Here is a 71,289-nt window from a genome sequence, read left to right as displayed (position 1 = left end):
TACTCTGTGATAGAGTCCCGAGTGAAAGAACACTCAGTCCTAACTGGGACGGACCGTTCGAGGTCGTCGGCATCAGCCGCCCTGGCTCCTACAAGCTCAGAAGCTTCGACGGCAAGACCCTTGGCCATCCATGGAATGCTGACCACTTGAAGTACTATTACAAATAGACTTACATTGTACAAGTGTTTAGCTACAGCCGTTCGGCATCCTATGTAACAAAGACCATTTGGTATGAATTCAATAAAGAGGTGATTTAGCCAACTCGGCCCTAAACTCTTTTACATTCTGAGCAATGAAACACTCAAGTGTTGAAGCTTCAACGCAAATGTTTCCAATACAAAATCAAATCTAAGTATGTGTCAACAAGACTATACAAAGGATCTATGCAAACATAGCCAAACATTCATCAATGATAGGGCAAACACTTGAAGCTTGATAATGCAAACACTTGAAGCTTGATAATACAAACACTTGCTTGATAATGCAAACACTCATAAACATGCAAAACAAAAAAAAAAAAAAAAAAAAAAAAAAAAAAAAACTCTCAGGCTTATCACATGGCACATGCCATACAAACAACAAACTAGTGCAGGTAGAGTACATGCAGAAAGTGAAAGCACTTCTAGTCATCCTCATCTGAGGTTGAACCCCTGATCATATCACTCTGAGTCCTACCGCCATTTTCTGCATTTCCAAACTCATCATCACCCTGATGACTCTGCTCATCAGCATTAGCCTCATCACCAGACTCATTTGCACTGCTAGAATAAACGGCAAGGTCGAAGGTTTCACCTTTTCGATGATGCTCATCTATTTCTTCACGGTATTTTCGAAGAACGCTTCCATCATCATAACGATCAAGGATAGCCATCCATTTCTTTTTTTCAAAGTGAACTTCCCGGGTACAGTGAGGTCTAAGGACATGGAGAAAGGCCGGGGAACCCAAAAACTCCTTCACAGCAGCTTCCTTCTCAGTCGGGATACTACTCTTCAACTCAGAAACCTCAACCAAGGCACTATCCAACTCCCCTTTAACCTTGGAAACCTCGAGCATAGTTGTCTCCAACTGTTTCTTAGTCACCTCCAACTGTACTTTGAGTCTCAAGTTCTCACCATTCCGCCTCTTCAAACTCTCAAAATGTTGATCCCTGACTTAGATGGCCTCAGCCAAAGCTTTGCTCGTCTTCCTGACATCATTCACAACCTGCTTATTCTCTTTCAGTTTCACCTTGCACCGCTCAGCCTCTCGCAGTCTGTCGTGATACTCAGCCATGACCTGCATGACAAGACGATCATCGTTACCAAAATAATGCTAATAAAGAGGAGAAAACAAGGAAATGACAAAGTAACACTTACATATGAAGACAGCTTCAACATCCAATCACAATCCGATTCATCTTTAGCTAAAGGCTTTCCGAGCTCATCGAAAGTGAATCGACGCCCTGCCAGGTAATTGTTGATATACCCAAAGTCATTTGGCTGCATGGCAACCTTCAAATCCTTCCAAGGGACACTGCCAACCTCTTCTTTATCTTTACCCTTGCTGCTAGAACTAGGATCACCTTTCTGCCCAATGTGCTCCCTAACTGGAGGAAAGATAGAATTGATAGTAGGAAGAGGAGGCAACAATCGCCTATCTTCCCCGGTAACTATGGCAGCAGCACATCCAATTGCCTCAGCTTCAGCTTTCTTCGAGGCAGCAACCTTGAGGACTTCTTCTCGAGACTTAGTTTTAATGATTGGTCTCACTCGGTGCTTGCGAGCTTCCTTGTGAAACAGGATGTCTTCTGAATGAACTAACATGGGCACTCTCTTTTTCTTGGTGCTAGTCTCCACTTTCTTGCCCACCTTCTCCACTGAACAAGGAAAATCAAAGTAAGGAATACCACATTATATATCTATATAAAAAAAATAAAAAAAATAAAAAAGGGAAGAACAAGGATCAAGTGAGGATACAACTTACTCGCTCGTCTCTGGCACTCGGAAACTAAGGGTTGGAAACCGTACTTTCTAAACAAGGGTCGTAGCTTACCCAAGTGTCTATCTTCTTTGGGCACCCTCAACACTTTCTCTACATCAGCTAGCTCCTGTCCGGAGAGTTTGATGGTGCCTCGTGTCACTGCATGAAGAAAAATCTTAGAAGCAAGAGAAAATCACAACAATAGCAAATAATGAGAAAATGGATACATTACAACCTATAGTCTGGAAGTGAGTAGGAACACGTCGCTCAGGTGTGACACCCTTAGCATGCTCCCAATCATTATAAAGAAAGCACCAACGTTTCTTCCATGTGCAGTACGCCTTTCTCTTATCAAAGACAACACGCTCTCTCTCACTCCGACATGCACATTCGGCATAACCAGTACATGCTTTCACCGGGCGCATCTTATAACAGTAGCGCCACTGATGGAAGGAAGGCTCACCTAATCCACACTTCATCCAAATAATATAAAACCCGATCAAGGTATCCCAGAAACCAGGGTTGAGTTGCCCCGGTGCATAACCAATAAAAGACAACATCCGTTGCAACCACGGATGCAAAGGTAAATTTACCCCCAAGGTCACTAATGTCTGGGTATAGAACATAACATGACCCGTGGGCGGCTTAGAAGGCAATTCTTCACAACGCACCAAACGTATTCCTACACTACGGGGGATACTACATGATCGCCTTAGGGCCTCAAGCTGCTTTTCACTATCTAACAAGTTATTTTCTAAATGGTCCACTGTGAACTCAGAGCGAAATATGGGTATGGCGTCACAAACAACCCCCTCACCCACTAGCATGGAGGAAGAACCAATATTGGCTAAGGTTTGACAATTGTGAGGATCAAAACGAAATATGGGTATGGCGTCACAAACAACCCCCTCACCCACTAGCATGGAGGAAGAACCAATATTGGCTAAGGTTTGACAATTGTGAGGATCATCCAACGTTTCTTTCATACCAGACTCTAACAAAGGCCATGAAGACCCTGACATGGCAGGCTCAAACCTAGAGCTAGAGCTAGGGGAGCCCTCATCACTAAGACTTCCAGACTCCGACATCTACAACAAACAGAAACAAACTCTATCACTACATGAAGGATCAAAACATAAGGAAGCTCATAGGGCATGCAGAAAAGCTCAACCAGTTCATTATGTTCTTAACAAAATACATGAACACTCAAACAATTCAACAAGAATGAAAACATATGATCTAGTGGATAAGACTACCAACCTGAAGATGGTGCGGCAAAGCAATGCCAGAATCCCTCTCAAGTAAAGAGCACTATGTCTTCAAAAATCACTACAAGATGAGCAAATGAAGGTAAGGTAAAGAATGGAAACTTATCCTTCTTATATATAGTTCAACATGGCTATTGATATTCAAAATTCAAATTCAAACCGTGAGAAAGGCCCACATGGAAAATCTTCAAACTTCTAACACTAGGGAGTTTCAAATTTCAAATGTTTCAGTTCCCCCCTTCAAAAAAAAAAAAAATCCGAAGGGGGAACACAATAGCTTCATCAATGGGATTTAACTACCAATCAAAAAAAAAAACTTCGCACTATCTTGATGAAGATAGTGCGAAGCACAATCAATTTATGGTGCCAACAAAAGCTTCATCAATGGAGGACAAATATCAATCTCAAAGGCTTCGCACTATCTTCATCAAGATATTGTGAAGCAAAATCAATTTATGGTGCCAACAAAAGCTTCATCAATGGAGGACAAATATCAATCTCAAAAGCTTCGCACTATCTTCATCAAGATATTGTGAAGCAAAATCAATTTATGGTGCCAACAAAAGCTTCACCTATAAAGCTTCAACACCAAAGCTTCACCTATAAAGCTTCAACCCCAAAGCTTCACCTATAAAGCTTCAACCCCAAAGCTTCACCTATCAAGGTTCAACCCCAAAGCTTCACCTATAAAGCTTCAACACCAAAGCTTCACCTATAAAGCTTCACCTATAAAGCTTCAACACCAAAGCTTCACCTATAAAGCTTCACCTATCAAGCTTCAACCCCAAAGCTTCACCTATAAAGCTTCAAACACAAAGCTTCACCTATAAAGCTTCAACACCAAAGCTTCACCTATAAAGCTTCACCTATCAAGCTTCAACCCCAATGTTTCACCTACAATACAAAATTTCAACACCAAAACATATAAAAGCTTCGCACACTCTTCATCAAGATAGTGCGAAGCTAATTCAAGTTTTGTATCCTAAAAATAGCTTCAACTAGTCACGCTATATACCCAAGCAAAAATCTATAGTCAATAAACCTTACCTATTAAACTATTTTCCAAACACAAAACCTTGTGACAAATAAACAAATTTTGTTCACAAAACCAAGATTCCCTTGAACCTGTACAAAAACACGGGTCAACGCAAACATTTGTTTTGTTCTACACCCACAACATCCTTGTCATAAACAAACAAGCAATTATGTATATGTTTCCAAACATATTATAATAAATCAAACAACAAGCCAAAATCCCAAGTTTAACTAGAAATCCAACCCAAGCAACCTCTTTCCCTCTCTTCCTCTTCCGCCTCCTTTCATCTATCAAATTTCTGCAACCTTTGCTCTTCTCCAGTGGAGCTGAATTTTGGACACCCTATAGTTCTTGAGCAGATGAACAACTTTCAAGAAGGAATCGTTTCTGTTTGAGCGACGGAAATTAAAGTGTTGAGGCTCCAAACACGACAGTCGGATTCCCGCAAATTTAAAAGCTGCTGTGATGTTTCGAAGATCTGGAAATATTTAACCGTTAGTTCATTCTGAATTTGTGATATGTCATGAAAGAGTTGATAAGGAACAACTTCTATGAAGAAAGTATGTTGATCTGAATAAGAGAAAATGGAGTTTCGAAGCTCAAAACAAGTCTGACAGGTTGACATAAAAATGATGAACAGTTACTCATCATACCTGAATTTCTGGATTTGTACTGCTCCGATGGATCTCAAATTTGGGTATGTTGTAGCTGACAAGGTGAGGAACAACTTCAATGAAGAAAGTATGTTGATCTGAACAAGAGAAAATGGAGTTTCGAAGCTCAAAACAAGTCTGACAGGTTGACATAAAAATGATGAACAGTTACTCATCATACCTGAATTTCTGGATTTGTACTTCTCCGATGGATCTCAAATTTGGATATGTTGTAGCTGACAAGGTGAGGAACAAATTCAATGAAGAAAGTATGTTGAGATGAACAAGAAAAAATGGAGTTTCGAAGCTCACAACAAGTCTGACACGTTGACAGAAAAATGATGAACAGTTACTCATCATACCTGAATTTCTGGATTTTTACTGCTCCGATGGATCTCAAATTTGGATATGTTGTAGCTGACAAGGTGAGGAACAACTTCGATGAAGAAAGTATGTTGAGCTGAACAAGAAAAAATGGAGTTTCGAAGCTCACAACAAGTCTGATGGGTTAACAGAAAATTGATGAACAGGTACTCATCATACCTGAATTTCTGGAGTTTTACTACTCCGATGGATCTCAAATTTGGATATGTTGTAGTTCACAAGATAAGGAACAACTTTCATGAAGACGACTTTGCGATCTGAGCTATAGAGAATGGTGTTATATTGCATCGACTCAGGCTGATTAGTGGAAACGAAAAGCAATTCCACCAAAAAAAAAGCTCCCATACACCAAAGAAAAGATGAAAAAGAAGAATAACACAAAAAAGGGAGCTGGGTAGGACACAGGTACTCATCAAAAAGAGAGAAAAGCTACTAATTGCACTTGATCTTGTCTAGTCAGTAGCATGCAGCATCAAACACACAAAAGTTGGAAATATTTTTAGATAAGGCATATACGAAGGTGTGACATCAAAACAAGGCTTCGTTACTTTGACAAATTAGTAACAAACAAGACACCTCATTCGGCAACTCTCCTCGCCTGAAGACTTGGGGGACTCCAATCATATGCTACTGCACCTTGATACTCGGAAATCTCACAACCACTCAGTAACTTGAATTTTTCAAGTCTCCAACCGAGAAGTTTTCCTCACTCGGGAAATTAAGGGAACACTACCTCAAACTACATGCTTCACTCACAAAGCTTCAACAATACAAGTTTCAACAAAAGAAAAAAATTCAAAGAACTTTCTGAAGAAGGCTTTGGTGTATTTAACACAATATGTTGAAATGAAGCAAAGCTTATTTATTAATATTTCCGATAAGCCACAAATATGTACATATACATGAGTCAAAATAAACAAACAAAAGGGAGCCTTCACAAAGGTTGCTTAAGGGAAGTCTCAGCAGTCGGTAGAGCCCCAAATAGAGAAAGCACCGGATGGTGGTTATCCGAAGCCTCAGTACTGGACAGAACCCCAGAAGGAGGAGGCATTGGAGGTTGATCATTTGGAGCTTCATTATGCGGTACAGTCCCAGAAGACGAAGGCAATAAATGTCTTTGGAATAAACCCACAAACCTTTTATGATCAAGTAAAGCCTGACCATCAGATTCCTGCATATGGTCAAGTTTCCTCTTCATGTTCGTAGCATAGTCATACGCGAGCCTGTGCAACTGTTTATTCTCATGCTTGAGCCCTCTAATCTCCTGTTTGAGACTTATCACTTCAGTAGCCAATGATTCAACTTGGCGGGTTCTAGCAAATAGGCGTTGGGCCATATTAGACACAGAAGCTGCACACTGAACACTAAGAGCCAGAGAATCCTTAACAGCCAACTCATCAGACTGTTTGGAAAGTAGTCTGTTATCTCTGGGAGTGAGAAGGTTCCTGGCCACCACCGCAGCGGTCATATCATTCTTCATCACAGAATCCCCAACGGTAAGAGGACCAGTAGAGGATATGAAGGATAGGCGCCATATGTTGTCTGGAGAATGCGTGGCTGCCTTTTCTCCAAGGTTCAAGTCAAAACGACGGTCGGAGGGGCCAGACATTTTCAAAGGTGTTGAAGAGAGAAGAGGTCAGACAAATCAAGATCTTAGAAGCGCAAGAAAGGAGCTTCTACTGGTGGAGATTCAAGTGTGCTGTGGAACTTAATGCTAGCCTCTATAAAAATCTGCACTCGACGGAGCTTCATAAATCGAAGAGGCGTTTGCTTTCTCAAAAGCTGGGCTGCTCAGAGATCACGAAGGCCGATCTCAAAAATCAAAGAGGCGCTTCCTTTCTCAAAAGCTGGGCTACTCAGAGACCACGAGGGCCGATCTCAGAAATCGAATAAGCACCTGCTTTTTCAGCCTCGTCAGCACCTGTCACATGCACACTTAGCTTTGCGGAAATTACGGGCAATCTATCGAAGATTTCTGGTGAAGTAGAAAGCATGCGAATCTTGCTGTTCAATCACCACTCTCCACACGCACCATCAACTCCTCGGGTACCACATATAACTTTGCCAAAGATCTATGACAAAGTTTAGGCGCGAGAATTTCGAAGTTCCAGCTACCCTACTATTACCCACAAGGGTAAAGGAACATCACCACTGCTTGACAACTGGAAAATCCCTATGTGTGTCGACCTCCGTGTTCCGTGGCAAGACAGGCTGGCAAGAACGTCCAACCTTTACTCACATTCGAGAAAAGACTCCCAACATAATTACTTTCTCAAAAACCGAAGCGGCATCGCTTTCCAAATCTCGAGAGCCAGATCCCCGACGGGATTGCTTGTTCGAAAACCGAAGAGGCACAACTCTCAGAACTTCGAGAGCCAGATTTCCTTAGATAAAGCTTGTCTGTAATCTTCACACGCAACATCAGCTTTCCAGATACCACATACCACTTTTTCAAAGTGCTCTGACAAAGTTAAAACACGTGAAGCTGGCAGCTCCCACTACATTACTGTGACCAAGAAGGGTAAAGGAATAGTATTACTACTTGTTATTGGGAAATCCCTATATACATCGACCTCCCTCCTCAACGGACAGGCAAACCTGCAAAAATGCTCAACCCTTTCTCGCATTCGAGAATGCACCCTCAACATAACCTCTCGAAATACTCAGCTTTATTTCCCCCCGATAATACCTCATCAAATCAGCCACACCAAGAACAAGAGTATCTCATATCATCAGGGTCGAAAGCAAGAGTATCCCATATCATGCTTTCTCCCTGTCCTTGTCTTCGTCCTTGTCCACACCTGCACGACAAAGAGCATTTCCCATAAACAGCTGCTCGTTTCCCTCTATTTTCTGGTACGAAGAAAACATTTTTCTGTCACCACAAACATGGCGATTCGCACCAGTATCTATCCACCAATCAGCGTGGTCAGATATGAGGTTGATTTCAGAAATCATTGCAGCCAGGGCATCCACATTGTTTTGGATCAGGTTTGTGCGGTTGTTGTTGCCTTGATTTCCAGGACCTTGATCCCTTCGATGGCGACATTCTTGAGCCCTATGGCCTTGCTTTCCACAAACCCAGCAACTTCCCTTGATTTTCTTGAAGTCTTTGCCTTTCGCACCAGGGATAAAGTGGCTTTCCTTCTTCTTAGTTTTCTGGAATTTTGGCCTTTGCTTTGATGAACTTCCTTCAACAACATTCGCATTGGCTTCCATACTCGAAACCAGGCCCTTCTCATTCTTTCTGTTATCTTCCTCAATTCTCAGCCTTACAATGAGATCCTCAAGGGTCATCTCCTTTCGTTTGTGCTTGAGATAACTCTTGAACTCTTTCCAAGAAGGTGGCAGTTTTTCTATAATGGACGCCACTTGGAAAGACTCATTGATTACCATCCCTTCAACATGAATGTCATGGATGATTTTCTGGAGATCTTCAGTTTGAGAGACAACGGACTTGGAATCCACCATTTTGTAGTCCAAAAATTTGCCCACGACAAATTTCTTTGAACCAGCATCCTCGGTTTTATATTTTTTGTCAAGTGATTCCCAAAGTTCCTTGGCTGTTTTGAATGCCCCATAGACATCATACAACGAGTCATCTAATGCATTGAGAATATAGTTTCTGCAGAGAAAATCATTATGTTTCCAGGCATCAATAGCCGTCAAAGTTTCTGCAGAAAAGATATTCTCTCCATCTGCAGTAGGCTCAGTCTCACGTAGAACATTTGCCAAGTTCAGTGTTGTCAAATAAAACAGCATCTTCTGCTGCCATCTTTTGAAATCTCCGCCCTTAAATTTTTCAGGCTTCTCAGAATACGGTTTAGTTCCTGAATGTTCCATACTGTTCGAAGATTGTTGGAGAACAATTCAGAAATAAACAATATAACAGAAATAAACAGAACTTGAAATTCACAATTTTATTTTACTAAAAGTACTTGCTATACAGAATGAAAAGTATACAATAAAAACAGAAATTTATATAAGAATATCCACAGTACTAACTTGATTACAGAAGGTAGAGGCTAGCGTAAAATCTATGTCCTTCGAACAGTAATTCCGTCCCACTCTTGTGCTTGTGGTTCTACAACGTCTGCTCGACCAGGATACAACTACCTAATCCTACAATCCGCACTGGATTATAGAATTCTAGCGAATTGCTTTGTGTGTTTACTCTCTCTCTGGAATTTTGTACGGAAGAAAAGGAAGAAGAAAAGATTATTATTTGGATACCATGGATTGCATATATATAGGCTGTTTCACACCCTTTCAAATACCAGTTCAGTGTATTTGAAGGTTCACAACTCTTTCTAAGAGCTGTGTCTTTTAATCAAAACGTTTTTAATTAATAATAAACTAATTAAAAACTTAATCCGAAAATTAAAATTAATGAATAAGATTAATTTTAAATTACAAGGCCCAAGGCCCTTGTCTTGATTAATTAATATTCATTGTATTTAGGCTATATTATACAAGTCTAATCCACACAACCATAAGGCACAAGCCTTCAATCCATTTTCAAATGGCCTATATTCTAATTACTAGACTAAAGCACTAAATTTATATAAAGGCCCCTGTGAATCTTGTTTTCCCCAATGTGGAACAAGAGTCTCAAAACTTCCAACATAAACTTCTTTGCATTTACTGAAAAATGTTCGTGGACCGTTAACGTAATAGAGAAAACGTATCATGCATTACGAAAGTTTAACTTGTTATTAAAAGAGTTTTGAACAAGTTGGCAATCAGAGCTGGTAGGAGGTTAAATCTGCCCAGGTCAATGTCTGTTTCCTAGTCTTCTATCCTTTGTGTAGGCTGGGCAAGCACACCATTAGAAATATGATATTTAATTAGTTGAGTATGATATTGAAAATTTCTGCAGGAAGATAGGCAGACAATATTAAACTAAAAACTTCCTTAGTTTCTTGCTTGAATTTTGTCTGAGCCCATTATGATGTCTGTGTGCTGGATAAAGTGATTGGCTGTCAGACTTAATGTTGAGAAAATTAGATAACCGAAATTAGGCTCATTAAGTCTAGAATTTTTGTGCTCGCAAGTATACGAATCAAATGACAGTATAGCATATAAGCACGGATATCGTCCCACAAAGATCGAATTGATTCTAAAAATCTTACTAACTAAATTGAAACAAATTGTAATTGAGAAGCTTTGATGGAAAAGAGAGAAAAATTGAAATTAAACTTGAAATGAAATATGACTTGAAAATAAAATGCATGAAATAATAAAATTAAAAACATAAGAAAATAAAACCTAGGGCATCTGAATTCACCGTAATCAATCCTACTTAATTACCTTAATATGTTAACCTCAAGTAGTTCCCCAATATTGATGTTCGATTTTCCCTAAATTATTCAACGGCCATGGCATCTAGTTGCATCAAAAGTATCCTTACTTGTTAACCCTCTATGGCATCTAGATGAATTTAAACAAGTAAGAACCCATTAAGCTCTATGGAAATCGTTGGAAAATCACACAAACCCTAATTGTATGGCATCTACAAATAGGTGGTTATGGTATCAATTGCAAGAAGCTAAATCCAAGTTAAGTATGGCATCTACTCTAACTTGCATCAAATCAACCTAATTTAAACCTAGATGGTGATCAAACATCTAAATAAAAATCAAGCACATTACAAATAGCAAAAGATACTCAATAAAGAAGAAAAACATGATAATAACAATGCCACAAGACAATTAAATATTCATGATTAGGCTACATCGTAGCCCTAGCTCAGAAAAACTCCAATGTAGCTCTTCCTCTTTGCCCTTCCTTGCCGCAACCCCCTATGAGAAAATTTGTTGATGTTTTTTTTTTTTTTCAGTCACCAAAAGGAATCTTGGTGGTGGAATGAGGAGGTACAAACAAAGGTGAAGGCTAAGAAGGAATGTTGTAAAGCCTTATACAAGGAGAGGACTGATGAAAATGGTGAAAGGTATAGAAAAGCGAAGCAAGAGGCGAAGAAAGCTGTCAGAGAAGCTAAGTTAGCGGCTTACGACGATATGTATAAACGACTAGATACCAAAGAAGGAGAGTTGGATATCTATAAACTATCTAGAGCAAGGGAAAAGAAGACAAGGGACCTAAACCAAGTGAGGTGCATCAAGGATGAGGATGGAAAGGTTCTTGCTACAGAGAACGCGGTTAAAGACAGATGGAGAGGTTATTTTCATAATCTTTTCAATGAAGGACATGAAATGAGTGCTTCTTTAGGGGAGTTGAGTAACTCAGAAGAGTGTAGAAACTACTCTTTTTATCGTCGAATCCGGAAGGAAGAAGTGGTTGTAGCTTTGAAGAAGATGAAGCATAAAAAAGCAATAGGCCCAGACGATATACCAATCGAAGTTTGGAAACTTTTGGGAGAGACAGGTATAACATGGCTCACTGACCTTTTCAATAGGATTTTGAAAACGAAGAAGATGCCAAATGAGTGGCGAATGAGCACTTTGGTGCCTATCTACAAGAATAAGGGCGACGTACAAAATTGCATGAACTATAGGGGTATTAAGCTAATGAGTCATACAATGAAGCTCTGGGAGAGAGTCATTGAGCATAGATTGAGGCAAGAGACACGGGTTTCGGACAACCAATTCGGGTTCATGCCAGGGCGCTCAACCATGGAGGCAATCTATCTCTTACGAAGATTGATGGAAAGATATAGAGATGGGAAAAAGGATTTACACATGGTCTTTATAGATTTGGAAAAAGCATATGATAGGGTCCCAAGAGACATTCTTTGGAGGATTTTAGAGAAGAAAGGAGTACGAGTAGCATATATCCAAGCTATAAAGGATATGTATGAAGGAGCAAAGACTGCCGTAAGAACTCATGAAGGACAAACCGAAAGCTTTCCCATAACTGTAGGATTACATCAAGGCTCATCCTTAAGTCCTTACCTTTTTGCGTTGGTAATGGATGAGTTAACACGACATATTCAAGATGATATTCCTTGGTGTATGCTTTTCGCAGACGATATAGTGTTGATAGATGAAACTCAGGAAGGGGTAAATGCAAAGCTTAACCTTTGGAGAGAAGTGTTGGAATCTAAAGGTCTTCGCCTAAGCCGATCAAAGACAGAATATATGGAGTGCAAGTTCAGTGCAAATGGAGGCCAAAACGAGTTAGGGGTGAGGATCGGAGATCAAGAAATACCAAAGAGCGACCGTTTTCGTTACCTAGGATCTATCTTGCAAAAGAACGGAGAATTAGATGGAGATCTCAACCACAGAATACAAGCTGGATGGATGAAGTGGAAGAGTGCATCCGGCGTGTTGTGTGACCGCCGTATGCCACTGAAGCTGAAGGGAAAATTTTATAGGACGGCAATAAGGCCGGCGATGCTGTATGGCACAGAATGTTGGGCGGTGAAACATCAACACGTACACAAAATGGGTGTAGCGGAGATGAGGATGCTTCGTTGGATGTGTGGGCACACGAGAAAGGATAAGATTAGGAATGAGGATATCCGAGGTAAAGTAGGAGTAGCCAAAATTGAAGGAAAGATGAGAGAAAATCGGTTACGGTGGTTTGGACATGTGCAAAGAAGGCCTACTGACGTTCCGATTAGAAGATGCGACTATGGGACAGAGGTTCAGGGCCGAAGGGGTAGAGGAAGACCTAGGAAAACTTTGGAAGAGACTCTAAGAAAAGACTTAGAGTACTTGGATCTAACGAAGGACATGACACAAGATCGAGCACAATGGCGTTCTAAGATTCATATAGCCGATCCCACTCAGTGACTTGGATTTTCCAAGTCTCCAACCGAGAAGTTTTCCTCATTCGGGAAATTAAGAGAACACTACCCCAACCTACATGCTCCACTCAGAAAGCTTCAACATACAAGCTTTAACAAAAGAAAATTCAAAGAACTTAGCGAAGAAGGCTTTGGTGTATTTAACACAATACGTTGAAATGAAGGAAAGCTTATTTATTGATATCCCCGATAAGCTACAAATATGTACATATACATGAGTCAAAATAAGCACACAAGAGGGAGCCTTCACAAAGGTTGCTTAGGAGAAGTCTCAGCAGTCGGTAGAGCCCCAAAAAGAGAAGGCACCGGAGGGGGATCATTTGGAGCCTCAGTACTGGACAGAACCCTAGAAGGAGGAAGCATCAGAGGTTGATCATTTGGAGCTTCATTACGCGGTACAGCCCCAGAAGACGAAGGCAATAAATGCCTTTGGAACAAACCCACAAATCTCTGATGATCAAGTAAAACCTGACCATCAGTTTCCTTCATCTGGTCAAGCTTCCTCTTCATGTTTGTAGCATAGTCATGTGCGAGCCGGTGCAACTGTTTATTCTCATGCTTGAGCCCTCTAATCTCCTGTTTGAGACTCATCACTTCAGCCGCCAATGATTCAACTTGGCGGGTTCGAGCAAATAGGCGTTGGGCCATATTAGACACAGAACCTGCACACTGAACACTGAGAGCCAGCGAATCCTTAACAGCTAACTCATCAGACCGTTTGGAAAGTAGTCTGTTATCTTTGGGAGTGAGAAGGTTCCTGGCCACCACCGCAGCGGTCATATCATTCTTCATCACGGAATCCCCAACGGTAAGAGGACCAGTAGGGGAGACGAAGGATGGGCGCCATATGTTGTCTGGAGAAGGCGGGGCTGCCTCTTCAACAAGGTTCAAGTCAAAACGACGGTCGGAGGGGCCAGACATTTTCAAAGGTGTTGAAGAGAGAAGAGGTCGGACAAATCAAGATCTTAGAAGTGCAAGAATGAAGCTTCTACTGGTGGAGATTCAAGTGTGCTTTGGAACTTAATGCCAGTCCCTATAAAAATCTGCACTCGACGAAGCTTCAGAAATCGAAGAGGCGCCTGCTCAGAAATCGAAGAGGCGTTTGCTTTCTCAAAAGCTGGGCTGCTTAGAGATCACGAGGGTTGATCTCAGAAATCGAAGAGGCGTTTGCTTTCTCAAAAGTTGGGCTGCTCAAAGACCACGAAGGCCGATCTCAAAAATCGAAGAGGCGCTCGCTTTCTCAAAAGCTGGGCTCCCCAGAGACCACGAGGGCCGATATCAGAAATCGAAGAGGCACCTACTTTTCCAGCCTTTTCCAGCCTTGTCAGCACCTGTCACACGCACACTCAGTTTTGCAGAAATTATGGGCATTCTGTCAAAGACTTCTGGGGAAGTAGAAAACACATGAATCTTACTGTTCAATCACCCACTTCCCACACGCAACAATAGCTCATGGGTACCACAGATAACTTTGCCAAAGTTCTCTGCCAAAGTTGAGCACGTGAAGCTTGCAGCTCCCACTACATCGCTCTGACCAAGAAGGGTAAAAGAATAGCAAAGAAACAGCACTAACAAAGTTTAGACCCATAAATTTTGAAGGTCTAGCTACCATATTATTACCCACAAGGGTAAAGGAACAGTACCACTGCTGGATAATTGGAAAGTCCCTGTGTGTCAACCTCTGTGCTTCGTGGCAAGGTAGACTAGCAAACATGCCCAACCTTTACTCACATTCGAGAAAACACTCCCAATAAGATTGCTTGCTCCAAAATCGAAGAGGCACCGTCCTCCGAATCTCGAGAGCCAGACTCCCAACATGACTACTTTCTTAAAAATCGAAGAGAGGGTAAAGGAACAGTACAATTGGAAAGTCCCTGTGTGTCAACCTCTGTGCTTCGTGGCAAGGTAGACTAGCAAACATGCCCAACCTTTACTCACATTCGAGAAAACACTCCCAACAAGATTGCTTGCTCCAAAATCGAAGAGGCACCGCCCTCCGAATCTCGAGAGCCAGACTCCCAACATGATTACTTTCTCAAAAATCGAAGAGACACTGCTCCCCGAATCTCGAGAGCCAGACCCCCAGCATGATTGCTTTCTCAAAAATCGATGAGGCATCGTTCTCCGAATCAATCGAAGAGGCGCTCGCTTTCTCAAAAGCTGGGCTGCTCAGAGACCACGAGGGCCGATCTCAGAAATCGAAGAGGCACCTACTTTTCTAGCCTTGTCAACACCTGTCACACGCACACTCAGCTTTGCAGAAATTATGGGCATTCTGTCGAAGACTTCTGGTGAAGTAGAAAGCACATGAATCTTACTGTTCAATCACCCACTTCCCACACGCAACAATAGCTCATGGGTACCACAAATAACTTTGCCAAAGTTCTCTGCCAAAGTTGAGCACGTGAAGCTTGCAGCTCCCACTACATCGCTCTGACCAAGAAAGGTAAAAGAATAGCAAAGAAACAGCACTAACAAAAGTTTAGACACATAAATTTTGAAGGTCTAGCTACCATATTATTACCCACAACTGTAAAGGAACAGTACCACTGCTGGATAATTGGAAAGTCCCTGTGTGTCAACCTCTGTGCTTCGTGGCAAGGTAGACTAGCAAACATGCCCAACCTTTACTCACATTCGAGAAAACACTCCCAATAAGATTGCTTGCTCCAAAATCGAAGAGGCACCGTCCTCCGAATCTCGAGAGCCAGACTCCCAACATGACTACTTTCTCAAAATCGAAGAGAGGGTAAAGGAACAGTACCATTGCTGGATAATTGGAAAGTCCCTGTGTGTCAACCTTTGTGCTTCGTGGCAAGGTAGACTAGCAAACATGCCCAACCTTTACTCACATTCGAGACAACACTCCCAACAAGATTGCTTGCTCCAAAATCGAAGAGGCACCACCCTCCGAATCTCGAGAGCCAGACTCCCAACATGATTACTTCCTCAAAAATCGAAGAGACACTGCTCTCCGAATCTCGAGAGTCATACACCCAGCATGATTGCTTTCTCAAAAATCGAAGAGGCATCGTTCTCCGAATCTCGAGAGCCAGATACCACAGACCACTTTTTCAAAGTGCTCTGACAGAGTTAAAACATGTGAAACTGGTAGCTCCCACTACCGTGCTATGACCAAGCAGGGTAAAGGAATAGCATTACTACTTGTTGTTAGGGAGACTCCTATATATGTCGACCTCCATCCCCAACGGACAGGCAGACCTGCAAAAATGCTCAACCCTTCATCATATCTGAGAGGGCACTCCCAACGATGCCTTTCGAAATATTCAGCTTTCTTTCCCCCCGATAATACCTCTGCAAACAAGCTATACTAGAGCAAGAATATCTCATATCATCAGGGTTAAAAGCAAGAGTATCCCATATCATGCTTTTTCCCTGTCTTTTCTTTTGGCCTTGTTTTTACCTGCAAGACAAGGAGAAAGAGAGCAATCAGTCAGCACTTGGAATCAAGCTTCCAGCCAGGAACTGACTGCCTGGAACCCCTTACCTGATTACTTACCTGGCATTGCTCTCGAGTACTCATCTTCAACATCTTATGTTTCCAGGGAAGATTCCGCATCTGCTTGAGGAACAGATAGGGCAAGTGCGAAGGATACAAGGAAGCATGTGGAGACAAGCGTAACAGCACACGTGCCGATACATTCATTACTCTGTCAAAAGCAAAAGTATCCCATATCAGCAGGGTGGAACGTACTCTAGATTTGATGGACTTGTTTTGACCCTCAAATTCTTCAGTCGGCCTTATACTCTGGAGGAAACCAGAAAACCCTCCAGCTCAGTTCAAGAATAAGCCTGTGGAAAGTTACTTCTTCAAAAGCAAAAGTATCTCATATCATCTCTTCTCATTTTTCTTCTCTTTATCCTTCATGCTGCTGCAAGATGGGGAGAAGGTGAACAATCAGTCGGAGCTCTGATTGCTTACCTTGTCTGTCACCTCTTTCAGCAGACCCCCTAGCTCGGCGACTTGGGGGACTCCTACTACATGGTTTGTATCGCGCTTGACCAAGCCTGAAACTACAAGTAAGCTTCAAGTGAAATTGATACATTACCTTGTGCATCTCCACCAGTTAAAGATACCACCCCTGGATGGAGGAAGAGTACTTCCAGAGAAGATGCCACATCTACCTATGAGACAGATAAGGCAAGTCAAGACGACACCACACTCCGATACTTAGAAGTTTCGTGATTACGAGATCATTCTCCCACAATATTTCCTAATGTCATTTGTACTAAATCATTCACTTGTACTCACTAAATGAGAGCTTGAACCTATGTACTTGTGTAAACCCTTCACAATTAATGAGAACTCTTCTATTCCGTGGACGTAGCCAATCTGGGTGAACCACGTACATCTTGTGTTTGGTTTCCTATCTCTATCCATTTATATACTTATCCACACTAATGACCGGAGCAATCTAGCGAAGATCACAAAAAGCGATCGTTTTCGCTACCTAGGATCTATCTTGCAAGAGAACGGAGAATTAGATGGAGATCTCAACCATAGAATACGAGCTGGATGGAAAGAGTGCATCCGGCGTGTTGTGTGACCGTCGTAGGCCACTGAAGCTCAAGGGAAAATTTTATAGGACGGCAATAAGGCTAGCGATGTTGTATGGCACAGAATGTTGGGTGGTGAAGCATCAACACGTACACAAAATGGGTGTAGCGGAGATGAGGATGCTTCGTGGGATGTGTGGGCACACGAGAAAGGATAAGATTGGGAATGAGGATATCCGAGGTAAAGTAGGAGTAGCCGAAATTGTAGGAAAGATGAGAGAAAATTGGCTCCGGTGATTTTGAACATGTGCAAAGAAGGCCGACTGACGCTCCGGTTCGAAGATGTGACTACGGGACAGAGGTTCAGGGCCGAAGGGGTAGAGGAAGACCTAGGACAACTTTGGAAGAGACTCTAAGAAAAGACTTAGAGTACTTGGATCTAACGGAGGACATGACACAAAACCGAGCGCAATGGCGTTCTAGGATTCATATAGCCGACCCCACTTAGTGGGAAAAGGCTTTGTTGTTGTTGTTGTTGTTGATGTATCACAAGGAGAAGAAATCTCCTTATAACACCCACGGCAAAGACAATGGAAAAAAACGAATTTAACCCCACTAAGATCCTAACTAATGCACTTTAAGTTCTTATTAAATAAAAAGAAAATAAACGGAAATAATAAAAACAAATAATTATGTCTCTTCTTAAATCCATTGAATAGCACTCCCATGTCCATTTGATTTCCAAAACCATTGCAGTATCATCTTCTTGTTGTAACGCATATGTCTTGGTGCAGTTAATTAGCCTCTTGCTCCACTGGAATTACTTTAGACACTCAAAATGTTCATTTTTCACTTCATTTTTGCATAACTCCAGTATTTAATGCCTATAAATTAAAACAATATAAATTAGTGCATTTAACCCATTCATATATACAAAATCCAAAGGAAATATATGAAAATATGCACCCATCACTTACATTAACGGTCGATTGATTTACTATATTTTGATACACTTGTTTGGTTCAGAAGTATAACTAGTAACATAGTTCATGTGTTTTGATCAAAATGCTTAAATACCATTCTTCTTCTTCTCTATGTCTATTGTTTTTGGTCCACAGTTTTTCATTTATTAACTTGAGTATCCTAATCTTGCTAAATGCAGTAGGAATAATCTCCTGGTGCTTTATGGCAGGTTATTGGAAGCTTGCCGTCTGTACAGGATGCACTCTTTCAGATAACAAGTAGGATTCGGGAAACAATTTTCCCTATGAGACCTCCTTATGCTAATTTCAGTGGCCCGCCCTATATGTCTCCATTTCCTGAGATGCCTCCCCACTCCTTTAGACCGAGGCATAACCCAGCCTCCCCTGGTCCCTATCCTTCACCTGGATTCCATCATGGAGTTGATCATTCTGCTTTTCCATCACAAACTCCAGGTCATCAGCCTTCATTTTCTCATGGTATGGATCACAACGGTCCAGCTCACATGGACCGAGTTCCCTATTCTTTTGGTAATGAGCGACCAGGACATGGTCCAACATTTGAGAGTCCTTCTCCAAGAGTTGAGATGACGATTCCTCAGACGTTGATAACTCATGTTTGTGGAGAGAACAACAGCAATCTGAACCAGATCCGGCAGGTGGGTTGTATTCCCTCTTTGTAGTTGATATTATTGCACTCAAAGTTGGTAATGAAGTGCTGGATTTTGTTTTAACGCGTCTGTTTTCATGGGTGTAATTCATTCCAGATCTCAGGTGCGCATCTGATTGTTCACGATTCAAAACCTGGATCGTTGGAAACCCTAGTTGTCGTGTCCGGACACAACCTTGACAATCTGTTGACCTGTTCTAGCAGCACCCGTTTGAATGAAGAATGGACGTGTGGAAAGAAATCTCCCTTTTAAAGTTTAGATGAATTCATCACAAAAAACGAATGCAATTTTTATTGTTAATTCAACATCTAGTTTAGTTCAATTTTCCATCAGTTTTTTTTTCTTTTCTTTTTTTTGGTTCAATTACAAGCGATATTGAGCGAAGCGGGGGGCTCAAAACGAGCTTCGAGTACTGGGTAACAACTCTTAACAACTTGGCTGCAAACCACTTAGTTTGGTACTCCTCATTCCATGTCCAAGTTTGATTTCTTAGTTTGGTACTTCTCATTCCAATATCGAAAAAATGTCCAAGTTTGAATTCTCATTGTTCGGAGGAAAAGAGTTAGGTGTAAGATAGTATGGTAAGTATGTATATAATATTCAATTTCAAAAAAATGTTCGAGTTTGAATTCTCATTGTTTGGAGGAAAAGAACTTATTAGGTGTAAGATAGTATGGTAAGTACGTATATAAAATCTCGCATTGTTTCACTTAATGGTTTACCTCCACATTATCTCTTCAAACTCGTTTTGTCTTGTTTAGTCGCTTGTTTTCTTTCTTTCTTTTTGTCTCACTTTTGTCCATTCCCGTCAACTCGGTCAAAGATTTGTTAATTTTTATTATGAGTTTTAACGGAACACTCATGATAATGTTCACTTCTAACGAAAAATCATTTTTTTACATTTTTCTAGTACTATTCATTACACTTTTATTTGTCTTTTTTTTATTAAAATTTTTTTTTTTTTAACTTTTCGTTAGTTTTTTATTTTGTTGGATAAGATGATGATTTTAATTTGGCGCCGTACAAGCACAATATAAATAGAAATTTCTAATTATATTTTTAATAATTTATTCTAATACTTAACGGAGGGAGTAAGATTAAAAACAATAAGCAGCCCCCTCCCCACGGCGGCAAATGCTCCTCCTCCTTCCCCATGGTCCCACAGTCGCAGCAGCCACCACCTCATCAACAACCACCGTCTCCCCAGCTCCAGGAAGGTTAGTGACAGCACGAGGACCCCTGAGCATCAGTGAAGTTCTGTCATACGCCGCCGCAGCATCCTCCTCCGTGTCGAAGGTTCCGAGCCAAAGCCGTTTTCTCTGATTCGGGTCTCGAATTTCCGCAGCCCACCTGCCCCACGGTCGCTGGCGGACGCCTACGAACCTTTCCCGGCGGCCCGGGCCCGATTTCGGAGGCAGCTTGGCTCGCTTGGACAGCTTAGGACAACCGGAGCAAGGCGGAGAAGACGAAGCGGAGGAAGGCGAAGGGACCTCAAGGTTGATCTCTCTGACGCCCCGCTTCACCGCCGGCACGACGCTGTCCTCATTGTCGTCGCTGGAGGAGTCAGTGGCGTCGGCGTCGGCGTGTATGATCCGCACAAGCTTTGGTTGGATTCGGGTCGGGTATGGGGTTTCGTGGATCACGGGTTTGGCAAGGGCGGTTGTTTGCTCCGAGAATTGGACATTGGAATTGGCGACGGAGAGGTTGATTTGGACGGTGGACATGGAATTTGATGGCGGCGGAATTGAATTAGGGATTTGGTGGTGGAGCGAAATGAAAAATCGAAGGGGGAAAAAGCTCATATAGTAAAGAGCAGAGGAGGGGGGGAGTGAGGGCGAATTAGAAACCGGGGGGAAATGAGGTGGATTTTTCTTATTTTGTTTTGCAGGTGGATCCGATGTGGCTTACCTTACATGCAGACAAAAGGATAACGCCGCCATATAAGTAAACTTAACGGAAATACTCACGTATGTATAACAAATAAACTCATAGACTTCGTGTGCAAGGGCTGAATGTTTTGCTCACATCAAAAAACGTAACGGATCTGTGATGTGAGCAATCGATCGTTTGTTTTTTTGTAGATAAAAAAATAAACGAACAAAGCACATGTTATATAAGCAAATTAAATGGAATCTCTTGATTAATTTAACGTAAATTAATAAGCACGTGTCACGATATTAAACTTCATAGATTTTTTATGATACAAACATAAATGGATAAAGAGAGACAATGCGACATAAAAGCTGGATTCGAGAGGTAAAAATTTGGATTCTGAGTCATATTTTCAGATTACAAACGGGTTTAAAACAAGAAATGCAACCAAAATAGCAACAAAAACGTTTATTAGTAGTTTAAATGCTTCCCAACAAAAGCCTTGTATTCTTTCTTAAAGAAACTAACACAAGACAAGTGTTTCATCATCATGGAACAAGTTGAAGCTCAGTTTTCAAGCAATGCCAAGGAGCAAGAAGATGGAAACCGATGCCGAAATGTATAGCTAATGTAGTGCGGTGAGAAGAAAGATAAAATGAGCACTGTAATATTACTTGGAACGCAAGGAATCCTCGTATGTACAAAGCATACATTTTATAAACCAGGTTTGATGTTTGCGTTCCTGCTCACACCACACCACACAGGCCAGGACCATATAATCCACCAAACGCAGCTTATCCGTTCCAGAAATCATCCCTATCACGAGCCTAATAAAGACCATACAATGCACCCGCGCGCAGAAAACCTCCCCATCCTCCCAATGAGAAAGTAATACAAATGAAAACTGTGCGTGTTGGTTTGTATGGAGTTTGAGGATTCATCCAAACAGAATCAAGTCCATTGACACGATTTAGTTTGCACATATTCTTTACGTTTTCAGTTATATCAGTTGGAAATTTTCTAAATTTCTTTCGTCTAGTTCCATAAAATATATATTGCCGACATCATCCAGCATTTTCCCAGAAAACTTAAATGACAAACAAATTTCTGTGGAAACAAACAGTGGATAGGTAGAGAGAGAGAGAGAGAGACCATTGTTGTGGATTCGAGGGTCGCTGGGTGTGAAGGGATGATGTACCACCAGCAAAAGAGGAAACAGCTCGAATTTTTCTACATGCAGTAAAAGCAATAAACTCTCATATGTGTTTCATGCAGCAAAAGTTGATAGGCCTAGCTGCTCAAAATAGATGTCTTCGTGCAGCAAAGCTATACTCTCGAATATGTGTTTCAGTTTCTCATGCTGAGCCATCTCCTCCAAAACCTTATCCGCAGAAACAGCTCGGACTTTCTTCTCGCAAGCATCACTCCTGTCCGAATCAGAAAACACCAACTCAGACAAACGGCTCTTGTCAACTTGGCGTTGGTACTTGTGCTCCTCATTTGTTCCACCCATGAGGAGGTGGTACACATAGACAACTTTTTTCTGTCCTAGCCTGTAGGCACGGGATATAGCTTGTCTCTCCACCGACGGGTTCCAAGTGACGTCCAGAAGCACAACCCTTGAAGCTCCGACCAGGCTTATTCCTTCACAGCATCCTTTAGTTGAAGCTAGTAAGACCTTGGCTTTACTGGAAGGATCGTTGAAAATCTTCATCGAGGACTGACGCTGCTTCATATCACAACTTCCGTCCATATAGAGCACCTCTTCCCCTTCAGTCCAGTGAAACCTTGATCTCAGAAGATCCCTTGTAAGAACCAAGGGTTTAATATACTGACTGAAAACAAGAACTCTTTCATTCAAAGCATCGCTGAGTCTAATGAGGTCCATCACAAATTTTACCTTAACTCCAACATCAGGATTTAATTTCAGTTTGTTTAACTTATCCCATTCACCAGAAAATGCTTCCTTGTTAAGCAAGAGGGAAGGATGAATAGATATAAGAGACTCCAAGTGTTCATATTCAAACTGTGATTTTATCACTTGAATTCTCTTATGGTACTCCTCCTGTAGTTGCGTCGGGCGTAGAACAACAACTGAGTTCCTTAACCCAGGAAGACTATCTTGCAGTACAGAACCCTTGTAGACATTGACAAATGGTGCAATCTTCGCTTTGACCTCTGTAGCATGTCTTTCTCTTTTATCATTGACATTTCCACTACAGTTGGTCACAAAAGTCCATTGCCATGTCTCTAAATTTCTTTTTTGGCTTTGGTTTCTGCGAAAATCTCCAGTGAACTTATTAGAGTCGATTGAGTCTGCAAATGTAGGCCTCACCAGGCAGATTGTATTGAAGAGCTCCTGAAAATTATTCTGGAAAGGAGTTCCAGACAGAAGAATGCGCCTTTTAGTCTTGAGGTCTGATAAAGCCTTCCAAATACGACTTTGATCATTCCGAGGAGTGTGCCCTTCATCGAATACTACAAGACCAGGAAACTCAAGTATAATTTTCCTCCATTCCTCCGCTTGCTTCAGTGCTCCAGAATGATTTGTCCCACAAAGCTTCTCAAACAATTGGTAACTGATTCCCAGGATGCTTCTTTTCTTGGTCCAGGAACACAACTTCAACATTCTGCTGTTCTTTACTCTGTTTATGCTTTTCCGGCCTTCAATTCGCATCACCAAATTAACATCTGCTTCAATTTCTTCACCAGATAAGTCAGTGTTGTTTAGATTGTGAAAAGGAATGTCAAACCCCCATTTTTGAAACTCCTCTTCCCATGTAAGCAACATGCTGCGAGGAGCTATCAGAAGTGGCCTGCAGTTTGGGAACAACTGCATGTATGTCTGGAGAAAGACAATGGCTAGCAGTGTCTTCCCAGTTCCAGGAGCGTGTGAAATTATGCAACCATTCCCAGCATAATCACTGCTTCTTTTTTTCAGCTCCTCAACATGTATTCCACCAGCTATATGATTCCACAAGAACTCAAAACCTTCACGCTGATGAGGATACATGCTGCTTTTAACACCTGGAATGAAGTCCCACACTGTGCCTTCATCGGGAAGGTGAGAACTACAACCAGAATGGGGACCGGAACCAGAGTCATGAGATCGAAGCTCATCAAAGACAGACCAGTTGTCAGTTTCAAAGCCTCTTCTGCCAAATTTTTCGTAAGGATTCTCAACCTGAAATGTGCATGACCAAGAGAAAAATCACATATTTGATATGCCAAATCATGATAATTAAGTTAATAAGCACGCAGTTACAGTATGAGAAAGCAGACAAGGAAGGTAAACAAAGAACAGAAAATTAGACCCTATATGTTAACTCATTCAAAGCGTATACTTGATTAGAATCGACAGATTCTTAACAAGAATTTCAGATTAGCCAGAAACATTCCAAGGATATTTTTTAACTAACTTGATAATTCCAATTTGAATGATTAAAACCAACAAGTTGCATTGTTTTTTAATATGAACGCCCCAGCAATTAGATCAATAAAGAATCACAGATGCAGAAGAAAAAAAACCTTTTCAAGCTAAGTACACAGAAACATAAAGAACTGGCAAGTTAAGCACCAGAAGCTTGAGTACCCAAAGTACTAAAACAATGGTCAAGTCCGAACGAACATATGTCAGAGCTGTTCACAGACACAATATAGATCTAATAATAACAAATAACGAAAAACAGATAGCAGCTGAAATATGCCAATCGGGGTAACAACTTGAACTGTCAGTTTGCCCTAGAGCCAAGCCAACTCAAGTTACGGGGTAAGCAGCAGAAACACAGCGTTTTTTTTTTTTTCCTGTTACGAAAACAGTGTACTTTCATTCCAAATCCCTCCGACCACCTAGGTAGGCAAGCGCTTGCTTTAAGTCTCTAAAACCTCTATGAATAAAAGTTCCAGGATGTGTACTAAAGCATGTTCCAAACAACAGACGGTGCTCTATAGTCAGTGTTACACGGTTTCCATAAGAATTAACTAGATTTTATGATTTAGTGCAAATGAAAAATGATAACATAAAAAAAGGTTTTAACTCGTACTGAAAGAAACATGCGTAAACTTACAAATTCTGGAAAAATATATTTGATCTCCTTGGCTAAGTAAGTGCAAAATTTGCATCGGAGTCCAATCTCTTCATCGAGTATAAGCTGATGACTCCCTCGTTTACAAAGGGTAGCAGTATCCTCTTCATGAACAGCGGGGAGTGAATCTTGATTTCCAACCTGCCAATCAAATACAGTCACTTACAGTCAAAACTTAACAACTAATTAATGACTCAGCTACGAATATGTACTGATCGGATCATTGCTACAGTCTAACAACTAATTATAAGGTCATACACCTAAGTTAAAATACACAACACAATAACGATTATGTACTTTCAAGATCAGAGTGAACGATGAATTTATGCCTACCTACCTTATTAGATCCAGTGGAACCAATCTCACAAGATCTGAGAGAAAAACGAAATTCATCCCAAAGTTCGTTTTCTTCTGGATCAAGTTCTGGCTTCTCTGGTACACTTGGCTCCTTGGATCCAAAACAGAACTTCAATAGAAGAGCGGTAACATCTTCTTTTCTACTAGAATGCTGCCCCTTCTTCATCTCGACACCACCCTCAACAGTTTTCCCCTTGCCCTCTTTTCTAAATCCCTTTTTAACTTCCCCTTCATCAATATTATGCACCTTATTCACCTCAATATTGTCCCCAACACTTTTCCCCTTCTTCGTTTTCCCACTACCCTTTTTCTTCTCCCTTTTATTAACAATCTCCCCCTTCTTCATATCAACATCACCTTCATCGCTCCACTGGCCATCTCCACCAGATGAACTTGACTCCTCAGAAAACTCAGAACTTTCTGACTCTTCTGGGTCATAATCCTCGTCATCCGAATGAGCGCTTTCCTCTTCACTAAATAGGACGGTCTCTGAATCATGTGAGCTGTTAGAAACATCAGAAGCAACCTCCTCAGTTGCCTCAGATTCATCTGAGCCATCAGAAGCAACCTCGTCATTGGCATCACTTGTCTCCAAATTCAAAGAACCGAAACCCCGTCCTCCTTCGCCTCCCTCTTCGCCTAAATACACGACGTCATCATCACTATCCTCCAGATCAACTGGGTCAGATTTCTTGCCATTCTTTGATCCTGCACTATGTACATCATCAAAATTCATGGGATCATTTGAATCCTCACCAATGATCTCCACACTGGCCTCCTCACCATCATCAGACAAATCCTTATACTCATAGTCCATTGACGTACCAAACATCCCTTTCTTAGACCTGTTAATGGATTTTCGCTTCCCGAGCCTTTTCTTCTTGTGTTTACCTCCTGAGGCTGTGGGTGGAGCTGCATTGGCCTCATCAGAAACATCAAGTGATTCATAGGCTCTGGACTCTTCCTCACTCTCATCAGATATAGACACGTACTCTCGACTCACAGCGGCCGAGCCACCCTCACGATTCTTCTTCCTGGTTCTCTTTGCTACTGGCAAGTTTCTGTAGTCCATCCTATCTATGAACTCCAAAGCTTCCACCTTTTCTATCTAAAACATGAAAATTTCCCCAAAAAAGTCACCTCTTTTTCACCAAAACCACACAAACACAACAATCATACAAACACATGCACATATATATAGATATACACACATACATGTATACACACAAACAACGAAGGAACATCAATCTTTACGTTATTAACTCCAAAGATTCAAACTTTTTCCACCAAAGACACAAAATTGACATAAAAAATCATACAAAAACAGAAGGCAGCATAATAAACACAAAGATCCAAACTTTTTTCACCCAAAAGTTGAAATCATCACGAAGGTGTAAGAGAGAGAGACTTGCCAGCAACAATGAAGGAAGCTTCAGAGAGAGAGAGAGAGGGAGAGAGAGAGGGTTGTGATATCGGATGAAGGCTAAAAGGGCGCGAAGGATTAGTGTTTGAGAGAGAGGGAGGAGGAGTTTCAGAGCACCTTTTTTTATTTAACTTTTGGTCTTCTCTCTTTTCTGTGATGTAAAAGGAGGTCGATTAATTTGGAGGGAGAAAAATCTTCCTTGCAGAGAGCGTGCCAGGTCAGCATTCCAAATAAGTATCTGAAATCAATAAAGTCCTGACAGCTGTCAACCGTTCAATTTTTCCTCTTCTGAGCAAAAACCCCTTGTCTTCCTCGTTAATTTTTCTCCTTTTTTTTTTTTACCCTAATTTACTTGTTTTGATTGTGTTGTTGGTACTCGTCACTTTTATTAAATGTTTTATTTCCCCTTTTGATAATGTGGTATTTTGAGTTACTTTAATTTATCTAGGGAAGAATTCGTAGTCAATTATGAGATACATGTCGATGTCACATATTCCTAATCAAAACAAGTCAATTATGACTCCACAAAGTTATGAGATACGTGAGTTGAATATCAGAGTGCGCAACAAATGAGACTAACAAAATAATAGGAATTTTATTGAACAAACTGAGAATGCCAAGACGGTTACAAAAAACCTAGAGACTACATTGTGACTGACTTATTCTCTAACTAAATTACAAGCTCTATTTATAGAGCAATAAACCAAAGAAACCCTAATGCGTATATGCCAAAAATACCCTACTACAAAATCAAATCAAATCTCTAATTAATTTCCTAAATAAACCTAATAAATTCCAACACCCCCCATCAAACTCATGGCGGTACACGACATGAGTTTGCCAACAAGCAGATGTGGATGCAAGCCTCCAAATTCCGATGCCGATGCCGATTTCCGATGCCAATTTCAATACGAAATTCCATCGGTGCAAGTGCAAGATTCCAATGCCAGTGCAAGATTTCCATGCCAGTGCAAGATTCCAATGCCAGTACCAGTGCAAATGTCGATGTCGATGCCTAACAAACAAACAAAAAATCCAACCAAATATTTTTTTCTTCCTTCTTTCTTCCTTTTTTTCCTTCTGTGCGATTCCTTCCTTTTTTTTTTTTTTACCTTTTGTGCGAACCAACGTGCGACCCAACATCACCAACCTCCTTCCTTTTTTTCTTTTGTGCGAACCAACATCACCAGCCTCCTTTTTTTTTTTTTTTTTTTTTTCGCGAGGGTACGGTTGTGGACGGATCCAGATGCAGGGTGGGGCTGGGGAATGCAGAAATCCTAGTGCGATGGATTCACCAAATTCCTTTTTTCAAAAAACAGAATTTTTTTTCCCTTTCTTGAAGACTACCAAGGACAAACTGAAAACCAAACCAGAAAACGTAAAAAATCTACGGACAAGACTAACACAATTTGACGGTCAATACCGAAATCCAAAGACAAAGAACATAAACAGAAATCCAAAGACAAAACGAACAAAAACAGAGTGACCAAGAACAAAGGACACAGACCAAAGCGGAAGCGAAAGCCTAAACGAGACCCAAACTAAACCAAAAAACAAAAAGCGACAAAACAAATTGATACCAACAAGAACGGATTGAACCATAAGGATCGAACCCGCTCTGATACCAAGTTGAATATCAGAGTGCGCAACAAACGAGACTAACAAAATAATAGGAATTTTATTGAACAAACTGAGAATGACGAGACGGCTACAAAAAACCTAGAGACTACATTGTGACTGACTTATTCTCTAACTAAATTACAAGCTCTATTTATAGAGCAATAAACCAAAGAAACCCTAATGCGTATATGCCAAAAATACCCTACTACAAAATCAAATCAAATCTCTAATTAATTTCCTAAATAAACCTAATAAATTCCAACAACGTGTTGAAGTGTGACATCATAAACATGAAATTTTAGAAGTAAGAATTCATTCACAATTTTGTGGAGTCAAAGTATCCCTCAAACAAAATATGTTGTCAATTTTGGCTAAATAGTTCCCACGCCTCCTGCCAATTCTACACGTGCCTCCGTTACCCACACCTTCTGCCCATTCTGCACATGCATCTCCATTGTGGACATGTCATCGATTCTTTTGTTTTTCAATTTAGTTATTTTGGTTTGTCTGTGTTGCTTCAGGAGTTGTTTGTGTCACTACGGCAATTTTGTACTCTCATTGTTTGCGGTACTTTTGAGAGGGTTTCGGTACTTTGTATGTTACGTCTTGTCTATCGGGCATATATGCCTCGTGACTTTTTGTGTCACTACGGCAATTTTGTACTCTCATTGTTTGCGGTACTTTTGAGAGGGTTTCGGTACTTTGTATGTTACGTCTTGTCTATCGGGCATATATGCCTCGTGACTTCTCGTTCTAGTGATGTGGTTTGTGTGGTAGTCGTATAGGAGTTTAAAATCATTTGCGTTATGTGCTAATGTATCTATCTGACATCATTGTAATTGGTTGTTTGTGGTAATGAAACTCTATCGTTTCTTTCTGTAAAAAAAACACACATCAAAATTCTCAGTATAGAGACAAGTCTCTCTGCAAATAAGGGACCTAGGACAAGTAGTACTCCTCTACAACAGGAACTGAAAACCTTTTCTGAACCATTTGTCCAAAAAACCTTTGTACTTTTACCGTACTAGCAAGTGTGACAACTGACAACCCCAAGTAAATGAGAGATTTTTTTTAAGTATTTGAACAACACGAGCGGGTACATCATGTGTCATAATATAAATAAAGAGAATACATATTATTACACGTTGTGTATCCGATCATGTTCCGAGTATTTTGCCAAATTTCTCCAAGTACAAGGTGTTACTATTATACATTCATGTAGTGTTACTAATTAATTTTCGTATTATAAGGTGAGTGACCGAAAAAATTGAAACGTCACAAACTCATGAACCTAAGGTCTAAAATCAGTAAATTCACGAGTTATAATCTAAGTTGTAAGTTTGGGGAGTGATTAAATCCACCGCTAAAGTAGCTAATGGTCAGTTTGGGATTGTTGCACTTCTAAAAAAATTGCTTATGTTGTGCTATATACAACCATACCACAAGTGGTAGTAATTTTTAATCAAATTTTAGCTCTTCTTGCTTTTCTGAAAATTTCCAAAAAATCATGTAAATATAGCAAAGGAATATTACAGGTCGAGGTTTTACCGAAATAAGCAATTCACTATAACAAGTGGCAGAGACATGTCAAATGGAGGGGGTAAAAAGTTTAAACCAAAAGAATTCCTCCTTGAAATGACAAATGTGGATGGATCCATATTCCATATTCCATATTCCCAAATGGGTAATAAGAGATGAATATCCATTTTCCTGTGAGGTGACGACCGGCGAATGCTCTCTGTATATATATGCTATGTTAGTATGTTACAGATCCATCACTGTGAAGAAAGAAGCGCACACATGTGTTACCATAGAATACAACACCGCCGCGTGAAATTTGCAGAGCCGAATCAGTTCCTCCTCGTACAAAAGCGGACATCGAATCTCAACAGACTAATCTTCATCTACTTGGACCCTTGAATCACACTAGGATTGAACAAAACCTATTACTCTCGTGTTCGGCCTGCCTTCCTGCCGCGCAATCTAATCTTTGGTCTATCGTTCCCATTTGCTATTCCAGAAGTGACAGCGTCATGCCTGGCCACAATTTTTATTGGGTGAGCTTCTGTGTTGAAAACCCATTCGTCTAGCGAGATGACTGAGGAGGGTGAAAAAAGAAGATAGAGGTATTTGAGAGTCTCCGCAAGAAAGAAGCTTTGCATCATATTGTCTTTCTCGCCAGTGTTAACCTGAAACAACCAACAACCGGCATAAATGATAAGCCGCAAAATCAGTAAAGGCAAACATTATTTCACCTGCTCGAAGCCTCAGTGTACTGAAGAGCGAGTAGCTTTGATTAGTTCAAAATAATCATGAGATTGAAGCAAAGAAACACAATAGAAGAAATTGCAGCCCCTAGAGATTATTAATCAACCTTGAATAAAAGGTAACGTAAAAGAGAACTTGAATGCAGATACAATGTTAGTTATGGTTTTAAGAGGTGCATACATCTTTCAGTCCAACATATCCTGACTCTATGCGGGAGTTCTTTTCAAATGCTTGAAATATATTCCAGCCCCACTCTTGGTATGTCTTGTTGCCAGTCAAACGCCAGAGGTAAAAGAGTGATTCAACCGTCTCTGGTCTCAGTATATTCCACGACGTACCCACGCTCAAGTCCTGGAAATTTCAAACTTAGACCACCCTCTGAGCAAATATTAACTATATTTCATAGTCTAAACAAAAATCAGGATAACTTACCTGCCCAGCATAAAAGAAATAGTTCTCTCCAGCTAATTTTGTTGGTGTTGACTGGTAGAAGTTATAGCATGTCCAAGCAAGCTGAAAAATAGGCTTACAGAATCAATCAAAGGTCCAAATAGTAACATAATTCGGCAAGCTTAATTGAACTTTTTGGCTGATAAGAATAAAACTTGTGTGCAGAATGAATAACCCACACATACTATCTCAATCAATAGGGCTTGTCCAACTGACATGAAATGTATGTTTAAATGGGCCTTAAAATCTCCAAAGGTGAAACTAAAATCTTTGAAGGAAGTAATACCTCTTCTGCAAGTGTTAAGAATTTCTTAGAGTCATCGGGACCATAACCAGATGACCCTAAAGCCAGCATTCCTGGAGCAAAGCACGCTAGTTCGTCCATCTGCATTTACATATACAATGGAAATGCAACTCAAAATGTATCAAAGTAAATATCGCCGTGACATTAATTATACTGCAACTGCAAATGATAATTTACCTTGTTTGTGAGAAAGTTTCCATTCTTCTCACACATATATGCAAAAGATGATGGTGTTGTTCTCCGGATCAAGCTCAACAGACCTGTCATTGATTTCTCCCACATATCTCTGCTTCCAACAATCCACAAGAATTTTGACATTAAGACAAACTTAAAAAAACCATGACCACTTATCCACTTCACAAACCAGAGTTTTAGAAAAGAAAAAGTTCAAAAATAAATTAAAATTGAGGAGCTACAAGACTTTTTGACCTAAGACAATATCTTTTGCCCTTAAAGAATACAGGTCATAGTACCGGAGCCAAAGCTGCGTGATTCCTTTTTTGTATTTCTATTGTTAACTCTATGACAAATTGGGTAAATAGAATCTTTCAAGCAGATATGCTTCTGAAAGCTTTTAAAGCCTAACAGAACATTTTGTAAAAAAGTGGTTATGATCATCTAAAGACAAAGACAAGCTTCTTACCTGTACGGCTTTACAGCTGAAGTTTTATTCCCCTGTATCCAGACTTTGAGTAAATATTCATAGAAGCTGCAAACGATATGTCAAGTTAATTTCACCATTGTTTTAAGCCACTCACACCAGTATACCCTATAAAACCTGAAACGGAATATTACATGATTCATATCAAACTTTATGCTTACCTGTCACCCATGGCACCGAAGGTTATAATGGAGCGTCCTGAAGTTCCTCTTTCAGGATTAATATAAATAGGAAGCAAGCCGTCATCAGGGAAAGTTTTGTTAAGCTCCACTATAACTTTCTCAGCCTAGAAATCAACATACAAGCAATTAGCTTCTCACACCAATGAAATGACAAGTCACTGATCTAAGCCTTGTACGCATGTTAATATGGGCAGCAATTCATCATATGCTGACTTAATGAGTTACATTAAATCACATAGAATTTCCTGTAAATGTGCTACTTGATGGGGAAATAAGAAAAACTAGTAAACATGATAGTATATGTACCTTCTGCTGGTATTTCGGGTCTCCTGTTCTCTGAGAAAGAGCAATAAACTCCACCTGCTCTGTGCCAGAATCTGCCAAAATACTGTCACCCTAAAAACATAATGAACTCAAATATCAAAAATTTATCAAATGAAATTTCAAAACACTAGTAAATGTTCAAATGTTTCAGAGAAATCATGAAAGAGATACAAGCATGCAACACTAATAATAAATCAACTCAACTTATGCTAATTTTATATCATAAAAAGACTACAAGAGACTATCTGAAAATGTTAGCTCTTTTACACTACTTACCCCAGTCCATGAAGGATTGTGCGGCCTTCCATGTGCCAAGTTGATAATGTTGTAAGGTATCCCACTAGGTGTATCCCATGCAGGCAGCAATCTGTCTGCAATCTCTCTAGCCTTATCAAGGAAAAGTTTATCTTCTGAGAGATCATATGCACTGAGAAGTCCACCTACAACTCTGGAAATTTTAGAAAAACAATAGACATCATACGTCAGAAAATCTGCTTTCAGAAACCAAAGGAGGAAAATAAAAGTGAAAGCCCCAAACAATTTCTTATGAAGGGGGAGAAAACAATTAAAATCAACCATATATTAAACCTTATAATGCAACCTTATGGTTGTCTCAAAAACACTAGCCTCATAATCCTTGTCAAAATCCAATGAGGTTGCAATCCACCTGCCAAGAATAACATATTAATAATAAAACATTTGCTACAATATGTAACATTTAACACTGTAGGATGAGGTTTGGGCAAAAAGAAAAAACAAAGATGTCAAAGAGAGAAAATGGGAATATAAATGAATAAATGAAAGTCGTAGCACTGTTGCAAATAATGAAGGAGAATAGCAAATAATAGAGATAAGTAAATATGAGGGATGGCACAAAATGAGAAATCTTCTCCTTTTCTTTTGAATTAACAAAAGAAAAGTTCATCTAGGATGGTTTGCACAGTGCAATCTTTCAAAGCACTGTTGCAAAGATTAATCTGGTTCAAGTTGAAGGAGCAAAAGGACAAGAAGCTAAAATGGCTGGCATAGAAAAAGGGCCCAACATAGGACTTGATAGTTGACAGATATATGACCCTACATATATATGCTCCTACATATGGCCAAATAGCCAGAGCTTAATTTGGTCCACTGAGTATGCTACCAAAGAATATCAAAATAGAAACTTCAACTTACTCTCTAGCTTTTTGGAACTGCTCATGAAGACCCATTATATACAGTGTATCAAGAGAGTCTACTAGTGTTGCTCCAAGACCACCAAAGCTATTAACACCATTCTTTGATTGTGGCTGGAGTACATGCAAAAAAGCTTTCACGTTAGAAATTTGTACAAAAAGAATAACCTCATCAGTAACATGGAAAGTAAAAAAAAAACAAAACAGTATCAAGTTGTGGTCGGTACAAATAGAATTGTGACTGAGCCCATACAACTTTAATGCTCCTAGATTCTTGAGAAAGCACAGAAACAGAAACGGAGTTTATCAGAATAGAGACATGAACACCTACACTAATTTTATTTAGCAAAATGTCAGATGGAATCTGAAAAATCTAGCAGATTAAGAAATCAGTATATATATCATCAGCTTCTTAATGTGTTTTACTGAATCAATACGAATTAGCAATTCTTTTTAAATTTAAACCGCATCGTTAAATTCTCTTAATATTTATCCACTGGTACATCACTTATCCGCCACTACACATCATAAGAGCTCCAGCTTACCTCTGCCCAACAGAATATAGAACAACGACATTCCACCAAAAGTCCCTCTCTGCCTCCTTACAGACTCTAAATTTTGTGAAAAAGACAGATACAAATAATAGAGACCTGGACTTGAAAACCTTTTAGTCCTAGCTTTTTTCCACTACTCGAAAACCTTTGGCCAAAGATTTTCCAAGGCCAAATAATTCTTCACAACACTACATGACTCTAAAATTTGAAAGTGGCATGTAATGTTAAAATTATAGAACAAGCTCCTTAAACCTGATACAACAGCATTGTAGAACAAGCTCCTTAAAAAGAGATAACAGAGATAGATAAGTACAAGATTTAGGGTTAAGAGATTTAGAGACAAATATTTTTTGCTTACTTAATGGGATAAAAAGAAGCACAGCTTCAGCCTTAAGGTGGATACAAAGTGTCATCAACTTAATAAGTATTCCTAGTACGTACAATTTCAGAAACTTCATGTGTGATAACTTTTCTAATTAGTTACATACTGGCTGAAAGTTGGACCAAAGCTTGACAACATTGACAAAGTCACACCTTCAGCAAGCTATAATAACAATCAACGAAAGATACACCAAAAGAAAACTAAAACCTTGTAAACTGAATTCATAACATAGCACAAAAGGAACACGTACGTAGAGAAAAGGCCATAAAGCACTGTGAACTGCTATTTAAAAATGAAATAGGCAATGGTAAACTGAAAGGTTCAATTTACCTGAAGTTCATCTTGGCCCCATGCATACTTCTCATATGAACTCCATGCGTGAATCATAGCTTCTTTGACCTTTTCTCTTCTTTGAATGTCAATTGGGTCCAGGACAACCTCTTTCTCACCACCCCTGCCCTTCAACATAACCTTTTTAGTGGCATCACCTTGCACATTTTGTGAGTCTTCCACCTGAGTGTACAATATACCATTAGTTGCCACTTGACACATATCAAACCCTTAAAAACGGATTAAAATATCGCTTCAGGGTATTCTGAGATATATGTGTTCACTTCACCTCCAGGCACAAATATCTAATGAAATCAGATTACAAATAACCATAGAGGACCTACTTTGTTCAATTTCAAAGAACAGTTGAGGCGGAATAAGAAGAACTTAAAGCTCTTTATTAATTTATAAAGTTTCTCAAATTCTTTTATAGTCGTTTCAGACAGCCGGTTGGGAGGGGGGGGGGGGGACTGTCAGATAAAACCTAAGTGTTGTGGGTGAAAAATTCAGAGATTGATAGCTATGGCAGCAACAGTACCACCCCATCCCAAATAAATGGATGAAAAAGATGGCGACTGAAGGCCACATACAAGAAGTAGCTCAAGCATGAACAAAAACCATGGTATAAGACGCTTACCAAACTTTTCAAATGGCTCAATTGTTCACTTAACTTGGCAACTTCTTCCTGCATTCATTAATAAGATCATTAGATGAGAAAAATAAAAAACATGTGCAACTTTTACACCTCGGGTATGCAACAGAGGTTCAATTAGTAATGCAAACTCTCACCAATAGGAAATCTAGGTACTACTCACGCAGCATCTCATGAGAAACTTATTCATCATTCTTCAAATTCCGTATAACCCGGAATTGTAGCTTAAAAATAAAAGGCTTCTGCCATCCATAACATTTTATGATGAATTACATTAAACCAGATGCTCCTCCTCTCATAGTTATAACAATCAGATTATACCATTTTCCACATGCCTAATTTAACACTTACTCCGAGATTCGAAATCTTATTGAAACAAACACACATTGAAGGTAAACAAACACATTGAACATTTTATCATAGCAGTTACTGAGCTTCAAATTCCCCTCTAACGCAATCAACCCTTTTTCCATCCACAGTTAAAGACCCTAAAAATGTAAACCGCTATCCATACTTAAATAAAAAATTTCATCCCCATTTCCCAAGACTTTCCCAGCAACCAAACAGAGCATACAAGACTCAAAACCCAAATCAAGAAACCAAAATAACCGAGAAGGAGATTAACCTCGTGTTCTCTGAGGAGAGTCTGACGGTCCCAGACAACAAGAGTGACGGAAACGAATGCGATGAGGAGTAAAGCCAAGCGTTTCGGCCGCTTCAAGTAATACGCCGGGTTGCAGTACCTCAATCTACTCGACGATGACGACGATCTGACCCTGGCCATCGCAACAAACAAACACTTACCCTCCGACCCAGAGGCACAGCATCGAACACGCAGTGAGACAAAGAAAACGTTTTTTCCGATCTGGAAACAACGGAACCGCGTCCAAATTGTTTTGCGGGATCGAAACGCCGGAAATGAAAAGGGGAGCGAGTGTAATTGAAAACGTTTCGAGCTGCGATGTGATCTCCGGTCAAATGAGATGCGCGTTTCGGTACGGGGAAGAAACGGGAGAGAGGGGAAAGGACGAAGGTGGGTGGAGACTTCGAAGTTTCAGGAGGGGTGTCGCCCGTTTGTCGATCTGTTTGTATATATGGAGAGACAGAGAGAGAGAGAGAGTTGTGGAAGTGTTGACTGAGAAAAGACTTAAGAAAAGCATTTTGTTGTCTGATTTAAAGAAAAATAATAATTGGTTTGTTACCAAAACCAAAAAGAAAAGAAAAGTTTGTTGTTTGCAATAAAAAGAAAAATGAAAGTAAAAAAAAAAAGTAGTTTGTTTGCAAAAATAGCGAAGGATTTTGTTGGTAAGTGAATCAAATTTATGATTAAATTAGAATATTGTTTGTCTGCACATAATTTACGCGTCTTTTTTTACTTTCTCCACATTGTTCTTAATTTTCGATTATTAAATCGACTGAAAAGAAGATCAAATGATATAAATTAACATGACATGTGTGCGTGGTAAAAAATGGATGTGTATATACAACCACCCAAACGTATATTAGAGAATGATTGATTGATAAAGCTTTTTAACTTTTGATCATTGATTTTCTTCAATTCATTGACGGCAAAAAAAATAAGAGAAGTATGTGAGAAGTAAAAGTAGGTGTGTAGATAGCACTAACGTAACCCCTTTTTTCTTCTCACATCCCCTTGTTAATTTTTATCCTTTGATCTTCTTCAATTAATCTGATCCGACGGTTGTAAATTAAAAGAGTGTGCAAGAAGTAAAAAATTGTGTGGATATCTCACCCCTTATCAATATTGGGTGTTGATATATGCACGTTATATCTACTTCCCTAGACATAACAATTATTTATGTGAGTTTCTTTTTTCTCATTTTCCACACAAATAACTACTTCGTAGTGCTCAATTACCTTGGAATTTATATCCTAGCTCTTAATTTCCCACACAAAAAAATTATAACATGCAAGTAATGAATAAGAGGTGCTTGTCGATCCTCAATTATGTGATTTCATTTTTCGAAACAAACGTTTATATTGTCAGACTATAAATTTCAACAAGTAATTAGGTGACTTATTTTTCAATATGTACATCAAACTTAGATTCGTCACTTTTTGACCTTCCCCCCATCTCATCAACACATTTGGAGAAACGAATGCTACTTGAATTGAGGAACCACTTTTGAGAGGTTTAAAATAACTACTTCAACTTTTTAGTAAAAGTGTTTCTTTCAAAATAAATATTTTTATTTAGAATTCGATTCTAAAATGATTAAAAGTATTTTTTTATCATAAAATATAAAAGTGTTTTTCGGTTATAAAAGCATTTTCGATATACCTCTTGTAAAACACACGTTTTTTATAAAGCAAAAGTAGTGTTTTTTAAAAAACACGTCCCAAGGCAAGCCGGTTGGTTGGCGTTCCTAGATCCATGAGCGACCCAAAATTAAAGTTAAATGGGTCAGTCGTCTAGGTAAATCAAAGTCGAAGGCTTTGTCATCTTAGTTTAGGGTTGAAATGTGTGCAACGTCTTCATGAGGAAGACAACCGCAAAGAAGAGGAAATTTTTATTTTTTTAAACTTGACCCAAAACGACGTCGTTTTGGCCAAGTTTTTAAATTTTTTTAAATAACTTGGCCCAAAACGACATTGTTTTGGCTAAGTCTGTTTTTCTTTTATTTTTAAAACGCACTACAGTCCCTTTTTTTTTCAAATAACCGACAGCAGTCCCCTTTTTTTTAATAACCAACCGCAATCCCCGATTATTTAGGTCCCGTAAGACTTAAACTCACGACTCACACTTAGGTGGAACTATTCATGGAACGCTCGCCCACGTCTTTGTCTTTATTTTTTTTAGCAAACAATATTATCTACAGTAAGGAGAGGCAATCACAATGAGTCAGTAATAATGTGATTTAAATTTATCTTTGACAAAATTGAAATATAAACCTCTCACTTAATGAAGAAAAGTACCAATAAAAACCATATGTTTTAAAACATTGAGTAGAAGTGCTTCCTACCGAAATAGTTCATAGCTAACCCCTTGGCGGGTCTAATTTGGGCTGCGACACCATTGGTGGCTCAATATATTCACCATTTTTCTTCCACTTTGACTCGTTGCAGATGGCAAATTTTAATTTTAATTTTAATTTTAAAATCTTTGTGGGAATGGTTTAGACTAAACCTTGTACTAGCAAAAACAATGTCTTAGGCTCTTAAGCTGTCACCATCTTCAACCTCGCTCTGCGTCTCTGATTCTTCATTCTTTTCGTCAACCCACAAAACCCTAAACCAATCCCACCCTCAAAACCCTAAAAACAATCGAAATGCAGTAGCTTTCCGAGAACCCATGAACATTTCCATGCAGATGAGATGAGAACGTCCTCCTACACTCTCGCCTCCCGCCTCCGCCGCACCCACCGCTTCAGTCCTCGCTGCTCCTCCCAATTTCTGCTCTTTCACTACTCAGACCCCCGGAACGACGATCGCAGCCTCCCCCAAAAGGCTCCGTTTAGCTCCTCTGCTCACACTCTTCTGCGCGGCCTGGTTTCCTCAGCTGCCTGCTCGAAACGGGTCGTTTTGCTCGACTTGGTTTCGTCGGGTAGTGTTGTTCATCGTCACCATCAGCAGCAGCAGCAGCAGCGGCACTTGCTTCATCGCAGTAGGTTCCTTTTTCGATTTGGGAAGTTATGAAATTCTATAGGGAAAGTGATAAATTAGTCAATTTTAGCTGAAATTTTTGTGCATTTGGGTAAAAATTGGATGTGCATTGATTTGCAGGTTTCTTTACTAGAGCTAAGCAGGTGAAGATTGAATTCAATGACCAGCACAGGTACCGAGCCTGAAAATGTTTGAAATTTTTTCGATTTAGTATATTTTTATTGTTTGTTTGTTTAATTGCTTGGAATTGCATTAAATTCTTATGATTTTTGCATTAATTCTGTATGCTAGTCAAAGGGCAGTCACTACTGCATTGTGGTGCAACTTCCTTGTCTTTTCACTTAAGTTCGGTGTCTGGTTATCCACCTCTAGCCATGTTATGTTTGCTGAAGTTGTGCACTCGGTTGCTGATTTTGCAAATCAGGTATAGGTCTATTTGAAGTAAATGTTGTTGTGATTTTTCATTTCATGTTTGAATCAATTCAGTGATGCAGAGAAACTAATCCATGTCATTGTAGGCGCTTCTTGCTTATGGTTTGAGTAGCTCAAGGCGTGCACCGGATGCTCTCCACCCGTGAGTCTTTCTATACCATGACCAACTTTTCGCATCATTGATGAAACCTTCATTAGCTTGATTGTTTAATTTGTCTTTTTATCAACAAAAGTTGTGCATTATGTAACAGTCTTAAGAAAGGTTTCAGAAGGAAGAAATCTATGACATACCATAAGAGTTAGCCATTAATTTGACTGGTTTAAGCACTTCTATGATTCTAGAATACTCGCTCAAGTGGAATTGGATGTTGCAAGTGCTAAATATACAAGTCAAGAGCTGTGACTAGAAATTAACTACATGCATATATATTATTATATGCTCGCACTAAGAATTAGTTCTAATTATCATGTTATGTCTTTGATTCTGGCAGTTATGGATACTCCAAGGAAAGATTTGTCTGGTCTTTGATATCTGCTGTTGGTATCTTTTGTCTTGGTTCTGGTGCGACTATCATTCATGGAGTTCAAAACTTGTGGACTTCACAGGTTATTGAGCTTTTACTTGGCAAAATTTTGTTACCCAAACCTATGTGTACTATTTTTCCTTTCCAATGTCTTACCGTTAATTTCTTAGATTATCTGTTGTGTTTGTAAATTCTATTCCGGTTTTATAGAATTTGTCTGCCTCTTCCTCAGCCCCCTCCAAATATTCAGTATGCAGCTCTTGTGATTGGTGGCTCATTTATTATTGAAGGTAGAGCTCAATACATTATCTTTCAAAACAATGATGGGAAGCCCAATCATATGATTACCTTATTTATTTCTCATGTTCCCCCCCCTTTAACCTTTGCATCCATTCCGTAGGTGCTTCTCTTCTTGTTGCCATACAAGCCGTCAAGAAAGGTGCAGCTGCTGAGGGCATGAAACTGAGAGACTATATATGGCGCGGACATGATCCCACATCTGTTGCAGTCATGACAGAGGTAATACACTGGGTTGTTCTTTCTTTATTCTCCCTTGGTTGTTGGAATTTATTTCTGTGATTGCAAAGGACGAAATGATTAGGTATGGAAATGGGGATGAATGAAAGTTTCAGCAACACCAATGAGTATATTATAATCTACTTAATTGCAAGAAACTATCTCAAGCAGTCAAACCCAACATGTAATGTCATTGAAACCCTTCATTAATGTAGCATAAGCCTAGAGTTGATTGAAAAATGATGAAGCCATACATATTTTCTGGTCCGATAACAAGCTATTATCCCTTTGTAAATTATCTTATGCATGCAGGATGGGGCAGCTGTAACTGGGCTTGCTATTGCTGCGGCATCATTGGTTGCAGTGAATAGAACAGGAAATGCAATTTATGATCCCATAGGATCGATTGTAGTTGGCAACCTACTTGGAATGGTATGTGATGCTTCTTTCCATAAAAAATGATGCAGAAACTGCAATTAGAGTACCACATTGCTGTCTAAAATTCAAGTGAAAATCTGCAATAAAATACTAATTTTGAAGAAGTCTGATTATTAAATGTTGGGTATTCAAAAAAAGAAACTAAGTAACACAACAGGTTGTGACTGAGACACACAGTGAAACTATAATTATACAACAGAGTTGAATCTACCCTGCAGGTGGCTATTTTTCTGATCCAAAGGAATCGACATGCTTTGATTGGAAGGGCAATGGATGACCATGATATGGAGAAGGTTCTCCAATTTTTGAAAAATGACCCGGTATAATTAATGCTAATGATCTCTTTCTGGTATTGATATACCTTCATGATTTTTAAGGTTACTAAATATCACTGATTTTATTATAGGTTGTGGATTCTCTATATGATTGCAAAAGCGAGGTGATTGGTCCTGGGTTCTTCAGATTTAAGGCTGAAATAGGTGACCTTTTTTCATCTCGACTTCTTTATTTCTTGATTCTTCTTGGGTTAGGTTCTCAGTTTTCTAACAAACCACTGTTGGTATTTCTAGTTTTAACTGATTTTGTAAACAAAAAGTGAATCATTATCAATATTGTTAGCAACGGATTGAAACTATCACCATGCAGACGTTGCAGCATTTTAAGTTTTATCTTCTGCAATGACGTATTTCTTTTGTAATTTGATGACCACTAAAACTGAAATTTATTACTTCAACAACTCTTATGTTTTTTCTTAGAAGTATACTCTTTCCAGTATTTTGCATTTGGCACTATTGGGATATCAGTGTGATATAACCGTCGCTATCTGCATGGGACAGATTTCAATGGAGTAGTGGTAGTTCAAAATTATCTCCATAGGACTGGGCGTGGAGAATGGGCAAGACAGGTTAATCATCTCTATTATTTTTGAAGACCTCTAGTTACATTCAAGACGTTTTACTCATTGTTGGTGTACGTGCTGAATTCTGCGTGTTATGTGGATGTGATGCAGTTTCGTGAAGCTGCAAAGGAGAAGGATGATAGTGCATTGCTTAAAATGATGTCAAACTATGGTATTTTTATGCGTTTTACTTTTAAAAAAATTAAATAGTTTCGGTGACCGGGTTCTACGTGCAATACATTATGAACTACATCTCCCATTGCAGGTGAAGAGGTAGTGACAGCATTAGGAAGTGAAGTTGATAGATTGGAAAAGGAGATCCAAAAGCTTGTTCCTGGTATACGGCATGTTGATATCGAGGCACACAATCCAATAGAAGTATCCCCATGATTCACAAATTTATCTTTACGTGGTAATGTCTGATCATTCTTTGCAGAAAATCTGTTGTGCTACCGTTTACTCAATGACATGAACGGCTTCTTGCTTCTTTTAGGCAGGATATAGAAACGGTATATACAACCTGTCGATAGTTATGTTAGATACCACATGTTTCTGTCAAAATTTTCTTGCGTGCAATTTGTCAGTTCTTGGAACTTTAGCCAAATGAGAAATTTTACCTATGGTTTTTAATTAGTTATGCAAAATTGTTACATAAGTTGTCATAAAAACTATCTTCGTGGAACTCTAGCCGCAACACAAGCTTCTTAAGATTCATGCTGAACATTCTATGGATCCTCGAACCGAACTTTGTCATCGAATAGTGTCTGAAAAACTGCTCGAAAGACGGCGGTAGGGGTTAACTTTGAGGAGTGATTTGCCACTTTGGGTGGCGGCATGGGTCGGGTATGGTGTGGGCTTTGAGCCGTGTTGGAGACGAGTACTGGCATTGGTGGCCGGACAGCTGCTCTTTCGTAGTCGGAAGGTCAACGCGTTCTTTATGTAATGATCAAGCACATAGGCATTTAGGCGTTCTCGTTAATATCCTGTTGGATGTTCAAATGCGAAAACTCCCACAAACCTTGGATCTTCTTCCAAAGAAGTTGCATAGCAATTGCCACCGACATTGCGATCTACTAGTATTTATCTACACTCAGTTTCAGATTTGATTCAGAGTCTCTTGGGTAACAAGTTTGATATATAATAGCTCATTGTGCGGTTTAGCAGTAACCTCTCTTCCCAAAATCGTTGTATCAAAATGAAAATAAATAAAAAGTTTTATAATATGCTAAAGAGGCCAATTTTTAAATTAAATTTGTAAATTAAATGATGAGTCACTATCACTAATAGGAAATAAGTACGTTGATCAACACTTAATCAACAACTCAATCATTGATAACCACATCATTTGGTTAACAAAATTTGATTTAAAAATTTGGTCTCTTTAGCATTACCAATTGAAAAATATTCTTTAGTTTATGGGCTTTTGGAAAAAACTAGAAATGCTTTTAAATAAATCAAAAACGTTCTTGACAACACATTAAACATAGATAATTAAAAGTGATTTTGGATTTTGAAAGGCTTTTTTTATAGTTCATGAGATTTACATAATTCTTCACTTTGTTCCCTGAGATTTGAAATCGATAGAATTGGTCCATGAGTTTGTCCACAATCATTTACTTTGGTCATTTCGTGAAAAATCTCCATAAAATAAGAATAAAATGACAAAAATACTCTCAATTTTGTCAACTTATTTTGGCCTATTGTTTATTATATTAATTTTGTCACTTTGATCCTTGTTTAACATAATTTTTCACCGAATGACCTAAATGATTAATGGTGGACAATTTCAATAACCACTTTTATTGATTTCAATTCTGGGGGACCAAAGTAAGGAGTTAGGCAAATCTCAAGACCATTATTTTGGCTAACACCTTCTAGTGTTTTCTTGAGTAACACCTTCAAACGCATTTTTCAAGCACTTAACGTGTAAAAGCCTTTTTAGCAAATGTGCTCCCTAGAGAAGTAATCTCCAATGAACTCCTAATCAATGGATTGGACATTTCATATGTATTACATAACGACCATTGATATATGATAGTGACATTAGGAAGAAGAAGAAAAAGACCGCGTGACCCCCTGCCTAAGTTTTGGGAGACTTGGAACCGACTCAGTCTTTCATAATTCGTGGAACTTTCTACATCCTTCCTGGAAAATAACATATTAATTTACTTTCGGTGGTAGCGAGCTGTTCCCAGCAACACAAACAACCACCAACACGCAGAAGAAAACGAGCAGCATTTTCCCAGGAAAATATTAACTTTGCAAGCACAAACATTGACAGATTCCAAATGCTGGAACTATAGGTACATTATATACACACACGCACACACACACATACACACATACATACATATAGAGAGAGAGAGAGATTGTTAGAAAGATATAAAAAAAAAATGAGTGTATTATCGGTGTTTGATCTGCGAGAAAAGGTGGTGGGAAATAAAGGAGTAGCGGCAGCAGCAGCTTGCCCTTACTGCGGAGGGCCAGTTATGGGATGGGACTTTGAAGCTCACTTGCTCTTCTGTTTCATCCCCATTTCCCACAAAACCAAGAGGAAGTTCTACTGCACCATTTGCTCCGCTCGTCTTGTTCCTGCGGCCTCTTGATGTTTTGGGTTACAATTTTTCTACACAAAAAACATATGAAGTAATATATATTGTGTGTGAGTGTGTGTACGATTTTTTATTGTTATTTTATAGTGATTTCCCCTTAATTAGTTTGATAATGTAAACACTCTAGATATATGGCTCAATCCTGTGGAAGGAGGGCCTTTTGCTGGAAAGCATTGATACATGATAAATAATGGTTTATTGTAGCACTACAAAGATATATCCACCACTTGTTTTCAACTTAGAATATGGTTTGAGCAAAACATGAACTTCAAGGAGTTGTATAAGGTGGTCTCATTATGATAGATCTCACATTAGATTGGACGGGACCAAAATACAGGGAGTCCCATTATTAGGGAAGATCGACTAAACTATCAAATCGAGATTATAAATTTAGTTGGTAAAAAATATCATAACTTCAAGTGTTTAAAAAGTAGCAGAAGTGATCAATATCGTGTGCAAGCTCATTTTTCACATTCACTCAAAAAATTCACAGGATCATATCATTTTCTACGTCCATATACCCCGGAGGAGGTGCGTGGGTACTTGCCCTTGAGATTAGTTCAAGAATACGTGGAAAAGAGGAGAATGGATGGCACTGCTGTATAATGTACACATGTAATGAGTGTAACACACATTTAGGGGTATGATATCCACATACTCCTTTTTACTTCTCACATACCCTTTTAATTTTCGGCCGTTGGATTGGATGAAGTGAAGAAGATCAATGGACAGAAATTAAAAAGATGTGTGTGAGAAGTAAAAAGGGGTGTGGATAACACACCCCTACATTTAAGTTAAGGATGGCGCTAGGGAAACCACATTTCTAAATCAAATTTGCAAACAAAATAATGTGTCAGTAATAGGAAATAAGCACGTTAATCAATACTTAAGTAACAATTCAATAAGGATAAAGCTAGGGGGACCAAATTTCTAAACCAAATTTTGTAAACCAAACGATGTGGATGTTGATTATTAAATTATTACTTAAGTATTGGTTAACGTGCTTATTTTCTATTGGTGACACATCATTTGCTATGCAAATTTGGTTTAAAAATTTGGTTTCCCTAATATTACCCCTTAGTTGATGTATGGACAATGCTATGGAGACCAATTTTTAAGCCAAATTTGCAAATCAATGATGTGTCATTAATAGGAAATAAGCATATTAATCGATACTTAATCAAAAAACCAATAATAGTAACCACATCATTTGATTTATTCACAATTTGGTTTAAAATTCTGATCTCTCTAGTATTATCCTGTGTGTATTAATTAGGTGGTGGTGTATGAGTGCGGCAAATGAACAAGGTAATAGGGGTTTTAGGGTTTAGAAAGAACCAAGTTTGAGAATAAATATGGACATGATACCTTCCCTACAAGTAACAATTATAATTAAAAAAGGACCACAAGATTTGCCTAATTCCAAAGACAATTCACCAAGTCAAAGTCAATCTCTCTTAGACTACCCAGGAAACAATATTCTCACCCAATATATGTACCCTCCTCGCATCCTACCCAAAACCCCAAGGTCTCGAATTGGAATGGATAACTTTCAAAGTTCACAATTGAATGCAAAAGAGAAACGATTTTTCTTTTGAGAGGATTAAAAAGGAACTAGATATAAATAAAATTTTCCCTTCTAATCCTACCTTTCGGAAGATAACTGGAACAAGTTTTCTTGAGTAATCAATCTCATACCTTGAAAATTACATCTTATCCATTCAAATTCAATTATTTATCAAATGAGGGCCATGGACTAATTTAAGAAATTTGCAGGAACCATACAGCTACTGATAATCCCTCAACAGCAGCCGTAACTCTAGTGTTCCTTTAGGTATCGTTTGGTATACAGACGGGACGGGACGGAGCGGAGAATGAGCAAAGATGCTCTCGGATGGAAACAAGGAGGAAGAAGAAGGAGACGAAAAGGTTATAATTTTGTGTTCCACGAATGTGGAACGAGTCATTCCAGAGGGTGAGGTGGAACGAAAATTCACCCAAAATTCATCCCGTGGAACAGCGCGTTCCACCCGTTTTAGGCGCATAAAACGTGGGACGGAACGCCTCTTCCCATTTTGTTCCGTCCTGCCACACGTGCCAAACGATACCTTAAGGCCAAAACTACCTCAGAAGTTGCCGGCAATCGTTTTCTTTGCGAATATTTCCGATTTCTAACCAATAAGAGGCAGATGCATAGGACATAAACGATGGAATTAGATCCGCTCCAAATCTCCTTATTGAGAATCTCGATGATCAATTAATACCAACTAATCATCAAATATCATGTGGCCATAACTTTTTTTTTTTTTTATATATTTTCAATAGTAAAACAACCTCATTTTACATGAAAAATATATATAAAAAAATAATAATATAACCACACAATTTTTGATAAATGGTTGGTGTAAGATCTAAGTCCACAAACAACCACATGCTTCACAGGAAATACATTTATTATATTCACAACAGTAACCAACAAATAATTTTTTTTTAACAAACGATATTATTTACAATTATGAGAGTGAAAAAGTGAACTAAGCCTCAAACTGAGCTAGCAGAAACTCTCAGCGGTGATAAATTTCACAAGAATACAAGGGCTCCATTCTTTTCATCTAATTCCTTTCCATTGTTTTATAACTTAATCTCGAAAAAGAAAATGGAGTGCAACACATCATATGAAGAAACTCCAGCCAAATTTCAACCTCAGTCGAAACAGACGTAAACAAGCAGGCAGCATCAAAAGCAAGACAATTATAAAAGGCAACAAAACTTTCTAGCATTACGTCTTAAAAAACAAGTGAATAATATATTTTCCGACAACAAAACAAGCCTTGAACCTTAAAGCAAAAACTCTGTTCAACATAAATAGAGGAGAAAGTATCAGATCCCCTCTAGTGACGAAAAACCCTCGAGTGACTGGAATAATAAAATACTGCATACAACTAATTCATTCTCCTGATAAGCTCGTTGATGTAGTTCTCACGGTTTCCGGCATCTCCTCCTTCAACGTAGTGGTTCCTCTTCTTCTTAAGACCACCCAGTGGTGCCTTCAGCTTAAATGGCCATAGAAAGTTATTGGCCTCCTTGAAATGAGGACCAACTGTCAAGATCTCGTGAATAAGATCTTCCGTGCAGATAATGCCATACTTGCCGAGAGCCTGTAACAATAGCACATGTTAGAAAGATGCAGCAATTACCGAGAAGCCATTACATACAGCACCAACAGTGAGGTACAAACCTCCTCAACAATGGCGTTGTCAGTCAAGGCAATCCTCTGCTTGTTTAGCTTCCCGTAGCCTCTCTTGTAGATCAATTCCTTGACGCTCTTCAAGTTGGGGTATCTGAAATCAGCAGAACTTAAATTAATCATACATTTTAGATAAATTTAAAGCTATAAAAATAAAGAAAAAAGGAAACAGAAAGATGTTCACACACCCGTAAGTAACATATGGCTCAACCCTGTGAAGCATATTGAGGGTGGCCTTGTTAACTTTCAGGAAGACTCCATTGAAGATCTGTTTCAGAAGATAAAACAAAATCAAATTTAAACATATACCCAATATGGGCACACCAACAACAATGAATGGAGGCAAGCAGATAAATACACGAGTATAAGAAAGTAAGAAATTCTAGATTAAAACTCTACTGCGTTTGAAGATATTATCAGCCATCTAATGAAACAACAAGCAGTTAAAGTGAAAGTTTTTCACTTGAGCAGTGAAACCATCAGACAAACAACAACAACAAAGCCTTTTCTCACTAAGTGGGGTCGCCTATATGAATCCTAGAATGCCATTGCGCTCCATTCTTTGTCAATAATACAAAAAGAAACTAACAGGATCTTAATACAAAGATAAATATTTCTTTCACTAGATCAACAGGTTAGGTGTGCTACCTGTCTTAGCCTCAAGAGTTGCAAAATCTTCTTGGTCTTTGGGTCAATGGCGTTGATACTGAAAATTAAAGAGATTAGGTATACGACAGAGAACACTTGTCGATAAGACTTCTGCTCCAATTTAGTTAAACACTCAGGACATACCCACGGATACGAATAATGAACAAGAGTTTAGCCTCTGGGTCAACATAAAATCCACCTTTCAACTTAGCTTCACGCTTCAACTGAATCAACTCTTTCTCCTACACAAAGGAAACAAAACAACGTTAACAGTGAATAATCAGGCCGATAAACAGAAATGCAACAGATGAATTAAAATGAACCCCATGAAAATTGACAACATTTACCTGCTGCTCATGTGAATAATCAGGCTGATAAACAGAAATGCAACAGATGAATTAAAATGAACCCCATGAAAATTGACAACATTTACCTGCTGCTCATACTCCTCAGAATACTGCTTTGCTCTGTTGTAAATGAGTTTCCGGTTCTCAGCCTTCTTCTTGTTGGCAGCAACACGCTCCTGTTCCTTGGCCAAGGCCCATTCCTCTTCCCTCTTCCTCTTTTTCAACACGGACTCTGGAACCACAACCTTGACTTCTTCACCCATCTCTACAACATTACAAAGTGAAGAACATTTAGAGGACAAGTACATTCAACAAACACCAACTTTAACAGATAGTTGAAAATGGCAACCTAAGTAATATCTTCTCAAGAAATTATTCATGTCACGCACAAAGACAGAGCTTATCCAGATAAAATGAAGACAACAAATTAGGAGTTCTACTTCATTTCAATAGAGCAATGGTAAATTTAAAAACATAAAGTTCAGAAAATTTGAAACACGTTCCAACACTATACAAGGACAGATTTAGGACTTATAATGGCAATAAGAAACACCATGAATGAAAACATAAAAAGCGCAATAGAAAGAAATTAACACAACCGATTCCAAACCAATAACAATGATACAGTAAAACCAATTTTCCCATATCACATTAACAACACTGACTACAATCGGATAACATAAACATACAAGACTAAAAAAAACCCATTCCAAATTTTCCAACTTTTTACAAGTAACAGTGAAAAATCAAGCTGAAACCCAAAGAAACGAAAACATGTACACAACAATCCCCGACTCTATCAAAACATGCATGTTAAGAAAACAAAGACTGAAAAAGCAACGAATTTCTTTAAATAATGAGACAAAAATGAGCTACCCAAACAAAACAAAACGTTATTCATCCAAAGTGATCCCTTTCCCGGCAACCAAACAGAGATAATCATACTAAAATGCTATCCTAGTGCTCCATTTTCTCGGAAAACAAACAGAAACACAACCCAGCAAACAAATAAAAGTATCCCAGACGGATAAATCAATCCAAATTACGAAAACAATCAAACAGCTCGTTCGATGCTCGAAATTTACAGATAAAATTACAGGAAATGGAAATGCAAATGAATCTGTAGTTGGAAACGGATCTGAAAGATTACTCACCGAGTTGTTGCCGCTGTGTCTTGGGGAACAACGAACCAGGGTTAGGGGTTTCTCGGCGGACTTACTAAGAAGATGTAGGGTTTTATCTTCTATATATATATACACACGAAGCCAGAAGGCCAAATAGGTAAACATACTAAAACTCCTAAAATGCCCTTTTGTTTTCTTCCCAATCAAAACTCAAAAAATTCATAAAACAAGGTAAACTGGTAGAAATAAATAACTGCACGAAAATTGTATTGAGCAAATGCCAAAAAAAAAAAAAACAAAACAAAACAAAAAAAAATTTAATAAAAAAACGAAAATTAAAAAAAAAATTGAAAAAGAAAACCAAAAAGTCCCTAATGGAATAAAATGCTAACCCTCACAAACACTATGGATAAACTGCTAAGCAATGAGCAATTTTCTCCATGATACCATCTTCAAATAAAACTTAAAATATAGGCTTAAATATTAAAATGGTTCATGTGTTTTAGTCATTGGGCCAATTTAGTCTATGTGTTTTCAATTTGGCCAATTTGGTCATTGTGTTGATCTCTATTAGCCAATTAAGGACATCTCCATCTAATTTCTGTAAAAAAGATTATAAATTATTATAAACTTATTTATAAAATTATAATTTATTTGATTTAAAATATTTTAAAATGAAATAAAATTAAAAATTAAAAGAAAAATTATTCTCCTCCCAACTCTTCGAACCCCTTTCTAACATTACTCCCTCTCTTTTCTATGTCACAACCTTAATCATTTTTCAGATTTGAAGTATTATTTCTTAAATGTGTTATTTCTCATTGATTTGCATTTTTTTGTAAAGAGAAAAGATAATTATTTGTCATATGATTTTTCTTATGGATTAATTAAAGGAGATTGAATGAAATGTCCTTAATTGGCTAACAAAGACAAATACGAGGACTAAATTAGCCAAATCGAAAACACGGGGACTAAATTCGCCATATGGCTACAACACAAGGACCATTTTGACATTTCAGCAAAAAAAATATAAGCTTTAAACCCCCCAAACCATCTCCAACATTTAGGCTAAAATAAGCCATGGGTAGAAAAATATATTTCTGGGCTGGATTCCCTCATGATTTAAGACTAGCTTAAATTATTCTGGACCCATCAAACTGTAATATTTCAAACATTTTTTGTTTTTTACTTATAATCTAACGGCTATGATTAAATGAGATTAAATCTAATGGTAAAAAAAAATATTGACGGCCCAAAATTAAATCTAACATCTAAAATTATTTAAGAAAATTATTTAAATAAAATTTAACTTAAAACTTTATAAATGTTGTAGGCCTATTTGACTGAACTGTATTTAGGACTAGAGAGGGAGAGAAACCGGCGACACGAGAGAGAGAAGAGAAAGATTTTGTGAGGTGTGTGTTGTATCACTCTATTGTGCCTTCATTTATAGTAGTAGGATAGGTTAAATCCTTATCCTAATAGGATTACAACTCTAATAGGATATTAACTACTAAAGGGAATATTCCAAGATATCCCTAGATACACTAGGATTTACATAAGTACATTCCTATTCTAAATATGACTCCAACACTCCCCCTTAAGTGTGGAAATACTCAAACAAAACATCACATCAAATCTTCAGCAGATAATGTAGAACAGTTGATGAAATCGGCGACACAACGGGCGAATGCGAGTCTCAAATATGCATTGATAGTAAAACTCACAAAATCTCGCTATGGTAAAACCTAAGGTAGATGAAAACCCATAGATTAAGGAGAAAAGTGAGAAGTATGCATAATGTTTAAAACAAAAGTCAAACAGGACGAAAGTAATGAACTCAATGGAGTATGATCATCCTAGGATGGGTGCCTCATCAAAACCTCGTTAGGTAGCAAAAACCCAGTGGGAAAAATGCTCCTAATCATAGGAAAAATAGTACATAAAGATCAAGTGAGTATGCTTCAGGATACTCCTCCTGAGTGAGACATAACTTTCAAATAAGAGAACTACAAGCAATTCAACTTAAATAATTTACGCATATCGATTCCTTGGACAAGCTTCTGAAAAGTAGACTTAGGCAATAACTTGGTAAAGAGATCGGCCAGGTTGTCCTGGGAACAGATTTGCTTGACTTCAATGTTCTGATAATGTTGTTGCTGGTGAGAATAAAAGAACTTTGGCGCTATGTGCTTGGTATTGTCTCCCTTGATGTATCTCTTCTTTAACTGCTCGATACATGCTGCATTGTCTTCAAAGATCGTCATAGAAAGGTCAACGATGGTAGTAAAACCACTAGTGCTTCAAATATGTTCCATAACTGCTCTCAACCAAAAGCACTCACGCGATGCTTCATGCGAGGCGAGGATCTGAGCATGGTTCGAAGAAGTTGCAACTAGCGTTTGCTTAGCAGACCTCCAAGATATATCGGTGTCTTTAATGGTAAAGACATAGCTCATTTGAGAAAGTGCCTTATATGGGTCAGACAAATAACCAGCATATGCGTAACAAACAAGGCGGGAATCAAACCGATGACCAAGAGGGCTGCGGTTCCTCTAGAGGATTCGTGGGCGTAGAACAAACCCAAATCCATCGTACCCTTGAAATAGCGAAAAATGTCTTTAACACCATTTCAATGTTTGCATGTGGGCGCATTGCTGTATCTAGCCAAAAGATTAACAGCGAAGGAGATGTCAGGTCTAGTGCATTGAACCAAATACAATAAAGCACCAATTGCATTTAGGTATGGAACTTCAGGCTCCAAAATCTCTTCCTCATCCTCCTTGGGACGGAAGAGATCTCGTTTAGCATCTAGAGTCTAAACGACCATAGGAGTACTCGAAGTCTTCGCTTTATCCTCATTAAAACGTTGTAACACCTTTTGGGTGTAGTTCGATTGATGTACTAGGATTCCATCTGAACAATGCTCGATCTCCAGGGTGAGACAATATAGAGTTTTTCTAAGATCTTTCTTCTCATTACACTTTCTTACGAAAATCCACTTGTATCCCACAGGCTTCACATATAATGGAGTAGGGTTTACAGGCCTAAACACCTTATGTTTTGCAAGTGAACCGAGTTTGACATGGATTGCTTCTTTCCAGTTTGACCAATCAGTTTTACGTCGGCATTCATTAACGGGACGTGGTTCAATGTCATCGCTAAGCATGATGTCAGTAGCTACAGTGTACTCAAATACATCGTCGACGATGATCTCATTCTGATTCCAAACCTTATCCAATATTGCGTAATGGATCGAAATCTCGTAATTCTCAGGAGGTTAGGTTGTCTTATCTAAGACATCACCATAATCTAGAATAACCTCATACGTTGGAACAGATGAGTGAGCGATGGTCGAATTCAAACTAAGGTCACTAGTTTGTGAATCCTTTGAACCAGGGGGTCTGCTACGGTTCAGGGTATAAGTAAATGATTGGCTAGCTACCAATGTACTGGGCCGTGTGTAAAGTGCGGCCACCCCATCCTCGAGGATGGTTTGAGCTTCCCAGGCGGTATTACGGCGTATTCTTGGTACGTCGATCCTTGTAGGTGCATTTGCAGCGGGTATATATGATTTTGTCACCTTTGCTAGATCAGTAAAAGCATCCGACATGCTTTGAGCAATGTTCTGATGAACTAAAATACATCGCACTTCAGTTTCAAACTGGGCAGTGCGAGGATCTAAATGAGACATAGTGGGAGCATACCACGACAATTCACGGCGTTTTACAGGAACATTAGCATGCTTATCTCCCCTATCGACGGGAAAACTGTCTCATCAAAGTGACAATCCGCAAAATGTGTGGTAGAAAGATCTCATGTCAAGGGCTCTAAATAGCAAATAATTGATGGTGAATCATAACCAACATAGATTCTCATTCTTCTCTGAATACTCATTTTGGTATGTAGTGACGGCGCTATTGACACATAGATTGTGCACCCAAACACACGTAAATGCGAGATGTCAGACTCGTATCTTGTAACCAACTATAACAGTAAATGAGGTTAGGTAGCGGTGGGCCTCAGGTGAATCAACATAGTTGTTTGCAATATTGCATAACCTTAGGTAGATACCGGCAGTTTGGTTCACATAACCAAAGTCCTAGCTATCAATTAAACGTGATTTATGAAAGCTTCTGCTAGGTCGATTTGGGTGTGAACATGGGGTACAAGATGTTTGACTTCAATCCCAACTGACATGCAATTGTTGTCAAAAGTCTGTGATGTAAACTTTTCAGCATTATCTAGTCGAATCGACTTGATCGGATAATCAGGGTTGTGAACACTAAGCTTAATAATTTGTGCTAGGAGTTTCACAAATGCAACATTGCGTATGGACAATAAGCAGACATGTGACTAACGGGTCGATACATCAACTAACACCATAAAGTATCTAAATGGGTTGAATAGATCCATAAATATCCCCTTGAATCCTTTGAAGAAACTTAGGAGGGTTGTGAATAATCTTTGTAGGGTTGAGTATTCAACTTCCCTAAAGAACAAGCTTTGCATGGTGGGAATCCAACGTATGGAGGTAAATGATGCCCATGTGATGATTTGAGGATACGGCTCATCATGTCACATCCGGGATGTCCCATACGATCATGCCAAAATAACAAAGTGCCCTAGAACCCGAGCTCAGGGCCAGCCACATGGTGGGTCTTTATGCCGCGAATGGTTGTGATGTACAATTCACTCGGGAGACGTTCCAACTTCTCGTGAATATGCTTCTGGGCATACTCCTAAAAAGTGATACAAAGAAATTCAGAACCATTATCTTCAGTAGTTTCAACATGATATTGATTATCTCGAATGTCTCTAAAACTCAGCAACGTTCTTCTGGAACATGGAGAATAGATGACATCTTTAATGGTTAAGACAGTACCATTAGATAACATTATATGAGCCTTTCTGTATCCTTCAATCAGGTTGGATGAGCCTAAGAGGGTTGTCATAGGTGCTTTCTTAGGTACGAAGTTAGTAAAATAGTGTCCCTCACGCAATATGGTATGCGTAGTAGCACTATCAGCCAAACAATTAACTTCCCCACTAGTCATACCTAGAAATAAATTAATTGAATTAGTCACATGCATAAATATAATTTCATTCATTCAATTAATCAATCGATAAATAATATCCATAATTCAAAACAAACCAAAACCAAACTAATTATTTCAAAGACTTAGAAAAATTGTCCAAAAATTAAACAATAAACCTAAAAAATTGGGGGGGTTCAGCCACTCCTAGTGGCTGCCACTAGGGGTAAAAACGCCCTAAAAATATGTCTACAAGAATAAAACTTATTCATCCATAAAAGTTGACGCCTCCTAAAAATCTGATATCTCCATAGATGTAGTAGCATTTTCGGGATGTTCCACATGGGCAAAGTTAGACTCACGACGGGAATGATACTTAGTGATAGCTTCGAGGGTAGCTTTGCATACGCGTGACCAATGATCATTTGATCCACAACGGTAACACATGTCCATTTCAGTGAAAGCCGATTGAACGGTAGCTTTTCCCTTATTCTTGAAGTTTGGGGCCTTAGGTGCAAGGGGTTGGCTCTTCTGGGTTAAATATCCTCCTTTGGGTGGGCCTTGGCTCTATTGACTTGGGGTTGTGGGTGGGCTTGCTGCCCATTACCATGGCCATGACGATGTTTTCGTTGTTTATGGTTGCTATAATTGGTCGCATGCGCTTCAAGTACAGCGTTCGAGCTAGTGGGTCAAGCTTGATGATTTTTCATCAAAAGTTGGTTTTGCTTTTTAGCGAAAAGTAAAACAGATATCAAATCCGAAAAATTTGGTAAACTTATGTGCCCTATATTGTTGATGCAAGACAATATTGGTGGCATGGAAGGTTGAATAGGTTTTTTCCAAGAGATCTGCATTTGTTAAGTCCACTTTACAGAAACTAAGCAGTGCTCGGATTCTACAAACTTCATAGTTATATTCATTCACGGACTTAAAGTCTTGGAAGCGTAGATGCTACCAATCGTGTCTTGCTTAGGGAAAGTAAATGTCTTTCTGGTGATCAAAACGATCGACCAGAGCATGACACACCCCGACATGGAATGTCCACTTGGACTCCGAATCGAGCTATGCTTGCCGACACCCGGAGGGTGACTAAGCCATAAAGTGTATTGATGTGGAAAATGTGAATAAATTTAAACTTAAAAGTACCTAAATGTAATAGTGCGCCTATGAGCAGGAATGAAGCTATTTCACATGTGATGTCAGAACATAAGTAAAGTACAGTAAAGTAAGATGAGAATTATACCACCGAAGGTAACCACCTATACTGAGATTTGCTAAGAATCATCGTCGACACAAAAGCGCAGCTACTAAACTTGGAGGGGCGAAAAACAAGGGTGAGTGGGCCTAAAAATAAAGTCTTATAAAAACCTTTTTGAAAACATTATAACCCCTCGGTGTAAAACAAGTGTAGTTTAAAAAATATACATACTACGTATAGTAAGAAAATGCTTACCGTAGCTTGTAATATCTCAAGAATTCAATACGGCACAATATTTAGTAAGTAGACACATGACATCCATAATCACACAATCTCGCATAAGCAAACATATCGTATTGAGTGCTCATCGACACATGTTGACACGCGAGTTCATGTAGAGATATTTTGACATGAGTATGACTGGGTGCAACAATGATATACGATTTAGTACTATAATCACGTGAAGACTGGCGTTATGCGCAGCACATACGAGTCCTAATTACCTATAGCAATCTAGGACAGGATTGGTACCTACAATGGATCCAAAGGGAGCGTACGATGTGATGTGCACATACACGTAAAAGATTGGTCCTGGCCCCAGCGAGTACTAACACCGATGCAGCAAATAATGAGCAAATAACATAAATATAGTTGTGCTACAGTAATTTGATAATTCACATCGACATAATAGTAATAAATAAAATATTAATCATAGCCGTAATGAAAACCCCATAAAAGTACGCATACCTGTGCATCCTATAAGATTTATGATAATTTCGTAATTTTTCGTTATTTCGCTAATTCTTATAAGCATTAGTCTAATCTAAGCATGCATAGGGAATTCTTTTTTAAATGTATAAATGGAAACTAAATAATTATATAATATTTAAAAGCAAAGACCCACTCACAGTTACTTTCGAGGTCACGGCTGTTTGAACTAGGCGAGCTGGAGTCTCCGATAGTAATCGCACCTATGCATAATATTGAGACCCATTATTTAAACTCAATTAAAACATTTGAATTTGGAGAAATGGACGATGGATTCAAAATCAACGTGTCGAAATTTGCTAAGGAGGGTCCCGAGCAATTTTCGTAAAAAGTAAACGAAAAGTCAACGGTTAACCCTAAAAAGTCAACCAAGACGCCCTGATGGTCAACTATGTTAAAACTTTGGAATTTCACTAAATGGATGTCAAAAAGGGACTCAGGACGTCGAAATTAGCCTAGGAGGATTCCTGAGAAAATTCCGAAAAACTCAACCTAGAATATTCCAAAGAATATTCCCAAAATATTCCAAACCCATTTTGGAACTGGGCTGGGCTAGAACATTGGCCCAAAGGTTTGGGCTGGTTGGGCTAAGGATTTGGGCCAAATAATTTGGACTGGGCTTTAGGCCTAAAACCTTTTTTTTCTTTTTCTTTTTCTTCTCTTTCTCCGGCCAGTTGCTGCTGCAACCGCTGGTATTCTACCCAGTTTTGACCACTCCAAAACTCCACTAAACCTAGCCTTCCAATATATCAACTCGAATCTCAGAAGACAAGGAATCAAAATATACCTTTGGTTTCCTGGACCATGGTCGAAAAACGACTCAAAAGCCACTGGAAAATCTGGGAAGTTCGTCCCTGTGTGTTTTTGAGTTCCCAGCTTCACCAAGATGATATTCAGGGTTAATTAGGATTAGATCGAGCTATAAGAAAGGTTTGAGGAGTCTCGAAGCTTACCTTGGTCGTGGATGGAGGAAACTCGTCGGAAAATCAAACCAACACAAATCCCTCCTTAGTCCGTGCCTGTCCAAAGAGTTCATATCGAGAGTGAGGGAGAGGGAGTGAGGGAACAAGAAGTTGAGAGTTTAAAGAGTGAAATGAGGAGGGAAAATGATATGTGGCAACAATTGAGTAGAGGGTCGAAAAAAAAATGAGAGAGAGAATGACCAATAGGAGAAGGGTTGGGAGGATGGTAAACACAGAAGAGAGGGAGAAATGGGGTATGGGCTCCACGTGGCACACATCCCAAGGCCAAAAGACAAATCCAAATTATCTCCCATAAACGTGAAATTACTAAAACACCCTTTACGATTGTAGTTCAGTAAAATTTTAACCATAGCTTTGATTTCGATTCCACTTGCACCTACACGTTCATAGTGACGAGCACTATGAGGATACGTTAAAAGAATGTTTCATACATCTCACAATGCACTGGTCAACGAAAGTCAACACCCTCGCTTCTAGGGGCATTTTGGTCAATTCACTCATTTAAAATTAATAAAATCGTAAAATTAGGGATGGGTCGTCACAATCCACCCACCTTAAAAAAATTCCATCCCTGAAATTTGAAATCATTTGCTATACATAATATACTCAAAGAGATAGGAAGAAAGTATATATAAGGAAAAAATCAATCTTAGGTGGTTGCATGAAAGGGAATGCCATTCCGTCGTGATCGGATTGCAATGATTCCACTTTCATGCCTCCAAACTCAAACGAAGCTTCACGTGGAAAACCATCCACCTTGCTCCCGATATGTCATAACCAGGATGAGTCGATTGAGCACTTATTGTTATTATGCCCCTGGTGGAACCCATCTGGTTTGGTGGTGCTCTTAATCTCCAGATTGTGAGGAGTAAGGTTTCGAGCCGGTTGGAGTGGATACTGTCTGCTTCAAATATGCATGGCGGTCTTAATGATGATAGGTTGTCCCTCATTTAGTATGTTGCCTTTACGTGTTGGCACATATGGAAAGCCAGGTGCAATCTATTGTACGATAATAGTTAAATCAACCTTACGTAGGTAATATGTGCTATCTCCATCTGGCTGGAGCTTTTTTCAATGCAGTTAGAATGACTCAGGAGCTCCTTGTTCTTCGAATGGAAGCTATTCATGCGTCCAGATGGGCTTCTCCTCCCATGCTATTCACAAAAATCAATGTGGATGCCAGCTGGTCTGTGTTGACGTGCGCTGGTTTTGTTGGCATTATTCTGCAGAATGCTATCAGAATTTAAATATTTTTTAGATTAAAATGTTCATAAAACTAAATTAGGATGATCTACATAAATTTTATTTTCAAAAAAGTTACCAAAAAGAAAAAATATTAGGCTTAAATCATTATTTAGTAATCTTAGGCTAAAATTTTGAGTCATAAGGGTTGGAGGAGAAAAACAGTTTATGGGTAATGGCTTAAAATTTTCTGGCTTAAATTCTTAAGCTTTATCCCCTATGGTTGGAGATGGTCTAATGGAATCCCATGAGTTGAGTTTGGTGGGAGGTTCAACCGCATTTACCCACATACCACCAGTATTTATAGATGAATAATAATCAGAAGAAGGCCAATTTTCATTTTCAAGAGTTCAATGTGTAGTTTTAGTTCATTCTAAATAGAAAAAAGATCGATAAAATCATTGAAAGAAATTGGTGAAGATCAGATCTTTCGAACAAATACTTCTCCAAAAGCGAAAACTCCATCAATTTAGTAATTAATATTTTCAATTATCGTTCTCTTTTAATTTTTGTAATTCAAAGTTTTCGAAACTACGAATTTGGAATTTGTTTATTAAATTGTGTTTTCTGAAGTTTAACTTCTTGGCTAGATTCGAAAGTTCAAATCAACTTCTGGCCTACTAACCTTGATCGAGGGGCAGGGGATGAAGAAAATGGCGGCTAATAAGCTCTGACTCTCGAAATTATTTTTCTTCTGCCTCTCAAGCCCGTAGAGATGTATAACCAAAGTTTCTTGATTTAAAAAAAAAAAGAAAAAAAAGAAAAAAAAAAGTAGAGGCATATAGAAATGCGTACAGTGTCTATGATGTACATATTTTTCTAAGGGGATGAAGAAAATGGTGGCTAATAAGCTCTAACTCTCGAAATTATTTTTCTTCAGCCTCTCAAGCCCGTAGAGATGTATAACCAAAGTTTCTTGATTTACAAAAAAAAAAAAAAAAAAAAAAAAAAAAAAAAGTAGAGGTATATAGAAATGTGTACAGTGTCTACGATGTAAATATTTCTCTAAGATGCCTACAAGTATCAAGTATATCAAGAATTAATAGTGGTTTAATTAAATACCCCAATCTAAATTTCAAGAAAATTGTTTATTAATTTTGAACCCTTATTAATCAACTCAAATTTATTGTGCCATTGAATAGAAACTGTTCGTCCTAATTCATCCCAACCATAACTCTCATCATGCTTAAGAACGTACACCGCCACCATATGGGATGCACGATTGCATTGTCGAGAGATAAAGATAAACTTCACCGATTGGAATGACTGCATTATATTCCAAATATCAACTAAATATACCTCCAGCAACACATCAGCTTGAATCTCCTTATTTAACATTTGAACCAATCCTTTCGAATCAGACTCCACCTCCAGAACCTCCCCGAACGCATGAAATCCCCTTAAAACACACATATGCAGTCCCTTTCTTATGGTTGCCGCCTCAGCCATATCTGATGACAAGAAATAGTCCCCACCATTTCCTCCCACCATCTTTGGAATTCCTGCAAAGTCGCGCAAGACCCAACCTACGCCACCTACCTTTGTTTCTTATGGCTGCCGCCTCAATTTTTGTTTAATATTCTAGCTGAAGATGCAAATGTTTCCATTTGTATTTGACTTTTAATACATTTCTGTCCTTTGACAAAAAAAAATAAAAAAATAGAAACTGTTCATGCCTAGCATGAAGACTAAACTGACAAGTTTTAAATAAGGGAACTGTTATTTGCACTCCAAAAATCTCATTTTGCGCTCCTGACAAGTGTATTTTTCTTTCCAAATATAAAAATTTTGGAGTGTATAATGAGAATTGTAGAGTGTCAATAACACGCCAGCTATGCAAAATTTATAGATACATAAATTTCTCTTCAATTTTAGACGTTATGTATCGTAATTGCGCACTTACGATACATAACATCTAAAATTGAAGAGAGATTTATATGAAAAGGCCGTTTCCGGAATGCAAAATTGATTACATGTTATAAGGAAAAAAATTCTCTGTAGGCATAAAAGGCTTTTGGCTTACAAGAGACTGCATAAGGATTGCTTCACTAAGCAAGAGATTGCATAAGGATTGCTTCACTGAGGAACTTGAAGATTCAAGACCTTTTCGGTTCTCTTTCCGGTTTTGTTGGTGTTTGGAGTGATTCATTTTTATGTACCTTCCTTTTAAATGCCTAATAATATCATATCTTTTGTATAATTCAAGGTTTTAGGATAATTGAGGTGATCATCTCTTATGTTTTTATTCCATTGTCAGTACCGTCTATAACATTATGTACAAATGTTTTAAATGCAACATTACTTTAGTCTAAAGAAAGCATTGCAATTGGCACTGTTCTTTACTGTTCATTGTACCTGAATTTCAGTTTAATTACAACCATACCATTGGTTTAATGAGTGGGCTTTGTGGAAGTTTTGGGTTCGGCCTGGGGGATTTTTTTTGGGTTTGGGCAGATGGGCTTTTGCTGGTTTGGCATGTGGCTGGGTTTTATTTGGTTGGTTTTGGTAGGGATAGGAATGCACTGAGGTGAATGCCGTGAGTCATACACAGTGCAGCTTGCAGAATGGTAGAGAGTAGAGTAGAGATGGAAGAGTCGTGGGTAAGAGAAGAGGAAAGAGGGAAGAGTCGTGCGTTGCAAACGGGATGTGAGGAAAGACGGAAGGAGAGAGAGAGGGGTAGGATGAGCGAATCAAGGGTAGGGGTGCCCAAGAGTTTGGTTTTAAAGGTCGACAACAAAGGGTGCACAGAGAGACGGCGAGGCAAGTTGGGAGGGCTAGGGGTAGGGTTCCTTTCGGGATTTTGGTTCCAGCTGGATGCCACTTCCGCAACAATTAATGGGGAAGGCATGGTTGCGTGCAATTTGTGGGGTTGTGGGAAAGATTTATAGATTTTGTCCAATTTTTTAAAGAAGGATGGAGAGTGAGAGAGAGAGGGCAGAAAGCATGGTTTGACTGAGTGGCAGGGATATTTAGAGGTTTTGTCCTCTGATTCAACAGGTAAAATAGTGTTTTTAAATCATTGTTTATTGTTTGGTTTGCCATTTGCTTTGTTAAAACTGTGATTAACATTTTGTTGTTTCGATAAAATTGTAAAGGAATTTTATAGCCCGTTTAGTTGGGTGTTAGGAAGATCAATCTGTTGAGTGCACTGTTTCGTGCACTGTTAGAGTCAGGTTTGTGTCTTTATAACTTTGGGAGTTACACTGTGCTCATTTATGTGTTTCTTCATGCTTTGCTCATGTTTCCTTCTCAACAAACCAAATTGAGGTTCCTTTTCTGCTTTACATCCTTTGAATATCTCTCTGTTACTAGGTTGTTTCTCCATACTTTGTTGCTTCTGTATTTTTGTGATAAGGGTGTTAGAAGGCTGTTTTAGTTGTTGTTTTGCTCCTCTGTTGATAGATTGTTTTTGCAAATCTTGGTTGCTTATGTATTTCTGTTACTAGATTGTTTCTCCATACTTTGTTGCTTCTGTATTTATGTGATAAGGGTGTTAGAAGGCTCTTTTAGTTATTGTTTTGCTCATCTGTTGATAGATTGCTTTTTTAAATCTTGGTTTTGAACACCCACTTGCCATTCTCAATACTGCACTCCTCAGGGTCGAACTCAAACCTATCATCTAATAGGGAAGCTCATGGCTGTGGATAGGGTAGAGTGGTAGAGAAAGGTTTTAAAGGGAGGATAATATGAAAGGGTGTGTGGAAACAGTATGATGAAGACTTAGTGAGAGATGTGTTTTATTTTTTGGGAAGCATCTTTTGGGGTTTTTGAGTACGAGTGAAGCCAAAGGAATGTATTTAAAGGAGCAGGTTTAGGGGTGAGTTGCAAGGCTAACATCTTGGGCTCATTTTCTGTCCTCTGCATATACATATAGTGAGGAGCTAGCCATGGCCCTATATGATGATCATCCAACAATTGTTTTATTGCTTTCATATGTAAAAATAGTTCAGAATCTTTCATTAGGTGAGAAAAAAGATGATGCTATTTTTATAGATAAGCTAACAAAGAAGGGAGCCTCCTTCTCTCTCTTTTGACTTCTTTGGCTATCTGATAGGTTCATCCATCATATATATATGTGTGTGTGTGTGCGTGTGTGTGTGTGTGTGTGTGTCATATATGTGTGTACGTGTTCGAATAGACAGATGTCTGTTTCATAATTATTTACACAATTCAGTAGGGTCTGCAATGTGCTCAATTACCTCGAGTAAAATCATTAATTTACAACCAAATTAGAATAAACCAGAGCAGTTTGTAAACACTGAAGTCAGATAATCATATAAGCAGTTTGTAAACTCTTAAGACCATGCCTCCAAACTAAACACACACTCTCAATCTGATATGGAAACAATGTTCATATCTGATTAATACTATTTTTCATAAACCCACTTAGAATCTGATTTCGGTTTTGTTACGTGTTATTTGGGTTTTAGTAAATTTTTCATGCTTTCGTAGAATTATGTTTATAGTTATGAGTTTTGGAGAATTCTTCATTAAATTGGTGGGCTCTTTTTTTATTTCGTTTTATTTCCTGGTTGCTTCTATATTTTGAGTGTAGTTGTCATGTGTTTGCCACTTTGCCTCTTTTCATTGTGTTGCAATTGTAGTATTCTCTCCACTGAGTTTCTACATGCATGAGAACATATGTTTTTCTTACTAATTTGATTAGATTATATACTGCTGCAATAATGGCTGTTCCATACACTATTTTTGGGCCAGCCATCAGCTGTTTGATGGGCTTTGGTCCATTTTCAATGAGGCTTGCCCTTTGGGTGTCGAAAGTTGGAAATACCCATCTCAAGGCTGGGATTAAAATCTAGAGATAAGGCGATGGGAGCCATGCGCATTGCAGAGAGGGAGATAGGGGTTTAGGAATGTAAATTTTTATTTATGAATGGGTTTTTTGTTTAAATTTTGTTATCATGATTTTGGGGATTTTGTTTGTAGCTACGAATTTCCTGTCGTCGTGTTTAATTTTGTTTTGTTTTTTGCTTTAGGAAATCGTTGTTCTTTAGATTGGGGCCTTTTGTTTGTCTTTCTATTTGGAGATTCTTATTTTGTTCCTACCATAATTAACATGGTTTCTTTCATTACAATTCAGGTGTCAAACTTAGTGATGCTTCAAAGAAATTGGGGAAAAAGTTTGCTACCGGAGCCTCTGTTGTTAAGGTATGATGGATATTATATTGTTTTGTCTGTATGCGATGAAAAGAAATTTCCTCAACCAATCTTCACTGGAATTTTCTCCGCCATCCTATATATTGCAGCATTAATACATTTGATAAGAAATTTTCAGTTTCTGGTCACTTAAGATGGCAGGAAAATGGACATAATAAATTATCCATCGTCTTTATCATATTAGCTGAGAATTGGAAAGTGCCTAAAGTTATTAGTTATTAAACTCTTCCTTTTTGTTTGAAATGCGGGTGGTGTTGGACAAATGGGATAAAATAAATGGTTGTTGCCCTGTGTTTTACTCTGTTGGTTGGCAAGAAGCATGTTCAGCTGATTCAATTTATTCTTTTACTTTCTATGACAAAGCAATCCTTTGCAGTCCTTTGTTATCAAGGTGTTTTTTAAAAAAAAAAAATTACATATGTGTGAGAGACTTTTTAAATTAGACGCACTACGCGCTTCTTACGGATTTTATAATGTCAGATTCTCATTCGTTTGTTGTTTTAAATTTGGGTTTTCATTTGGTTGAGCATCCTTCTCTCCAAAAGGTAACATTGTTTCTAATGCCTAATCAAATTTTGATTTCTTAGGTCATTACAATTTATGTAGTTTTGTAAAGAGAAATTGTTTACAAGCGCAAACAACTGCCAGATTTTATTTTGAAGTCTGAATATGCGAATAAAACCACATAATTATGGGAGTGAACCAGTGTGAAAGACGTTAAGGTTGCTCTCATTGATAGCAATTGGGACATTGGTCAGAACCCCTTTCTTCCCATTTTTGTTTATGCTAATTTGAATCGGTTATGTGTGTGGATATATTTTTTTGAATCCTTATCAAAGTCGGTTTCTTTAATGAAATGCAGAGGCTGCTCAGAAGGAATTGAGGAGGAGAGAGAAGGTTTTGGCGTCGAAAAAGTCATCTCGGATGGCTGCTGAGGGCTTGCTGGCTCAGGCTCAGAATTAGAACAAGGCTGCTATTATTGAACTTAACTGTGAGACTGACTTTGTTGCTCGAAATGATATCTTTTCAATACTTGGTAAGTGTGACTGATATGATTCCTCCATATTTTTTTAGTTCTATTTGATTAGTTGTTATTATAAGTATATGGTTGCGTACTTAATGTCAGTTGTCCTTTTTTTCCCTTATTTCTTTCTTCCTCTGCTTCGCTTCTTCTTCCCCCTTTTGGTTCCCCCTCTCTTGCTTTATTTCTTCTGATATTTTCTCTCTCTCTCTCTCTCTCTTGCTCTCTTTAAAATCCCACAACAGTCTTTGGAGTTGGAGGCTTTTGCTATGTTGGGGTTTTTTCCAATAACTCAAGGGGCCGAAAGGTATTCCCTTTTCATATTCTTCTCTCCTAATTTTATTAGGGTTAATTTCAATTTTCTTATCCTATTTGCAGTGGTGCTTTTTAGGGCTTAACTATTTGACAATTTATGTAATTTATTTTTTGCTTTCCAGGTACAACCATATCTCACTCCCTTTGGTACTCTCTCTCTCTCTCTCTCTCTCTCTCTCTCTCTCTCTCTCTAAAATCTCTGTTGGGTTTCTACTATTATGTCAATTTGTATAATTTATTTTTTGATGTGAGATTTGGTGCATTTGATTTGCGTTATGGTTTGAGATGTTATTTAGAAGATTTCATTTTGAGATGTCAATTTCCTCAACCAATCTTCACTGGAATTTTCTCCGTTATCTTATATATTGCAGCATTAACACATTTGATAAGAAATTTCAGTTTCTGGTCACTTAAGATGGCAGGAAAATGAACACAATAAATTATCCATGGTCCTTATCATGCTAGCTGACAATTAGAAAGTGCCTCAAGTTATTAGTTATTAAACTCTTCCATTTTGTTTGAAATGCGGGTTGGTGTTGGACAAATGGGATAAAAGAAATGGTTGTTGCCTTGTGTTTTACTTTGTTGGTTGGCAAGAAGCATGTTCAGCTGATTCAATTTATTCTTTTACTTTCTATGACAAAGCAATCCTTTGCAATCCTTTGGTACCAAGTTTTTTTTTTTTTAACCAGCATTCGTGGTATTTTATTGATTCACTATCCGATTAATAAAACTCATATTTTAAGTTTATGGATTTTTGGCGTTTGATTTTGGTTTTTGATGTTTTCTCAGTCGTACAGTGACTGCCAGAATTACTAGGTTTTCAATTTTATTAGAATTGATTTTTAAGTTGCTGGGTCTGTATCCTTTTTGGTCAGTTTTGTTTTAATCTCATAATCTTTGTTTCTTTCATCGCTAAATTTTGAACTTAAAACATGCAGACTCTAAGGGACATCATCCATCAAGAGTATCATGATGTTGTCGAGAGGCAAGTTTTTACAGGTTTGAACCCTTCACTTGCCACTCATCAGTGGTTGCTATTTCTGGAGCTTCTACTTGAATTTCCATGATCTGATTTTATAGTTTATTTCTCTTGCATTTTGTGAATGTCAGTGACGGGAGCAAGAGCTGATGAAGAGGTAAAACTTATTGCACTGTTGAAATTACGGTATATCTATACCGCTGTGAAAGCTCATTTTCTATTTGTTTAACATTGTACAGACAATTGAAAGATTAATCGAGACAGAAGGCAGTGAACAAAATTTTCCAGAAGGCAATCCAAGAACAAGGGGGAGGCCAGGTTTGTCAAATTTCCTTTTTTATTCTCTGCCCCCAAATAAGCACTTTTTACTATCGAAATTGTGCTTTCTCTCACAAACTTGACACATTTTTTGACATCTTGAATAATTAATTTTAAGCTCCTAACTCTTCTAACTTGGGTTGGTGAAACACTTAATTTTCTGATTAAGATTGATCATTTCCAAAATTGTGTATCAAATTGTAGATAATGAACACTCTGGCCGAAATTCAAGAGCGACATGATGCTATTAGAGATCTTGAGAGGAAGCTTCTCGATTTACAACATGTATCTTCTTAGTTTGTTCAATGATGTGTACTCTCTGATGGAAATGAAGTTGCTATATAATACAGATGTCTAGCATAGGTCTTACTTTTTAGATTTCACTTTACAATTTGGTATTTTCCGTATTGAATATAATAACATTTTAGATTACATTGATTTGTATTATTTTAAAGTATATATAAAGATTAGTTCATAGGTGTATGCACTTAATATTGGATATATGATATATTTCAGGTTTAGTTTGATTCCAACTCCTTTTTTTAGTTTATTTGAATAAAAATTGGTAAGTTCGAGTCCAATTTGATTATTTCTTGCTTTTTTGCTTAATTTCTGCTTTTTTTTTCCTGCTTTTCTGCTGTTTTTCTGCAGCTTATTTGCTGCCTGTCTGCTCTCCCCCTTTCCTGCTGCCATCCATTGCCTTAAACAAAACAAAAAACCCATTTGCCAAAGCCACCAAAGCCACAATAAAAGACAAGTAGAATTTTATATTCTCTACCCACTTTTATTGATGATTGCTGTTGGCTTCCTTATTTTAGAAAGGAAAAGTCCCGCTCTCCTTGGACAATACCATCTTTCTCAAAACATGGATCCGGAAAGACATCTGATAGAATTTATTTTGAGTCTAAATTATTAAATTAGGAGAGCTAAGAAGATATTTTGTGCTAATTGCTATTTGATAACTCTGGTTTTCTCTTTTGGCGACCACCTTGCTCTCCATTTCTCTTTTTCCTCCTGCTCTGCTGCTTTTTCAGTGTTACAACCTCTCTGCAAAAAAACATTGTATGTGTTTTGCATGTTTTTTTTCATGCTTCTATTCTTTGTTGTTGTGGTGGTGACTCTGAGAATGAAATTCTCAGTTATCTATTCTTCTACGATACATGATGCATCTGATTTTTGTTCATTGATAGATGATGCCACATGCTTGAGATTTTTATGCCATCACTCTATTGGTTCTTTTGTGATTGTTATTGTTTGTTTTAAAATGTGTATGATGTGTGTCATGCACATATTACAGCTCATGCACAGATTACAGCATAGATCCATGATTTACATTCAACATAATCCTCACATCAAACTTAGTTAAGTTCAATGTTGTTTTTTGAAACTTAGTATGCTGTTACCAATAACATTAAGTTTAAATCATTTTATCATAACATTATATATTTAAATTTAACTAATAATGTTAAGTAATAAAATGACGTAACAAAACAATATTCATTGACCCACGCCAAAAACAAGAATCTTCATTAACGTTATTAATAAACCAATAACATTAGTAGAATAAAAATTAACGTTAAGATTATTAAAATCATTGTACAAAACATACTAAGTATAACGTTACGATCATTTTACTGATCATATATCCTTAACGTTATTAGTAATAATTTTATTTAATGTTATTAGACACTCCTTAATTAGGTTTATATTGAAATTCGGACCGTTACAAAGCATACTAAGTATAACGTTAAGGTTATTAGAATAAGTTATGATCATTTTACAAATTAACTAAATATAACGTTATCGTATACGTTAAGATTCTTTGATGTCAAGCATCATTTCGATCTACAATGTTGTAATTTGATGTTAACATTGTTAATGTGGTTTTAAATTGAGCACAGGCCATAATTGTTTTTTTTATCAGAGAAGGAATCATTGAGGTCACTTTAGAAATGGATGGGTGTCTGGTTATTAATCTTTGTCATTTGAGTGGTGTAGCTTTCTTCACTAATGAATGTAACCATTTAAGACTTGGAATGTCTTTGGGGGGTAAGAAATAACATTGCTAATTTCGGATTTATGGGTTCGAATTTTTGTAGTATGTGATTCTTGCAAAAGAGTTGTAAATATCGTTCTAAATATGTGTAAGTAGAGTTGTAAAACAGAGAGAGGAAATTAACTTTAAACAGATAAAGGAAGCAAAATTAGAGCAAAAACTTCCAGTCTTTATAAATGTGAGGTTTTTCAGTAAGTGTGTTTTGTAAAAAGGTTTAATCTTTCTTAGAAATATAGCTTTCTCAGTTATGCAATGCTTTGAATGAAAACAAAAAAAAACCATTGTTTTGTGTATCTGTTTCACATTTGTGTTGTAAAGATTTGATTCAAATTGGTGAATTTGGGTAAGAAACTAAGAAACCATAACATTGAGCTGAAATGGACATGCATGTGTTTCTCTTTGTGAGGTATAAGGGATTGAGGAATTTTGAGAGTGGTGGCTAGCTAAGGAGATAGAGAAGGAATAATTTTTTTGTTTTGGGATCTAGAGTTTACTGCAAAGTTGATTTCTCTTGATTTTTTGTTGTTTTAATATCTTTTGTTCATGTATTTGAATGCATTTTTTTTTATTTCTGCCTATTTATCTAAACCCCTATTCAATTTGTTGGAATTCATCAGAGAGTATTGGGTCTAATCATTTCCTTTTAATTTTTCAGGTTGTTTTTTTATTTCTATAGGGGAGTTGCAGGTGTCCATGTCAGATTCATAAGGAAAAAGAACCATTTTTGTGGATATATTTAAACATGTAAGAAATTGTTCTCTACTAGCATATTAGGAAAAATTAGAATTTTTCCAGTAAATTTGTCCTCTTTTGGTTAAATAGTTTAGGCAATATGGACAGATTACTTCAAAATTCAAATTGAATGATGGTTTATTGGTGTGAATTATGTTACATGTTTAGTTTCTTTTAGTTTTACTATTCGGATAGATATGTATGTATTAATATTCAATTTATCCCCATTCTCTTATGGTGTTTACTAAACTGTTGTGCACCATTGCTGCACAACCTCTTATGGTTCCATTGTTGGGCAAAAATTTGAGATTAAATTTAATTACAACATAAAAAACTAGATCGCTACACAGACTGATGTTGTTTGCATATTTAGTTGTTTTGTAACTTAGTTGATTTGGGTTTGTACAGTTTTTTTCCGTCTTGGAGCCACTGGCTTGCAGGTTTTCGAGTGTTAAATTGTTTACTCCTTGCTATAATATATTCTACAATAACATGTTAACATTTGTTTTAGACAACATGATCTGACCGCATTTCCAAAGCAAATTAAAAAAGTAATGATCAACTGACATGTTAATAAAATTATAAATTTAAAGAACATAAATTAACCACCACTGCCTGCTTAGTTTAACACAGATTTCCTCCACTTGATTACTAAGAAAATGTTCAAAAACAAAACAACTTAATTTTAGTGCTATTGTCGTGATGAATGCTATTTTGACTAGCTTATTAAGTTTTGGATAACTTATGAATTTAAAGGTCTTCAGTTTTAATATTTAAACAGCAATGTGTGTTTATTTTTCAGTGCAGTGGTTAAAGAAGAGTACAAGAAAAGTTCTGTTTATTTCTTCAGAAAATATTAAGAAAGGTGAGTTGGACATAGAAGATGGAATTTCAACTTTGAGTTTTAACTCTTTACTGTTTATTTTTTTATTCAGTATTTGGCAAGCCATCATACATAATAACATAACTTGGCATTTACCAAACAATTAAACATGTAACATAACTTAACATTTACATTTTTCATTTACAGTTGGTAGCCACGAATCAACTCACTATCAACTTTATATCAACAATGGAGTGTGCCTTAAACGTGTAAGTCATGTTTTTTTATTCTATTTTATAAAATGAATGAAGTTCTGAAGTTTTTGTCTTATGAAACTTAGGTAATATATATCATTT

At 38.2% G+C, this 71,289-nt stretch overlaps 5 protein-coding genes and 1 pseudogene across 6 annotated transcripts in view; 2 read left to right on the top strand and 4 right to left on the bottom strand.

Annotated features, from left to right (window-relative positions):
- Window positions 1-20,272: 20,272 nt before the first annotated feature.
- LOC103405222 (ethylene-responsive transcription factor ERF070-like) lies at window positions 20,273-21,101 on the bottom strand (annotated as a pseudogene).
- Window positions 21,102-22,377: 1,276 nt separating this feature from the next.
- Window positions 22,378-26,650, bottom strand: LOC114822437 (SNF2 domain-containing protein CLASSY 3-like). The gene is made up of 3 exons (XM_070816374.1): window positions 25,533-26,650; window positions 25,178-25,336; window positions 22,378-24,294 (listed from the first exon to the last, which is right to left on the bottom strand). The coding sequence occupies exons 1-3, from the start codon at window positions 26,622-26,624 to the stop codon at window positions 22,378-22,380; spliced, it is 3,168 nt and encodes a 1,055-aa protein (XP_070672475.1). The 5' UTR covers window positions 26,625-26,650.
- Window positions 26,651-30,089: 3,439 nt separating this feature from the next.
- Window positions 30,090-37,049, bottom strand: LOC103405218 (mannosyl-oligosaccharide 1,2-alpha-mannosidase MNS1). Its single transcript, XM_008344195.4, has 14 exons — window positions 36,500-37,049; window positions 35,860-35,907; window positions 35,223-35,405; window positions 33,958-34,070; window positions 33,386-33,451; window positions 33,061-33,232; window positions 32,767-32,856; window positions 32,440-32,564; window positions 32,261-32,326; window positions 31,795-31,903; window positions 31,600-31,698; window positions 31,296-31,376; window positions 31,044-31,214; window positions 30,090-30,784 (listed from the first exon to the last, which is right to left on the bottom strand). Exons 1-14 carry the CDS (start codon window positions 36,656-36,658, stop codon window positions 30,542-30,544), a joined length of 1,725 nt encoding a protein of 574 aa, XP_008342417.3. The 5' UTR covers window positions 36,659-37,049; the 3' UTR covers window positions 30,090-30,541.
- A 1,805-nt stretch (window positions 37,050-38,854) lies between these two features.
- On the top strand, window positions 38,855-42,939 carry LOC103405219 (metal tolerance protein C4-like). The gene is made up of 13 exons (XM_008344196.4): window positions 38,855-39,499; window positions 39,619-39,670; window positions 39,790-39,922; window positions 40,017-40,072; window positions 40,422-40,536; window positions 40,687-40,744; window positions 40,855-40,973; window positions 41,283-41,402; window positions 41,627-41,728; window positions 41,815-41,887; window positions 42,245-42,312; window positions 42,418-42,478; window positions 42,572-42,939. Exons 1-13 carry the CDS (start codon window positions 39,211-39,213, stop codon window positions 42,694-42,696), a joined length of 1,371 nt encoding a protein of 456 aa, XP_008342418.3. The 5' UTR covers window positions 38,855-39,210; the 3' UTR covers window positions 42,697-42,939.
- Window positions 42,940-47,669: 4,730 nt separating this feature from the next.
- On the bottom strand, window positions 47,670-50,439 carry LOC103405221 (large ribosomal subunit protein uL30y). Its single transcript, XM_008344197.4, has 7 exons — window positions 50,315-50,439; window positions 49,247-49,425; window positions 48,958-49,055; window positions 48,814-48,871; window positions 48,354-48,433; window positions 48,157-48,259; window positions 47,670-48,076 (listed from the first exon to the last, which is right to left on the bottom strand). Exons 2-7 carry the CDS (start codon window positions 49,421-49,423, stop codon window positions 47,861-47,863), a joined length of 732 nt encoding a protein of 243 aa, XP_008342419.3. The 5' UTR covers window positions 49,424-49,425; window positions 50,315-50,439; the 3' UTR covers window positions 47,670-47,860.
- Window positions 50,440-65,209: 14,770 nt separating this feature from the next.
- LOC108171335 (putative syntaxin-131) overlaps window positions 65,210-71,289 on the top strand; it is an 8,033-nt gene continuing 1,953 nt past the window's right edge. The window contains exons 1-11 of one of the 2 annotated variants that reach the window (XM_070817335.1): window positions 65,210-65,439; window positions 65,549-65,722; window positions 65,953-66,014; window positions 66,145-66,169; window positions 66,964-67,024; window positions 67,136-67,161; window positions 67,244-67,322; window positions 67,527-67,607; window positions 70,034-70,122; window positions 70,913-70,975; window positions 71,141-71,202. In XM_070817335.1, the coding sequence (XP_070673436.1) occupies window positions 65,702-65,722; window positions 65,953-66,014; window positions 66,145-66,169; window positions 66,964-67,024; window positions 67,136-67,161; window positions 67,244-67,322; window positions 67,527-67,564 (312 nt within the window). In that variant the 5' untranslated portion in view covers window positions 65,210-65,439; window positions 65,549-65,701 and the 3' untranslated portion in view covers window positions 67,565-67,607; window positions 70,034-70,122; window positions 70,913-70,975; window positions 71,141-71,202. Of the gene's footprint in view, window positions 65,440-65,548; window positions 65,723-65,952; window positions 66,015-66,144; window positions 66,170-66,963; window positions 67,025-67,135; window positions 67,162-67,243; window positions 67,413-67,526; window positions 67,608-70,033; window positions 70,123-70,912; window positions 70,976-71,140; window positions 71,203-71,289 lie in introns of those variants that run through there. The other variant, XM_070817334.1, reaches the window with a different exon arrangement.

The sequence above is a fragment of the Malus domestica genome, chromosome 17, assembly GCF_042453785.1.
Source record: "Malus domestica chromosome 17, GDT2T_hap1".
Taxonomy (NCBI): Eukaryota; Viridiplantae; Streptophyta; class Magnoliopsida; order Rosales; family Rosaceae; genus Malus; species Malus domestica.
The sequence above is the reverse complement of the archived record's forward strand: the minus strand, read 5'-3'. Positions and strand labels throughout refer to the sequence as shown.

Coding starts and splice junctions, on each gene's coding strand:
- LOC114822437 (XM_070816374.1), bottom strand. CDS start 26,624: ATGGACTACAGAAACTTGCCAGTAGCAAAGAGAACCAGGAAGAAGAAT. Junction 25,337..25,532: donor GTTCCACTGGATCTAATAAG/GTAGGTAGGCAT, acceptor TTTGATTGGCAG/GTTGGAAATCAAGATTCACT. Junction 24,295..25,177: donor AATATATTTTTCCAGAATTT/GTAAGTTTACGC, acceptor TGCACATTTCAG/GTTGAGAATCCTTACGAAAA.
- LOC103405218 (XM_008344195.4), bottom strand. CDS start 36,658: ATGGCCAGGGTCAGATCGTCGTCATCGTCGAGTAGATTGAGGTACTGC. Junction 33,233..33,385: donor GTTTTTGAGACAACCATAAG/GTTGCATTATAA, acceptor TAAAATTTCCAG/AGTTGTAGGTGGACTTCTCA. Junction 31,377..31,599: donor TCTTAACACTTGCAGAAGAG/GTATTACTTCCT, acceptor CCTATTTTTCAG/CTTGCTTGGACATGCTATAA.
- LOC103405219 (XM_008344196.4), top strand. CDS start 39,211: ATGAGAACGTCCTCCTACACTCTCGCCTCCCGCCTCCGCCGCACCCAC. Junction 39,923..40,016: donor TTGCTGATTTTGCAAATCAG/GTATAGGTCTAT, acceptor ATGTCATTGTAG/GCGCTTCTTGCTTATGGTTT. Junction 40,974..41,282: donor CTGTTGCAGTCATGACAGAG/GTAATACACTGG, acceptor TTATGCATGCAG/GATGGGGCAGCTGTAACTGG.
- LOC103405221 (XM_008344197.4), bottom strand. CDS start 49,423: ATGGGTGAAGAAGTCAAGGTTGTGGTTCCAGAGTCCGTGTTGAAAAAG. Junction 48,434..48,813: donor AACTCTTGAGGCTAAGACAG/GTAGCACACCTA, acceptor CTTCTGAAACAG/ATCTTCAATGGAGTCTTCCT. Junction 48,260..48,353: donor GAGCCATATGTTACTTACGG/GTGTGTGAACAT, acceptor TGCTGATTTCAG/ATACCCCAACTTGAAGAGCG.